Source organism: Cervus canadensis, chromosome 28 (genome assembly GCF_019320065.1).
Source record: "Cervus canadensis isolate Bull #8, Minnesota chromosome 28, ASM1932006v1, whole genome shotgun sequence".
Taxonomy (NCBI): domain Eukaryota; kingdom Metazoa; phylum Chordata; class Mammalia; order Artiodactyla; family Cervidae; genus Cervus; species Cervus canadensis.
This window is the reverse complement of record NC_057413.1, coordinates 41210033-41279661: the sequence shown is the minus strand read 5'-3', so window position 1 is coordinate 41279661 and position 69629 is coordinate 41210033. Positions and strand designations below refer to the sequence as shown.

At 47.8% G+C, this 69629-nt stretch overlaps 4 protein-coding genes and 1 non-coding gene across 7 annotated transcripts; 2 read left to right on the top strand and 3 right to left on the bottom strand.

Moving 5' to 3' along the window:
* Window positions 1–9453: 9453 nt before the first annotated feature.
* Window positions 9454–15457, bottom strand: LHFPL5 (LHFPL tetraspan subfamily member 5). Its single transcript, XM_043449510.1, has 3 exons — window positions 14849–15457; window positions 9740–10098; window positions 9454–9543 (listed from the first exon to the last, which is right to left on the bottom strand). Exons 1-3 carry the CDS (start codon window positions 15258–15260, stop codon window positions 9454–9456), a joined length of 861 nt encoding a protein of 286 aa, XP_043305445.1. The 5' UTR covers window positions 15261–15457.
* Window positions 15458–23610: 8153 nt separating this feature from the next.
* LOC122430247 lies at window positions 23611–23717 on the top strand. The gene has a single exon (XR_006266320.1). It is a non-coding gene; the product is annotated as a U6 spliceosomal RNA (small nuclear RNA).
* Window positions 23718–27865: 4148 nt separating this feature from the next.
* On the top strand, window positions 27866–30336 carry CLPS (colipase). Its single transcript, XM_043450789.1, has 3 exons — window positions 27866–28031; window positions 29525–29647; window positions 30072–30336. Exons 1-3 carry the CDS (start codon window positions 27948–27950, stop codon window positions 30201–30203), a joined length of 339 nt encoding a protein of 112 aa, XP_043306724.1. The 5' UTR covers window positions 27866–27947; the 3' UTR covers window positions 30204–30336.
* Window positions 30337–39290: 8954 nt separating this feature from the next.
* On the bottom strand, window positions 39291–41995 carry CLPSL2 (colipase like 2). Its single transcript, XM_043449517.1, has 3 exons — window positions 41759–41995; window positions 40846–40968; window positions 39291–39405 (listed from the first exon to the last, which is right to left on the bottom strand). Exons 1-3 carry the CDS (start codon window positions 41843–41845, stop codon window positions 39310–39312), a joined length of 306 nt encoding a protein of 101 aa, XP_043305452.1. The 5' UTR covers window positions 41846–41995; the 3' UTR covers window positions 39291–39309.
* Window positions 41996–58154: 16159 nt separating this feature from the next.
* ARMC12 (armadillo repeat containing 12) lies at window positions 58155–68554 on the bottom strand. Of its 3 annotated transcripts, XM_043450890.1 has the most exons (7): window positions 68525–68554; window positions 68002–68254; window positions 67155–67300; window positions 66788–66922; window positions 60079–60252; window positions 59872–59943; window positions 58155–58519 (listed from the first exon to the last, which is right to left on the bottom strand). In XM_043450890.1, exons 2-7 carry the CDS (start codon window positions 68159–68161, stop codon window positions 58190–58192), a joined length of 1017 nt encoding a protein of 338 aa, XP_043306825.1. In that variant the 5' UTR covers window positions 68162–68254; window positions 68525–68554; the 3' UTR covers window positions 58155–58189. The 3 variants fall into 3 exon arrangements, with proteins under 3 accessions (XP_043306825.1, XP_043306826.1, XP_043306824.1); XM_043450891.1 differs by having other exon boundaries at window positions 67155–67328; window positions 67928–68531; XM_043450889.1 differs by having other exon boundaries at window positions 68002–68531.
* Between the last annotated feature and the right edge of the window lie 1075 nt (window positions 68555–69629).

The following is a 69629-nucleotide window of genomic DNA, read 5'->3' as shown; positions in this document are numbered from 1 at the left end:
AAAGATGAAATCTGAATTTAAAGATCAAACCACTTGAGAAAAGCTGATGCAGTTACTGTCAACGAAAATCATCACTTTATTGGAGAGGTTGAATTCTGAGTTTTCTTGAAGATAAAGCAAAAGATGAAATGCTGACTCATGTGACTTAGATTTGCAGATCTTCTCCAGATTGGTAAACATCCACTCCTCCTCTGGTGAAACTCACTTTTGAGGGCAAGGTGAAGGCTATTGGCAGATGTACCTGAAGCCCCCAGAAGCTTCTCTGAACCTTCATGGTTGCCATTCTGGTGAGAAATCTTTTAAAGGCAAGGAGGCCTTAGAAAGTTTTCTTTTGCCTTTTATAAAAAGTTACAAGAAATAACAAACCGAGCTAGAAACGTCACTAAACTGCAGAATTGGCCAAATTCTGTCACTTGTGGGCAGTCCAGTGGTTAAGATTGCTTTCACTGCTGTGGGCCAGGGTTTGATCCCTGGTTGGGGAGCTAAGATCCCACAGGCTATGTGGCAAAAAAAGAAAAAGAAAGAAAAAAAGCTTGCTTGCATAAAGTAGATGCCTGACAATGAAATAAGTTTATCAGCACAAGAAAACATGAATGTGATCACTCATAAGTCCCATCCCAATAGTTCCCATCATCAACCACTAGGACGATGCTGGGATACTCATACTTAGCCTATCTGAGCTAGAGGAGAAACACTGCACCGACTGGGCAGGTGTCCGAGTGCATTGGTTAAAAAGCATGCCCAGCAGCCCAGAATAGGCCTGTTTTCCATGCCACTGCTGGTTGATCAAGATCCATTACGGTTTTGTTCAGCATTTACCCCTTTCTACCTGTGAAAGATCAGCACCCATACGTTACTAAGGAAATGTACCAAGGTCAGAAAAAGAACACTTGTTCTTCCTGGATCACTCACTGCACGTAATCAGCAAAACCCTGCTTTAACATACCATCCTGAGGACAGGGAACAGCCTAAAGAGCCTGTCTTTGTCTTGGCATTTGCTGCAATGAGGTATTACCTAAATTGAGTTCCCCTCCGGAGACTGGTAAGATTCACCAATTAACGTACCAAACCTAAAGTTTTTTTGTTGTTGTTTTTGTTTTTTAAACAAGAGATGATCTATATTGTAACAAATTACTTGGCCACTAGTAACTTTTTGTAACTGGTAGCCCATTCTGACTTGGGTCAGTGTGGGCACTGAAGAAATAAGATTTTTGGTTCCAAAAGGGGAAAAGTCAATTTAGTCTTGACAGTTTTTACATGTCTTTATGAGACTTCCTGATGGATTCAGGTTCCGGTAACCCCTCTAGTCGTTTCCTCTGTGCATCAATTAAAAAAAAAAAAAAAAAAAACTGAGGAAAAAAGCAAAGGACCCCCTAAACCTCAACCTGAAACGATCCAGCATGGTTACAGTCACCTCTTTTTAATTGCCCTCTAAGAGCTGGATGGCAATTTCTGGGTGCTTTCAAAGAAGTATCCTCAGTGAATTAGACTGTCGGGGACTCACCATAGACACAGACTCATTCTGCTCTCATTTTACAGAGAGGCCTCGGGATGGTAACGCGACTTGCTGGGGTGAAGGGATAGGAAGAGAAGGTGGGTTCCTAGTCAGGAGAGTTAAACCATTACTCTGAACATCTTGGATGTGGTCACTGCATTTCTGCCTCACTGGAGTTTTCCGAATATAGTAAGAGGTCTTCTCTCAGAAACTGTTGTCAGTTTCTAATCCTATAATGAAAGGCTCAGGACTTCAGGCCTAGACTAGCAGACACAGGGAAGCATGGAACAAGTTTTCTGAAGAATTTGATTCGCTCATTTTTCCATTGTCAGGGAAATAGATGACCTGTCATATTTTTAAAAAAAAAAGAAACATTATAGAATTTGACGTTGTTAAGCAAATAAAAACGCAATACTCACATTTTAATTCAGTTCTACTCTAGACATGCAAACTTCCTCAATAGTATATAATATCAGTGTCCTTCAAGTAAAAATTCATAAATGTCTTTGAAGATGTAAAAAAATACATAGGGCAAGAAAAAGACAGCTAGTTTATCTTTGATTCAGTAATGCCACCCCAGAATTTATCAACAGAAGCAAAAAGTTTTCCGTGATAGCAGTCCTAAATGGCTAACTAAGGTCTGGTTTAGCAATGAAATGGTACAACAGTGCTGTGGAGTTTTTGGCTTTAAAAAAATTTAATAAGGAACATTGCAAAGTCATGAGAAAATGTTTATACTCTAATAGTTTGCTACTCAAAGTGTAACCCCAAGCCGGCAGCTTATCACTGGGGGGCTGGTTAGAAATAGTGCTTGGATTTCTGAACTTCAGCTAAATTAGTCTGAATTTTAACAAGATTCCTGAGGTAATTTATGCATATTAAAATTTTTTGTTCAGTCGCTCAGTCGTGTCTGACTCTTTGCGACCCCATGGACTGCAGGCATGCCAGGCTTCCCTGTCCTTCACCATCTTCTAGAGCTTGCTCAAACTCATGTCCATCGAGTCACTGATGCCATCCAACCATCTCATCCTCTGTGGTCCGCTTCTCCTGCCCACAGTCTTTCCCAGCACCAGGGTCTTTTCCAATGAGTCAGCTCTTCGCATCACGTGGCCAAAGTATTGAGGCTTCAACTTCAGCACCAGTCCTTTCAGTGAATATTCAGGGTTGATTTCCTTTAGGATGGACTGGTTTGATTTCCTTGGTGTCCAGGGGACTCTCAGGAGTCTTCTCCAACACCACAGTTCAAAAGCATCAATTCTTTGGCTCTCAGCCTTCTTTATGGTGGAACTCTCACATCCATACATGACTACTGGAAAAAGCATAGCTTTGACTACATGGACCTTTGTCGGCAAAGTAATTTCTGCTTTTTAATAGTCTAGGTTTGTCGTAGCTTTTCTTCCAAGGAGCAAGTCTCTTTTAATTTCATGGCTGCAGTCACGATCTGCAGTGATTTTGAAGCCCAAGAAAATAAACCCTCTGTTTCCATTGTTTCCCCACCTATTTGCCATTAAGTGATGGGACCAAATGCCATGATCTCAGGTTTTTGAATGTTGAGTTTTAAGCCAGCTTTTTCACTCTCCTCTTTCACCTTTAGTTCCTCTTCACTTTCTGCCATAAGGGTGGTGTCATCTGCATATCTGACGTTATTGATATTTCTCCTGGCAATCTTGATTCCAGCTTGTGCTTCATCCAGACCGGCACTTCCCATGATGTACTCTCCATATAAGTTTAAAAAGTAGGGTGACAATATACAACTTTGACATGCTCCTTTTCCAAGTTTGAACCAGTCTGTTGTTCCATATATGGTACTAACTTGCTTCTTGACCTGCATACAGGTTTCTCAGGAGGCAGGTAAGATGGTCTTGTATTCCCATCTCTTTAAGACTTTTCCACAGCTTGTTTTGGTTCACACAGTCAAAGGCTTTAGCATAGTCAATGAAGCAGAAGTGAACGTTTTTCTGGAATTCTCTTGATTTTTCTGTGATCCAACAGATGTTGGCAATTTGATCTCTGGTTCCTCTGCCTTTTCTAAATCCAGCTTGAACATCTGGAAGTTCTTAGTTCACGTACTGTTGAAACCAAGCTTGGAGAATTTTGAACATTACTTTACTAGCGTGTGAAATGAGTGCAATTGTGCGGTAGTTTGAGCATTCTTTGGCATTGCCCTTCCTTGGGATTGGAATGAAAATTGACCTTTTCCAATCTTGTGGCCACTGCTAAGTTTTCCAAATTTGCTGGTATATTGAGTGCAACACTTTCATAGCATCATCTTTTAGGATTTGAAATAGCTCAGCTGGAATTCTATCACCTCCGCTAGCTTTGTTCATAGTGATGCTTCCTAAGGCCCACTTGATTTCACACTCCAAGATGCCTGTTTCTAGGTGAGTGATCACACCATCGTGGTTACCTGGGTCATTAAGATCTTTTTTGGTATAGTTCTTGTGTGTTTTTGTATAGATCTTGTGTATTCTTGCCACCTCTTCTTAATATCTTCTGCTTCTGCTAGATCCATACCATTTCTGTCTTTTATTGTGTCCATCTTTGCATGAAATGTTCCCTTGGTATCTCTGATTTTTTTGAAGAGATCTCTAGTCTTTCCCATTCTATTGTTTTCCTCTCTTTCTTTGCATTGTTCACTGAGGAAGGCTTTCTTATCTCTCCTTGCTATTCTCTGGAACTCTGCATTCAGATGGATATATCTTTCCTTTTCTCCTTTACCTTTCACTTCTCTTCTTTTCTCAGCTATTTGTAAGGCCTCCTCAGACAATCATTTTGCTTTTTTGCATTTCTTTTTCCTGGGGATGCTCTTGATCACTGCCTCCTGTATAGTGTAGACGAACCTCTGTCCATAGTTCTTCAGACACTCTGTCAGATCTAATCCCTTGAATCTATTTCTCACTTCCACTGTATAATTGTAAGGGATTTGATTTAGGTCATACCTGAATGGTCTAGTGGTTTTTCCCTACTTTCTTTAAGTTAAGTCTGAATTTGGCAATAAGGAGTTCATGATCTGAGCCACAGTCAGCTCCCAGTCTTGTTTTTGATGACTGTATAAGCTTCTCCATCTTTGGCTGCAAAGAATATAATCAGTCTGATTTCAGTACTGACCATCTGGTGACGTCCTTGTGTACAGTCTTCTCTTGTGTTGTTGGAAGAGGGTGTTTGCTGTGACCAGGGCGTTCTCTTGGCAAAACTCTGTTAGCCTTTGATCTGCTTCATTTTGTACTCCAATGCCAAACTTGTTACTTCAAGTATCTCTTGACTTCATACTTTTGCATTCCAGTCCCCTATGATGAAAAGGATATCTTTTTTTGGTGTTAGTTCTAGAAGGTCTTGTAGGTCCTCATAGAAACGTTCAACTTCAGCTTCTTTGGCATTACTGATTGGGGCATAGACTTGGATTACAGTGATATTGAATGGTTTGCCTTGGGAAAGAACAGAGATCATTCTATCATTTTTGAGATTGCACCCAAGTACTGCATTTCGAACTCTTGTGGACTGTGAGGGTTACTCCATTTCTTCTAAGGGATTTTTTCCCCACAGGAGTAGATATTATGGTTATCTGAATAAAATTCACCCATTCCGGTCCATTTTAGTTCACTGATTCCTAAAATGTCGGTGATCACTCTTGCCATCTCCTGTTTGACCACTTTCAATTTACCTTGATTGAGGGACCTAACATTCCAGGTTCCTATGCAATATTATTCTTTACAGCATCAGACTTTACTTTCACCACCAGAGACATCCACAATGGGGCATTGTTTCCCTTTTGGCTCAGCCTCTTCATTCCTTCTGGAGCTATTTCTCTGCTCTTCTCCAGTAGCATGTTGGGCACTACCAACCTGGGGAGTTTATCTTTCAGTGTCATATCTTTTCATGAGGCAAGAAGGCTGAAATGGTTTGCCATTCCCTTCTTCAGTGGACCACGTTTTGTCAGAACTGTCCACCATGACCCGTCTGTCTCGGGTGGTCCTACACGTAATGGCTCATGGTTTCATTGAGTTAGATGAGGCTGTGACCCATGTGATCAGTTCAGTTAGTTTCCTGTGACTGTGGCTTTCACTCTTTCCACCCTTGAGGGATGAGGACTACAGGCTCGTGGAAACTTTCTGATGTGAGGGACTGGCTGCGGGGAAAACTTGGTCTTGCCCTAATGGGCAATGCCATGCTCAGTAAGTCTTTAATCCAATTTTCTGCTGATGGATGGGGCTGTGTTCCCTCCCTGTAGTTTGGCCTGAGGTCAAACTATGGTAGGGATAATGGCAGTAATGGTGACCTCCTTCAAAAGGACTTATGTCAGCATACCACAGCTCCCAGGACTGTTGTATTCAGTGACGCCTCTGCTGGAGACTCCCGGACACTCACAGGCAAGTCTGGCTCAGTCTCTTGTGGGGTCACTGCTCCTTTCCCTGGGTCCTAGTGCACACAAGGTTTTGTTGTGTCCTCCAAGAGTCTGTTTCCTCAGTCCTGGGGAAGTTCTATAATCAAATCCCACTGGTCTTCAAAGTCAGATTCCCTGGGGGTTCTCCCTTTGCTTGATCCCCAGGTTTGGAAATCTGTTGATTTCCAACAGATTTCTGCAACAGTGCCCGAACTTCTTTGGTATAATTGTGCTCCAGTTTGTGGGTCGTCTGCAGCGGCTCTATTGTGGGGCTAACGGCGAACCTCCTCCAAGGGCACTTCTGCCACACAGCACGCCTCCCAGGTCTGCTGCAGCCAGAGCCCCTGTCCCTCTGGCAGGTTACATCATCTAATAAAATTTCTGGGGAGGGGGAACAGTACTAATTTACTGTTTTTCAAAAAAGTATGTTTATGTGGTCGGGGATTGGAAGGTTCTTAGAAAAAATTAAAATAGTTAAACTGGAGATATCTCTCCTACCCACACAATGCCTGAGCAGCTTTAAGTCCTCAGTAAGTGACAGCTGTCAGGAATATGATGCCACTGTGGGCTGTTCCTTCCCTTCCTTCCTCTGTCACTCCTTCCTTCCCCTCCCCCTTCCTTTCTTTTTAAAAGGTGTTCCTTCATGTTCTTGTTAATTCACATCTTAGAAACCTAAAAGACAATAAGGGAATTAACATGTTATGTTTCCTTTTCAACCAGATATTAAAATTGATTAAGTCTTGTTTTGCTTTTTGCTTCAGCTATCAGGAAGCAGGGAACTAAATTTAATACTCCGTACACTAATTCTATTAGCCCAGATTTCTGTAATATTTGTTTTCCTCTCTGTGTCTTTTATTTTATGTTTCATTAGGTTTTCCACTATGTCTCTTATAAATCTTCTGAAAATAAGGGTCCAAATTACAATAATGACTTCTAAAAACAGTCTGTTCTTGTTGGCCAGGCTCCACAAAAAGAAGAGTTTATGAAACCACCTGCCTGTTTTAAATTATTTCTTCTCTCCCTGTGTTTTTCCCACTTCTCAAGACACAAGTAAAACTAGAGGATTCCTGTTTGCCCTTAGTGACGGTCTCCTTTGCCAGCTAGCCCATGCCCCCTCCTACCCCACACTCCACACTCGTCCCCTGCCCCTCTCTCCCTAGGTCCTACAGCCTAGCCTCATGAGTCATTTTGCAAGGCTACAGCACTTCCAAAGGCACACAGACCACCCTCCAGTGGGATTACTCACCAATGTTCCAGCTGCTTCAGACTTCCTCTGCAATGAAAAAGAGAACAAACAGGATGTGTTTACAATCAAGCCTTGTTTTGGGGCTAATTGCCTGCACACCATCCCCTCTTTTATTCACTATCAGGAAAGCTTGCACTTTTTGTTCATAATATTTATCAGCTTGTGCTTCCATATTGCGTGATCCTCTCCCTTAATAGACTTGAGGTCCAAATGTAGACTTCCTCCCTCACTGGACCTCTGGGCCAGAAGGTGTCGGGGGAGATGGCTGGGCAGATGGATGATATAACGAGTGGAGGTACTGGAAGGACAGAACGTGGAGAGAACTAGCATTCAGCCACCACCTACAACGTGCAGGCATTGCTGGTGCTTTATATACACTGTCTAATCCTCAGCAAATTTTTTTTTTTTAAGATTTATTTTATTTTTGGCTATGTTGAGTCTTCCCAGCTGCACGTGGGCTTTCTCTAGTTGTGGGAAGTGGGGGCTACTCTTCCCTGGAGTATGCAGGCCTCTCACAGAGGTGGTTTCACAGCATGGGCTGTGGGTGCACGGGCTTCAGCAGTTGCGGGTCTCAGGCCTTAGAGTGTGGGCTCGGTAATTGTGGTCCATGGGCTTAGTTAGTTAGTTGCTCCACAGCATGTGGGATCTTCCTGGATCAGGGATTGAACCTGTGTCCTTTGTATTGGCAGGTGGATTCTTGACCACTAGCCACCAGGGAAGCCCTTTTATTTTTTTTATTGAGATGTGATTTATATAAAATTGACTCATTTAAACTGTACAAGATGGTGGGTGTTATGCAACTATCACCGCTGATTCTAGAAATTTTCATCACCCCCCAAAAAAACCCTGTGACTTTTAGTGATATTAATTCCAAATTCCCCTCTCTTCCCAGCCCCAGAGAATTACTAAAATTTCTGTCTCTGTGGATTTGCCTATTCTGAACATTTTATACAAATCAGATCATACAATATCTAGTCTTTTTTATCTGGCTCCTCTCACTTAACAATGGTTTCCTCCACATTGTAGCAATTACCAGTACTTCATTTCTTTTTATGGCTGAAGAATAACTCAGTGTATGGATATACACATTTTGTCATTCAGTCATCTGTAGATGCATGACTCTTAAAACTACTGTGAACATTTGCACACAGAGTTTTCAATTTTGATGAAATCCAGTTTATTTCTTTTTTTTTCCTTTTGGTACTTGTGTCAAATGTCAAATATAAGAAATCATTGCCTAATCCAAGGTCTTCTCTAGGAGTTTTATAATTTTATATGTTATATTTAGGTCTTTGATCCATTTTGAGTTAATTTCTGTATATGATGTGTGGTAGGTGACCCAACTTTATTCTTTTGCATATAAATATCTGGTTATCCCAGCACCATTTATTGAAAAGAGTATTCTTTTCCCCATTAAATGGTCTTCGCACCCTTGTTGAAAAATCAGTCGTATATGCTTGATTTTATTTCTGGACTCTCTGTTTTATCCCATTGTCTATCCTTATGCCAGTACCACACTGACTTTGATCATTGTACCTTTCTAGTAAGTTTTGAAATCAGGACATGTGTGTCCTCCAACTTTGTTTTTCTTTAAGATTACTTTGGCTATTCCAGGTCTCTTGCATTTCCAAATGACAAGCTGATCCTAAAATCAAGCCTTGGATTTTGATAAAAATTGCATTAAGTCTGTAGACCAGTTTGTGGAGTATTGCCATCTCAACAACATTAAGTCCTCTGATCTATGAACATGGATATTCCCATTTATTTAGGCCTTTAAACATGTTTTTTTCATTTTCACATACAAGTTTTACTTTTTTATTAAATTTATTCCTAAGTATTGTATTCTTTTTGTTGCTATCATAAATGAAATTGTTTTTTTAATGTCATTTTCAGATTGTTCATTGTTAGTGTATACAAATACAGTATATTTTTGTATATTGTTCTTATATTCTGCAACCTTGCTGAAGTTATATATTAGTTTTAATAGTTTTTTAGTGGATTATTTAGGATTTTCCATATACAAAATCATGTCATCTGCTAATAGAGATGGTTTTACTTCCTCTCCAAACCAGATTTCTTTTATTTCTTTTTCTTGCCCAGTTCCCCTGGCTATAATCTCTGGTACAACCTTCAGTAGAAGAGCAGACAGTCTTATCTTATTCCTGAGTACAATCTTGTAAAGTAGGTATTTTTTACAAACGAGGAAAAACCTGCCTCCTACCCCCTAATGAAGGGAAATGAAGCTCAGATGAGGAAACGGATATATGGAGAATCCCAAGGTGACTCTAATCCAAGGGAGCTAGGCTCCCATCACCTGAAGTCCAGGAGCCGTCACATCTGCACCTTCACCTGCTTTTCCTCCTTCCAAAGCAGCTCATCCCTCTGCTCCCCTATTGCTCCTCTCTCCACCAGCAGCCTCCCCTGTTATTCCAAGACCCAGCCTCAGTACTGCCTTCCATGGGAAGGCCACACCTAGCTCCCCGGGCTGGACCAGGGCTCTCTCCCCTGTAAACCCTGAGAGTGCAGGGGGACGCAGGACACCCTTCTATCACAGACAGCCTCTGCCATGTAGGTCTGTCCATGCCTCATCACATGCCAGCCTGCAACCCTCCACTACCCTTGGGCTCTGGGACAGGAGCTGTGTTTGACTGGTCTTGGTGTCCCCACCCTTGGCCAGGGGACACACCTCAGGCAACTGGCAGAGAGGAAGCCTCGGCTCCCTGGGGTGGAGAGAATTACCTTTTCCGTCGGCCTTATAGTCATCAGGGAGCAGCTTGTCCTGACGGTAGCCCAGCACGAAGGCCAAGAAGGAGAGGATGAGAGCGTCTCCAATGCTGAGGATGGCAAGCATGAAGGCCCAGCGGATGGTGCAGTGCCCCAGCGTGTATTTGCCTGTCTGCTCCCCACACATGCGCCGGACCTCACTTGAGTCCCAGCCGTCTGGGTAGACCAGGCAGCCGATCATCAGGCCTGTGGCTGAGGTGGCGGGGGGGGGGGGGGGGGGGGGGGGGGGGGGGGGGGGGGGGGGGGGGCGGGGGGTGCAGATGGTGTCAGGCTAGGGAAGCGCAGTCTGCTCCCTCCCCCTGTGCACTGTGGTCACCTTGCCGCCTCCCTTCCTGAAGTCATCTGCCCCTGGGAGCCATTGGTCAGGGGCGAAGGCTCAGAGCAGGACTTCTCAGCCCCAGGAGGTTCTGCCAGGACACCCTGTAGTCCTGCCAGGCCCTCAGCTGTGCCCCTCACTTTGAACTTGATGAGGCACCGGCTTCAAAGTCCTCCCAAAATCCAATTCCAGCCCAGAGAACTCATCACTCCTAAGATGTAATTTTGTTCAAACCTCAGCATCTCTGAAATAAGTGTAATAACAAAACTTTAGGCTATAACTTGATTAGAAGCTTTTTTTCCTTTTTACAGCACATCGAATAATGATGTCTCCTACAACTCAGGTATTTTAGATTGAGTACAGGAAGTTTTCCAGCCCCATCTCTGGCTGTTTCCTTCATGAACCTTCCATTTAAGCAAATAGGATCTCCACACCTTTACCCACTACAGCACAAGGCAGTTGTCCACACCTCTCTGAATGTGTTTAAAATGTTGATTCCTAGGTCAGGGTTGGGCTCAGGAATCCCTTCTTTAAAAGCAGTCTTCCGGGAGACTCTCTCAACAGGAAAAGCTGGGGAACACTAGGGTAGACTGCCTGGATCTCAAGCCCGGCTCTTCGCTAACCAGCTGCGTGACTTGGAGCAAGCTACGTAAGCTTTTGTGCCTCAGTCTTTTCATCTGTAAATTGAGGATAATAGTACCTGCCTGTTTGGATTCAGTGAGGCTCAAATCAGCTTATACTGGAGAAGTGCTCAGAAGAGTGCCTGACGCACAGTTGGCATTTTCCGAGTGACAGCCTGTGTGCCACGCTGTGCTCTCATTGATTTAGTATCGACAGCCAAGCATTTCTTCTTCCCCACCTCCCCTCCACTTTTCCCACCAAACTTCCACCCCACCTTAGCCACCCAGACAGGTGCATATTCCTGGGATGTGCCCGGGGCAACCTCTGGGACCACCATCAGGCAGACACGGGGCACCTCCCTTATCTGTGCCGCAGTCCCACCCTGGCCCTCCTTTCACAGGACCCGAGGCTCTTTAGCCCCAAAGCTGTGCCCTACTCGGGAGACCCATGGAGAAGCACCTCACAGCACCCAAAGTCACTGCCTGGGGCTCAGCTTGTTCTTGCAAGGAAGGTCAGCAGATCAAACAAAAGCACAGCAAAGTATAAAGATCAATATACCAGATCCTACCTTCCCACCTAGATGAACGCCTGCTTTGTTTTTTTCTAGGAGGAGCTGATTTATTAATACAGACTTCTCTTACAGATCACAAAATACTTTATATACCATTTTTCTGTCAATCCTTACAACAGTTCTGTGAAGTAGACCATGTGTTAATATCCCATTTTACAGACTAGAAAACTGAGGTCCCAGAGAAACCAAGGGAGTTACCCAGTCCTTTCGCTACGGCAGAGCCAAGACCTGCACCCACAACTCCTGACTTTCTTGGCTTCAAAGTTAATTCCCCCAGACTCCCAGACAAACATCTCTCCAAAGAGCTGAATGTATTTAGCGGTGACATTTCAGACTCAGGGACAAACAGGAAGATACTCAGGGTGGTTACCCTAGGGGTGACCCTCCCTGAACCCTTTGATAAAACCTGTGGCCTCCCCTACTTGTGTGATGAGTCCTCTGGTAACTGGCACAGTCCCCTTCTCCTATAGCACCTCCCTATAGTGGTTTCAGAAAAGAGCCCAGGATCTCTGACTTGGAAACAGGTTGTTTCTATGGGTGCCACAGTGCTCTATGAGCACCCCACCCATCCACCTAGTAGGGAGATCCACCCCACTGCAGTGTCTCCGGGCTCTAAACAGAGGCCAGCGTGGTATTCTCAAGCAAGTTTACTTACCATTTCTGACTTCCAGTCTCTTGCTGGAAAAATAAGGATAATACCTGACTCAGAGCAGGGTTATGAGGATTAAATGTGATGAAGTGTTTACTGCAGTGTCTGGTATATGGTAAGTGGCCAGTTAATGTTAGTTGTTGCTATTATTATTGGCACTAAGGTCAGATGGAAGCACCCTCAATGGGTGTCGCTGTCATTAGAGCTGTTCACAAATATTCAAGGAACATAAACGATTATACTTCCTCGCCTCCCTCCCTTGAAGTTGTGTGCAAGTGTGCGTGCATTCTCAGTTGCTCAGTCCAACTCTTTGTGACCCCATGGAGTATAGCCTACCAGGCTCCTCCGTCCATGGAATTTTCCAGGCAAGAATACTGGTGCAGGCTGCCATTTCCTGCTCCAGAGGATTCTCCTGACCCAGGGATCAAACTCATGTCTCCTGCATTGGTAAGCAGATTCTTAACTACTGAGCAACCTGGTAAGTCCCCCTTGATGTTAGGCTAAGTCATAAAGATTCCTTCAGCCAATAAAATGTGAGCAGAGATGCTGTGCACTTTTCCAGGCCAGAGCATTTAACTGCTGTCGGAGACCTTCCAGAGCTCTCTTTCTCTTTGCAGTGATGACAGCCAGATGACAGCTGATGCTCCATCAGCCTGGGCTCTGGAAGGGAACAGTGACAGCAAAACCCTTCACTGATCCTCAACGAGCGTGTACCGTGATCAAGAAATAAACCTTTGTCCTAACCCACGAAGATTTGGGAATTGGGGTATGGCATTCCCACGAAGATGTGGGAATTGGGGATGGGGTGTGGCATCACCCCATCCATCCCTGACTGAAAAAGCTGTTTGGGGTTTTTCACATTTACTGAACACCTACCACATGTCAGGCCTTGTGCAAGATGCATTATAGCATCCCATTCCTGCAAGAACCATGTGATGGGGTACTTCTGCCGTCTTTGACATATGAAGTTACCAGCACTCAGAGAGATGCATAACGTGCTCTACTTGTGTTTTTAGGAGCTGGGACCACCCTCGGCCTACACCTGGCATCCCGAAGCTCAATTAACTTTAAGCAGCAGCTCCTCACTGCCCCACTTTTCCTTCTGCACCCTTCCCTGGTCCTTAATCTTGGCAAGATTAAGCTAACTGGTTTAGGGCTCCTCTAATGGAGGAACCTCTCAGCAGCTGGCTGTGGGACACACCTCCTCCTCATCCCTCCCTTTGCCCCCCCGCCTTTCCCCAGCACCAAAGAATGAAACACAACACCGCCTTTGTTCTCCCCCAACATAAATGTTTCATGGGATGGCACCTGGCCACCTCTGCTATCAGTGTCTTCAGCTCCATGACCCAGACAAGGATCTGACTCAAATGGCCTGGTGATCCCTCCCCCCACCCAGGCCCTCCCAGCACTGCCTGTTCAACAAATGGCTCCTGTTGCAGGAGGTTGGGGGAGTGGGACAGTGCAGAGAATGAGAGAGGGAGGGTGGTGTTTCCAGCATCCCACTGCTCTGGAGGACCAGCTGGCAAGCATGCCAGGGTTCATTCTGCTCCTCTTTGTCACGAAACTGCTAAACCTTCATTCTCCCTTCTCTCTCCCCACTGCCCACCAAGACTTGCCTCATCTCTGCCCCAGCCTCTCCCTCACTGTTTAGAGAGACTACAGAGAAAGGGAGATGGCAGGGGGATTGGGAAAGCAGCTGTGGAACCAGGTCAGTAGCCTGAGTACAAGATTCAGAGTTTGAAGGTTCTGTCTCTCATGACCTGTGTGCCAAAATACAAGGTACCTGCTAGGAGCCTCATCTGTCAAATGGAAGGAAAACCCACCTCACTGGGTCATGATGAGGCACCTCATCTAGTTCTTGGGACTCACTGCTATAATTCTCCTATTTCCTTGGTTGCCAGGTGATCTATTATAGTCTTGGCTAGGTCTTGTCTTCTCTCAGCCCCAGATCCCTCATTTATAGTTGGGGGGAGGACTCTCTAGCTCTCCAGAGCTCCCTCCAACTCTGACTGTCCTAAGTTTATGTGTTTGGTTGTCTGGGATTCAGTTCCCTGTTCCATTCCCCCTGCTAAGGATAACACTGCTTCTCATTCTAACCAGTGATGTCAAGATGATTTCACTCTAGTCTGCAGTCCCCAACAAGGCTCCTGGACATCTCCCTAGTATGGACAGTCTGTATGTGGTGCTTGGAGTGAGGAGGGACCAAGGACTGCAGGACAAGGTCTTATGTGGGCAACCCTTCCTGGGCTCTAGAGGACAGCAGGACCAGCTGACCCCAGAACCCAGATGCCTGTCTATAGCCAGAAGCAGGAAGAGAGGGTCAGAGAAGGCCTTGCCTCTGAACACCACAAGTAGCCACCCATTCCACATAGTTCTAAAAGACCCTACTTCCCTTCCCCACCACAAAATATCACCTCCATTCACTGCCTCAAGTGCTCACACTTGCTGTATCAAGGATGGAAGCCTGGAATTAGGGAACAAAGACCTTCACTCTACCATGAGTGATTTGCTCCTGGGCAAGTCACTTCCCCTCTCTGGACCTCAGTTCCTGATCTGTAAGATGAGAGAGTTGAACCATTTTATCTTTAAGGTCTTTTTGGTCTCAGCCATCCTAAGACTTGTTACTCTTCAGAAGCATCTGAAGAGCACAGAGTACGGCTGGGCTATACAGGACAACAGCTGAGTCAGAGACTCAGCAACTCCAGGGAAGGTGGGATCGTACACCTGCTCCTGTGGCCTTGGGGTGGGGCGAGGGGCTCCCTGCCCTCCCACTATCCCTGCTCACCCGCAGCCAGCTGCATCCACGCACAGATCTTGTAGACAGTGGCTGTGTTGCAGACGAAGAACAGGCTGAAGCAGATGATGGAGCCAATGATGAGGAACATGGCCAAGGCCACAAAGAACATGGCCGTCTTGAAGGCTCTAGAAGGGATAGAGGAGAAGTCCAGCGGGCCACCCTTGCAGATAAGCTCAGAAGACAGCACGTTGCCCACGCAGTAGGAGAAAAGACCAAAGTAGCCCGCCTGGGGCGTGTTGACGCTGTCCCCGATCCAGTAGGGTTGGATGAAGAGCGCCATGACCAGCACGGAGAAGCAGATGGTGAGTGTGCCCCACATCACGCCCACAGCCCTCGAGTTACGCACGTAGTTGGTGTGGTAGATCTTGGCTGCCTCTTGGGCAGGCAGCAACTTCACCATCGTGAGGGCGCTGGGTCCTGGGGTGGGGACTTGTGGGCTGGAAGTGGCTTTGCGAACGGAAGGAGGCCCAGAAGTGGGTCTCCCCCTCAGCCGGGTGTGGGGAGGAGGCTGAGGTCAGGGAGGATGACCTTGGCTTCTCCAGGGGAAGCTTGTCCAGGGGGCTGTGTCCGCTCTGCTTGAGCCCGCCTGCCTCGGGTCTCGTGCCTCCTCAAACCCGCCAGGGTCCAGGGCCTGCGGGCGCCGCCCTGCCCCGCCCCCTTCGCTCGTCCCGGCTCCGCCCCGCTCCCTCCAACGAGAGCGCAGCTTTCAGCACCGTGGCCAGCGCCTCGGGCCCCGCGGCAGAGGAGAACGCAGAGCTGCCGCCCCACCCACTCCTCAAGCCGGCGCCGGGGAATCAGGGCCTTTCTTCACACTCCGCCGCTGGGCTGGCAAGGACCGAAAGGGCGGGGCTGTGGTTGTCACCTTCCTCTCGCTCGGTGTCCTGTCGCCAAACCACTTCTGGAGCGCAGTCCCCATCCATCCCGTCCTTCCCTGGTTCCCTATATGTCCTCCTGGAACCTCCAATCCTTCGGAGGCCAGCAAAGTCTTCTGGGTCACTGGTTTCTCCTCCCTGTATCATTCAGGGGACAATTACTAAGAGCCTTCTGCATACTGAGCCCTATGTTGGAGGCAAGAACCATATACTAAAAAGGACGGGGCTCCTGATCTCAAGGACAGTGAGGTACTTACATATATGTAAATATATATTTGAAATGCAGACTGATAGTGTGATAATAGAACCGACTACACAAAGAACGGTCCTTATGAGGCTTCTCAGATTTTAACATATGCTTTTTGTTCAATACAATGTCTTTCACCTCTTGTGTATGTTTTTGTTGCATATTTCTTTTTTTATTTACTTTTATAAGTGTAGTTGATTTACAATGTTGTGTTAATTTCTGCTGTCACTCAAGGTACATATGTACATTCTTTTTTATCGTCTTTTCCATTATGGTTTATCCCAGGAAATATATATATACATATCTGTATACATATATATATATTTTTTTTAATTTACTTATTTGGCTGCACGGGGTCTTAGTTGAGACACCTGGGATCTTTTCGGTGTGGCACATAGAATCTTTAGTTGCAGCATTCAAGCTCTTTGTTTCATCATGCGGGAGCAGGGATCCAACTCAGGCCCCCTGCATTCAGAGAATGGAGTCTTAGCCACTGGACCACCATGGAAGTCCCTATCCCAGGATATTGAATATAGTTTCCTGTTCTGTACAGTAGGACCTTCTTGTTTTTCCATTCTATATAAATAGTTTGCCTCTAGTAACTCCAAATTCCCAGTCCATCCCTCCTCCTCCACACCCTTGCATATTCCTTCCCCCCCACCTTTTTCAAAATACCTGTATTTTTCCTAAATGTATAGGCAAATTCATGATTAATATACATACATAGGAAAATTCAAGAAAGTTAAATAAAAGAACTCATAACCCAAAAATGGGAGCTAAGGACAAACAAGATCATTTTACAAACATTCACTTCAGCTTTAGATAGACCTGAATTTGAGTCAACCACTTGTTAGCTGACTCAAGTTAGATGGTCAATACCGAAATTATATTGATTATATTCTTTCCAGCCAAAGATGGAGAAGCTCTATACAGTCAGCAAAAACAAAACCAGGAGCTGACTGTGGCTCAGATCATGAACTCCTTATTGCCAAATTCAGACTTAACTTAAAGAAAGTAGGGAAAACCACTAGACCATTCAGGTATGACCTAAATCAAATCCCCTACAATTATACAGTGGAAGTGACAAATAGATTCAAGGGATTAGATCTGACAGAGTGCCTGAAGAACTATGGACAGAGGTTTGTGACATTGTACAGGTGGCAGTGATCAAGACCATACCCATGAAAAGGAAATGCAAAAAGGCAAAATGGTTGTCTAAGGAGGTCTTACAAATAGCTGAGAAAAGAAGAGAAGCTAAAGGCAAAGGAGAAAAGGAAAGATATACCTATTTGAATGCAAAGTTCCAACGAATAGCAAGGAGAGATAAGAAAGCCTTCCTCCGTGATCAATACAAAAAAATAGGGGAAAACAATAGATTGGGAAAGAGCTAGAGATTTCTTCAAGAAAATCAGAGATACCAAGGGAGCATTTCATGCAAAGATGGGCACAATAAAGGACAGAAATGGTATGGACCTAACATACCATTAAGAAGATATTAAGAAGAGATGACAAGAATACACAGAAGAACTATACAAAAAAGATCTTCATGACCCAGATAACCATGACAGTGTGATCACTCATCTAGAGCCAGACATCCAGGAATGCAAAGTCAGTTGGCCTTAGGAAGCATCACTACGAACAAAACTAGTGGAGGTGATGGAATTCCAGCTGAGCTATTTCAAATTCTAAAAGATGATGCTGCGAAAGTGCTGCACTCAATATGCCAGCAAATATGGAAAACTCAGCAGTGACCACAAGACTGGAAAAGGTCAATTTTCATTCTAATCCTAAAGAAAGGCAATGCCAAAGAATGTTCAAACTACCACACAATTGTACTCATCTCACATGCCAGTAAAGTAATGCTCAAACTTCTCCAAACCAGGCTTCAACAGTATGTGAACCATGAACTTCCAAGATGTTCAAGCTGGATTTAGAAAAGCCAGAGGAACCAGAGACAAATTGCCAACACCCATTGGATCATCAAAAAAGCAAGAAAGTTCCAGAAAAACATCTATTTCTGTTTTATTGACTACATCAAAACCTTTGTGTGGATCACAATAAACTTTGGAAAATTCTTCAAGAGATGGATTACCAGACCACCTTACTTGCCTCCTGAGAAACCTATATGCAGGTCAAGAAGCAACAGTTAGAACTGGACATGGAAGAACAGACTGGTTCCAAATAGGAAAAGGAGTACGTCAAGGCTGTATATTGTCACCCTGCTTATTTAACTTATATGCAGAGTACATCATGAGAAACACTGGGCTGGATGAAGCACAAGCTGGAATCAAGATTGCTGGGAGAAATATCAATAACCTCAGATATGCAGATGACACCACCCTTATGGCAGAAATAGAAGAACTAAAGAGGGTCTTGATGCAAGTGAAAGAGAAGAGCAAAATATCTAGCTTAAAACTCAACATTCAAAAAACGAAGATCATGGTATCTAGACCCATCACTTCATGCAAATAGATGGGGAAACAATGGAAACAGTTACAGACTTTATTTTTCTGGGCTCCAAGATCACTGCAGATGGTGACTGCAGCCATGAAATTAAAAGATACTTGCTCCTTGAAAGCAAAGTGATGACCAACCTAGACAGCATATTAAAAAGCAGAGACATTACTTTGCCGACAAAGCCTGTCTAGTCAAAGCTATGGTTTTTCCAGTAGTCATGTATGGATGTAGAGTTGGACTACAAAGAAAGCTGAGCGCTGAAGAATTGATGCTTTTGAACTGTGGTGTTGGCGAAGATTCTTGACAGTTCCTTGGACTGTAAGGAGACCAAACCAGTCAATCCTAAAGGAGATCAGGCCTGAATATTCATTGGAAGGAGTGATGCTAAAGCTGAAACTCCAATCCTTTGGCCACCTGATGTGAAAGATTAACTCATTGGAAAAACCCCGATGCTGGGAAAGATTGAAGGCAGGAGGAGAAGGGGACAACAAAGGATGAGATGGTTGGATGGCATCACTGACTCGATGGATGTGAGTTTGAGCAAGCTCCGGGAGCTGGTGATGGACAGGGAGGCCTGGCGTGCTGCAGTCCACGGGGTCGCGAAGAGTCGGACACGGCTGAGGGACTGAACAGAACTTGAACTTGTTAACTGAGGGTTTAGCTTCCTGAGCCTCAGTTTATCATCTATAAGATGAGTATGATAATAGTATCTATCACATATAGGTTAGGTAAAATAACATATGGAAAATGTTTAACCCAGGGCTTCACATATAAAAATACTCAAAAATGGTTATTATTATTACTATCTCTGTTAACATTTTGGTGTATTCCCCTCCTTCTGGACATACTGCTTTATACAGTTGGATAATAATGTATATGCATTTGTGCTCAGTCGTGGTCAACTTTTTGTGACCCCATGAACTATATAGCCTGTAAGGTTCCTCTGTTCATGGGATTTTCCAGACAAGAATACTGGAGTGGGTTGCCATTTCCTTCTCCAGTTTACATTTAGTATCCAATTATTTTCATTTAGCATTTCACCATCAATGTTTTCTCACATTACTAGTTTTTCAAAAACGTGATCTTTAATCTTTATATAATTGTTTAATTATTCTCCTCCTTGGGAGTATTTCGACAGTTTCCCATTTTTTACTATTAAAAAGAACCCTGCCTTAAGCATATTATGCTGTTAACCTGTGTTTCCTCTTAAATTTCTTCAGTTTTGTGACCAGTCCTCACTGTCAGATTGAAAGTTCAACAAGGCATGACCTGTATCTCCACCATCGTGCTGGGAGCTTCTCCAGAGTAGGGGCTGTATGCTCCCCGCTTCAGAAAGGGCACTAACCTGGGGCCAGGCTCTTCAGGACTAGTGGACACCTTTTGGCCTGATCAGCAGAACTTCCCCTGCCTTTGAGAGAAGCCTCTCCTGCTTTCTGAGGTCCTGGTGAGACAGCCATCACAGGGCACATAGACCCTAGAGACAGAACTGAGTGTGGGACCCAAGCTAGGCTATCAGCCTCCACTTAGGGAATCTGAATGGTGGTGGATTAAAATGAGGGAAAATGGTGTTGTTAAGTCAAGCCTTGGCCACATCCTCAACAGATAATCCATGACCTCCTGCTACCAGGAGCTTCAGAGCCACCTGATACCTGTGCCCATCTAAGGTGGCCTTGTTCCTTCAATTCTGTGACCCACTCACTATCTTTCCACTTCCTTCCTTTTTGCTTTTATGGGCTAGAGTAGGTTTTGGCTGTTGGTACCAAAGAGCCCTAACCTGATCCAAAATACTAGCACCAACAAAGGGGTTTCAGGCCCAGACTTCAGACAAAAGGCTTTGAGATCCCTGTTTATGTCTGGAGTTGGGAAAACAGCAGCCCATGGAACAGAGAGGAGAAACAGCTAGTCAGATTATCAGCCGTGAACTCTAGGGATCATGAGCCATCTGAGGGTCAAGTTCTGGGGAACTGCGTAGCTTTGGCTACAGACAGATTTAAAGGTAAGGGAGAAATCAGGAACATAGAGTGGGACAGGTGCTTATAATGGCAGTGAATAATGTCAAGCAAGATAATAATGTCAAGCTCAGTTGTTTAGAATAAAATGAATTTCAAGACCTTTAGGTGTTATGGTTTGAAGAATCCATTGCCTTCTGCAAGAGGGCATGAAAGTGAAAGTGAAGTCACTCAATCATGCCTGACTCTTTGGGACCCCGTGGACAGTAGCCTACCAGGCTCCTCTGTCCATGGGATTTTCGAGGCAAGAGTACTGGAGAGGGTTGCCATTTCCTTCTCTAGGAGATCTTCCCAACCGAGGGATTGAACCCAGGTCTCCCGCTTTGTAGGCAGACACTTTACCATCTGAGCTACCAGGGAAGTCAAGAGGGCATAGGACCTTTAAAATAAGATTCAGGAATGTGAAAGGACTGAACTTCAAGGCCTTGAACCCATCTCGTGTTCCTGAACATTCAGCTCACCTCAAGAACTGGTAGAATCCTCACCTTGGCCCCCTGAGCCTTAAGCTAAAGGGGTATATACTAGGAAGAGCTAAGCCAACGCCCCTGGTGCTCCCTCTCACTTTCCAAATAATAAATCAAAAACAGTATTATGGGGCTTTCTGGTGGCTCAGTGGTAAAGAATCCTCCTGCCAATGCAGGAAACGCAAGAGACTCGGGTTCGATCCCTGGGTCAGGAAGATCCCCTGGAGTAGGAAATGGCACCCTACTCCAGTATTCTTGCCTGGAAAATTCCATGGGTAGAGGAGCCTGGCGGGCTACAGTCCATGAGGTTGCAAGAGTTGGACACGACTGAGCGACTGAGCATGGATGCACACACAAGCTGCATGTTGAGATGTGACTGTGACCAAATTAGAGAGGTGATATCACACAGACATCCCGGCTTAGCGCTGGGGCAATGACTGATGAAACACTGGGCCATCTCCCTAGCGTCTTACAGACGATGGTTGTGATGTGTGTGAGAGGAACACTAGCAAGACGTGGGGACCATGAATATGGGGGAACAAAGGGTTCACGTGGTTGTTGACCAGTGAAGGGAGGGACCATGCTGAGAGAACAGAGCGCGGATTTCAGCAGGGCCAGAAGGATAAGGTGGGACAAGGACATGTTCAGAGAAGCTACTGAGAGCCCAGGAGATCAGAAAGACCCCTCCCCTAATTCTTAAATCCATATAAGCTTCACTCCATACTCGGTCCAATCTGGTCAGGAGAATGGGGTGGAAAGGGGAATCCTAAAAGCTGAGTACCAAATTTTAAAAAGAGTGGTAATTTGAAACTCAGTAAATGTCTCATTTTCTTCCCTCATCTAAATAAAATGGATACTGGATGATTGGTGTAAATTTAAAAGTTAAAATTATTGCACATCCCAGTTTGGGTTTGTTTTTTTTTGGCCGAACTGCTGCATGGCTTGTGGGAGCCTTGTTCCCCAACCAGGGAGCAAACCCATGTCCCCTGCATCGGAAATGCAGAATCATAGCCACTGGACCACCAGAGAAGTTATAACTTGAGCATGCCTGTTAGGGGAAAAAAGGTGATCTGTGAGTTAGGCAGCCACAAGTGGAATGGAGGGTGTATCTACTGTTCATGTGCGCCCAGAACACTTTCCCTTTGGTAACAAAAATGTGCTCTCTGTTTGAAGCACTGCCCCTGCCTGTTCTTGAGGTCCAGGTGGGGCTGTCTGCCTCAGGGCCCTGACCGGTGCAGATCATGGGTAGCGGGCTGGAATACTCAAATTAAGTCAACCTGAGTCTCTCGTGGGGACTCTGACTCTTGAGTGGATTCCTTACCTGCTCCCCATGTGACTCCACATTGTCACACATCTGACCTTGGTCCGGAGCTATGAGCCCCTTCCCAGAATTGAGATGTCTGTGTTCATGGCTTAAGCAAAGGGAATGCATTATTTGGGGGTCAGGGGGCGGTGTTTCGGGTACCACAGGGGCAGGAGTACCATGGCAGCAGCCATGGGAAGGGTGTGCGTGTGTGCACGACACGTCTGTGTAACAAGGCCTGGAAATCCATCAGGAAGTCGAGGCACGGCAGCCGCTGCTTCTCCCCAAATGGCGAATCCATTCTTCCTCCCCTCTGCAGACCACTTTCTCCATTTCTTCATCAACACAGCAGAAAACTCCCTTCCTGGGCCTCCCTAGTTTCATGTTTCAGATCAGCTCGAAGGCGAGCTGTTGGGCACAAACCTACCACCCAGGAAAGTGCCTTGGGTCAGATATTCATTCCTTGTCTAATTCATCCGGTGGTGAGGAGCAAAGATGGGCTCATTTACAAACGTGGCTGCCAAAAGCCCACTTCTGTGTGTCTGGGGTGGACACACCCCAGAAAGTGGAGAAAGTGGACTGGGTGACACCCAAGAGGAGTTTGCCACATCTCTGGGTCTGCAGCTGCTGTGCCCCAAACCCTCAGTGGGAGGCAAGGCACCACCCATCCCCACTCTCCCAGGTGGTAAGACTTGATCGGGAGAATGCTGCTCCTTTTCTGTTTGTTTTTTAATTGAGGTACAGTATCTACATTACATACAGTAAAGTACCAAAACCTTAAGTACACGGCTAGATGGATTTTTACATGTGTTACCAATAGCCCAGATGAAGATTTAGAACAATTCCACTCTAGAGGCTTACTCCCTCCGGACCCCCTTCCCAGTCAACATCCTCCCAGGGATAAACCCTGCAGAATTTTACCATCAAAGGTTAGGTTTTGATTTATTTATTTGTGGCTGTGCTGAGATCTTCATGACCCAGATAATCACGATGGTGTGATCACTCACCTAGAGCCAGACATCCTGGAATGTGAAGTCAAGTGGGCCTTAGGAAGCATCACTACGAACAAAGCTAGTGGATGTGATGGAATTCCAGTTGAGCTATTTCAAATCCTGAAAGATGATGCTGTAAAAGTGCTGCACTCAATATGCCAGGAAATTTGGAAAACTCAACAGTGGCCACAGGATTGGAAAAGCTCAGTTTTCATTCCAATCCCAAAGAAAGGCAATGCCAAAGAATGCTCAAACTACCGCACAATTGCACTCACATCACACGCTAGTAAAGTAATGCTCAAAATTCTCCAAGCCAGGCTTCAGCAATACGTGAACCGTGAATTTCCAGACGTTCAAGCTGGTTTTAGAAAAGGCAGAGGAACCAGAGATCAAATTGCCAACATCCGTGCTCACTTCGGCAGCACACATACTAAAATTGGAATGATACAGAGAAGATTAGCATGGCTCCCGCGCAAAGATAACACACAAATTCGTGAAGCATTCCATACTTTTATACACAATGGAATATTACTCAGCCATTAAAAAGAATTCATTTGAATCAGTTCTAATGAGATGGATGAAACTGGAGCCCATTATACAGAGTGGAGTAAGCCAGAAAGATAAAGACCAATACAGTATACTAACGCATATATATGGAATTTTAAAAGATGGTAACGATAACCCTATATGCAAGACAGAAAAAGAGACACAGATGTACAGAACAGACTTTTGGACTCTGTGGAAGAAGGCGAGGGTGGGATGATCTGAGAGAACAGCATTGAAACAAGTAGACTATCAAGGGTGAAACAGATCACCAGCCCAGGTTGGATGCATGAGACAAGTGCTCAGGGCTGGTGCACTGGGAAGACCCAGAGGGATGGGATGGGGAGGAAGGTGGGAGGAGGGATCGGGATGGGGAACACATGTAAATCCATGGCTGATTCATGTCAATGTATGGCAAAAACCACTACAATATTGTAAAGTAATTAGCCTCCAACTAATAAAAAAAAAGTTTAAAAAAATTGCCACATCTGCTGGATCATCAAAAAAGCAAGAGAGTTCCAGAAAAACATCTCTATCTGCTTTATTGACTATGCCAAAGCCTTTGACTGTGTGGATCACCATAAACTGTGGAAAATTCTGAAAAAAGATGGGAATACCAGACCACCTGACCTGCCTCTTGAGAAACCTATATGTAGGTCAGGAAGCAACAGTTAGAACTGGACATGGAACAACAGACTGGTTCCAAATAGGAAAAGGAGTACGTCAAGGCTATATATTGTCACCCTGCTTATTTAACTTCTATGCAGAGTACATCATGAGAAACGCTGGGCTGGATGAAGCACAAGCTGGAATCAAGATTGCCGGGAGAAATATCAATAATCTCAGATATGCAGATGACACCACCCTTATGGCAGAAAGTGAAGAGGAACTAAAGAGCCTCTTGATGAAAGTGAAAGAGGAGAGTGAAAAAGTTGGCTTAAAGCTCAACATTCAGAAAACTATGATCATGGCATCTGGTCCCATCACTTCATGGCAAGTAGATGGGGAAACAGTGGAAACAGTGTCAGACTTTATTTTGGGGGGCTCCAAAATCACTACAGATGGTGATTGCAGCCATGAAATTAAAAGATACTTACTCCTTGGAAGGAAAGTTATGACCAACCTAGATAGCATATTGAAAAGCAGAGACATTACTTTGCCACCAAAGGTCCGTCTAGTCAAGGCTATGGTTTTTCCAGTGGTCATGTATTGATGTGAGAGTTGGACTGTAAAGAAAGCTGAGCATTGAAGAATTGATGCTTTTGAACTGTGGTGTTGGAGAAGGCTCTTGAGAGTCCCTTGGACTACAAAGAGATCCAACCAGTCCATCCTAAAGGAGATCAGTCCTGGGTGTTCATTGGAAGGACTGAAGCTGAAGCTGGAACTGTAGTACTTTGGCCACCTCACGCGAAGAGTTGACTCATTGGAAAAGGCCCTGATGCTGGGAGGGATTGGGGGCAGGAGGAGAAGGGGACAACAGAGGATGAGATGGCTGGATGGCATCACCGACTCGATGGGCATGAGTTTGAGTAATCTCCGGGAGTTGGTGATGGACAGGGAGGCCTGGCGTGCTGCGATTCATGGGGTCGCAAAGAGTCGGACATGAGTGAGCGACTGAACTGAACTGTGCTGGGTCTTTACTGCTGTGTGGACTTTTCTCTAGTTGTGGCGAGCAGGGGCTACTCTCCAGTTGCAGTACGTGGGCTTCTCATTGCAGTGGCTCCTCTTGTTGCAATGGCTTCTCATTGCAGTGGCTCTAGGGCAGATGGGCTCAATAGTTGCAGCTCCCAAGCTTTAGAGCATAGGCTCAGTAGGTGTGGCAAACAGGTTTAGCTGTTCCACGGCATGTAGGATCTTCCCAGACCAGGGATCAAACTCAAGTCTCCTGCATTGGCAGGAAGACTTTCTACCACTGAAATACCTGGGAAGCCCCAGCATAGGTTAGTTTTGCCTCTTCTTGAATCTCATGTAGATGGAATCAAACAGCCTGTGTTCTTTTGTCCATGGGCTTTCTCATCCAATATTATGGTGGATTTCTTTCTTAAAGCTGATATATTTATTTGGCTGTGCTGGGTCTTAGTTGCAGCACTTGGGATCTTCCATCTTCATTACAGCATGTGGAATCTTTTAGCTATGGCATGTGGGATCTATTTCCCTGAGCAGAGGTCGAACACAGTCCCCCTGCATTGGGAGTGCAGAGTCTTAGCCCCTGGACCACCAGGGAAGTCCCTCATTCAACATTATGTATGTGAGAGAAACACATATGATTGCACATGGGAATCAGAAATCGATTGTTTTTTGAAGGGGAAAAAGCCAAAGCAAGACACTCTTTAGACTGGGGAAGGGGTGGTTAGACCATATGAGGTTTGGGTACAAAAAAGTCCTTAACTACTTCTTGCTTGTATTTTGGAAGCACAATCATTATCAAAGTTCTTTTTGCTGTATTCGTTTGGGATGGAAAAAACTGCATTCTTTCACCTCTGGAAAGGCCGTGACCTGCTGGCAATACGAGGACTGATGCATTTTGATAGAAAGAGCTCTTTGGTTCCAGTTCCTTCCCCAGCCTCCTCATCTTGACTTGGAAGAAGAACAGTGCGGTGGAGAAGGGCCAGGATAAGCTCATGGGGAAAAGTGGTTGAAAACAGTGAGCTCCGAAAAAAAAAAAAAATAAGAGAAGACAGTGTTTCTTTCATCAGTGGCATCTCCAGGTCTCTGGAAGTGGGTGGGCTTCTCTCATTTTGAGGATCTCCTGGCTGGTTCCTCCAGCGCCTCCTCTCTAGGCCACCGTCAGGGCTATAAGGGTGAAGGGTCGCTATGTTGGCTGGACACCCCTCATGTGTCAGGCACTTCCGTGGGGTTTCACATACACTGTCCTATTCAATCCTGACCTTACTAAGAGCCATTGACCTCTTTGCCTCGATAAGAAAACTGAGGTTCATGGAGATTACAAGTTTAAATAACCTGTTCAAGTTCGTGTAGCTGGTTATGGTGAGTTTTGAAGTCAGATCTGTCTGGATAAAGGCAACCCAGTCTGGGGCCTCCCCAAGTTGGCCGTCTTCCACTTCCTGGGGTGAGGAAGGGGTGCTCTGCTACAGTGGCCAGCCCTCCAGGGAAAGCCGCTCCGTCCCGCACCTGAGCACACTCAGGCAGCTGTGCCCTTCCCAGCCTTCACCCCGGGCCAGCAGAGGCCAGAGGGACCTTTTCATCATCAGCCAGGACTAACAACTGCTCAGGCACACACGTGGCCTTGGGTAGGGGAAGAGGCGAGTGGAAGAGGCGAAGCTTTAATGAAAGGGGCCAGTCTTTGATGCCTGTTGCAGATATTAAGTGAAGTGGAAAGGAACCAGGAGAGCTGTTGGAGAAGGACTTCCTGGGAGTCCCTGAATCACTCCTGCAGGCGTCCCCCGGTGGGACAGTGGGATGGTGGGACACCCAGAACGGGACTCCCAGAGCGAGGCGGTACCCCCCTGCCAGCGGCCACAGAGCCGGTCAGCCCCAGAGGCCTGGGCCTGCCGGAAAAGCCCAAGGGGGCCTGGGACCCCGCCTACCCTGAGCCTGATACTCCCAGATACCTGGGTTTGGGTGGGGTCAAAAGCAGGGCTCAGACTGGGGTGAGGCAAGAGAGGGGTCTAGGAAGGAAAGTTAAAGGAGGTGCTCACACTCTAGGTATCTCTGTTGCCTCACCCAAGTCCCAGCCCTGCCAGGGAGCTCAAGGCACCAGAGGTGAATAACAGCAGTGAACAGGCACTGCAGCTAACATGCACTGCTCATATGCGGAGCCCTGTTCCAGGCTATGGGTATTTCGTGTATAACATGTTAAATCACTTAACGCTGACAACTCTTATCAGTTGACAGATAAGGAGACTGAAACAGAACTGGTAACTTGCCCAGCTAATAACTCCTACAGGCAAAGGTGCCCCTGAGTCCCCTCTCTTAGCCAGGCCGCCACGTCACACCACCCCCAACACACACACACAAACAAGGTTCGGGTGCCAGGTGGCACCCAGTAGCTTATCAGGACCCCAGCCCAGCAGGCTGGCCACAGCTGGGCCTCTGCCCACGGCAAGCCCTGCGGGACTGGGAAGGTGGGTCACATGTGCACGAGGCCTCTTTTATAGCCCCACCGCCCCCTCTGGCTCCGTCTTTTGCCACCTGACCTGACCTGCCGGCTGCGACCTACACCAGCTGTGCCCACTCATCATGGAGAAGGTCCTTGTCCTTCTGCTCGTCGCCCTCGCGGTAGCCTATGCGGTTCCCGACCCCCGGGGAATCATAATCAACCTGGTAAGAGGGTCTTCCAGGCAGGAGGCATCTGGGTCCCCATGTGGGATATTTTTTAAGCTTGGCTTTTTGACCCCTGGTGGGTCCGCTGCCCAAGAGCTGGGAGGTAAGACATCTCTTCCTTGACTGCCCACCCCTTCTCTCCCTTGCCCCTTCCCCAGGGCCCCAGAGAAGGCTGATCAGCATGGAGCGTGCTCAGAGCATGGTTCAACCTGGCTGAGGGAACTTGATAAAAATCCAGAGCAGAACTCCCTGGAGGTCCAGTGGTTAGGACTCCACACTTTCACTCCCGAGGGCACAGGTTCAATCCCTGGTTGGAGAACTAAGATCCCACGAGCCATTAAGTAAAGCAAGAGAAAAGAAAAACCCAGAGTGTTGGGCTCTCATCCTGGAAACCCTGACTCAGAAGATCCAGTAGTTTAAAAAGTTTCCCTGTGATTCTGGCTTCTGACCTAGTCCAGCTCTAAATGCCTCAGGACTGCTTACTTATTTAGTCCTTGTAAGAACCACATGGGGCTTCGCAAGTGGTGCCGGTGGTAAAGAACCCGCCTGCCAATGCAGGAGATGTATGAGACGCAGGTTCGATCCCTGGGTTGGGAAGACCCCCTGGAGGAGGGCATGGCAACCCACTCCAGTATTCTTGCCTGGAGAATCCCATGGACAGAGGAGCCTGGTGGGCTACAGTCCATGGGGTCTCAAAGAGTCAGACACGACTGAAGCGACACAGCGTGTGCACACATGCACGTGTGCACGTGTGCGTACACACACACAAGAGCCACGTGAGATAGGTACTATTATGATCAATCCTGTCTCCACATGGGAAGCTGACTTAGAGGAAGGTGAAGTCACCTGCCTGAGGTCACACAGCTGGAAAGCCTTGATCAGAGACTGGCGACCAGCTGGCAGGCTCCAGAGCCAGGCTCTCCACACTGTCCACGTGGCCTGTCCACAAGAGGGCACTGCAAGAGCCCTTCGGGTTAGGAACCCAGTTCACAGGTCCTTAACTCAGGGCCAGGCATGGGTTCAGAGGGGCTGGGAAGCCTCTGAGATTGCCTGTAAGAATCTGTGGAGGGAGGATTTTCCCGGGAAATGGTCCTCAACTTTCACAGGCTCCTCGAAGGACTGGGGGACCCAGAGAGGCTTGGAGACCCCGTTTGGGGGCCACAGGCGACCATTCCAGATGTGAACACTGAGGCATAGAGGGGGGCAGCGACTGGTCCAGGGTCACCCAGGGAGCTGGTAGCACAGCAAGTCCGAGGAGTTGGGTGTCCTGTCCCCACTCAGGGCTACTTTAATGATGCCACACTGTCCGCTTCTCACATGGGCGGGTCAGGGGGTCCGGGTGGGCAGAGGCCTCGAGCCCCAGGGGTTGGATTCCTTCATACCAGCCCGCCATGGTGGGAGGCCCTGTCGGCAGCAGCGGTTGGTGAGTTGGGGGTCTGCGTGGACAGGGGACCTAAGGGAGGGCGCTGGGCTGACCGGCTGCCCCCTGGCAGGATGACGGCGAGCTCTGCCTGAACAGTGCCCAATGCAACAGCAAGTGCTGCCACCGGGAAGACGGGCTGAGCCTGGCCCGCTGCGCACCCAAGGCCCGCGAGAACAGCGAGTGCTCTGCCTTTGTGAGTGCCGGGGGGCGGGGTAGGGGGGCGGAGACGGCTGTGGGGGTACAGCTCAGTGAGCGGAGGGCCCTCGAGGCTTGCGTGTGCGCTCAGGGAAGAGGGTCAGTCCGGACACAGAATGCTGGAGGTGAAGGGAGGTCAGCACCCTTCAAAGCCCTTTCCCATCCCATCCCGTCTCCTGAGCCTCACAACTGACCCATGACATGGGTCATGGACATGGGTGTTAACCCTATTCATGGATGGGTAAACGGAGGCTCCCCAGAGAGATCGAGTTAGTAAGAGCAAGCGAGCCTCACAGTGGAGACCAGAACCCAGGTCATCCAAGCCCACAGAGCCCCCCGCACCGCCCCCCATGGAGGCAGGAAGGAGAAGCGCCATCTGGGGCAGGTGGCCCCCACAGTCTGTGACCCCCCTGTTTCTGCAGACACTCTATGGGGTTTACTACAAGTGTCCCTGTGAGCGGGGCCTGACCTGCGATGTCGACAAGACCATCGTGGGCTCCATCACCAACACCAACTTCGGCGTCTGCCTTGATCTCGGACGTGCCGCAGAGTAAGCGAGCTCACCCCGGCCAGCACACCCCAGGACGCTCCTCCACCAGGCCCCGCCCCTGGCTGGCCACCGCCTTGACTGGCGCCTCCACCTTCTAACTGGGTTCTTGGCAATTAAAGCCCCTCTTGCAAACCTTCCCCAGTCACCTGGATACCCTTGCTGAGTCAGCGTCTTCCTTGATGTTACATCAAGCTTCTTGCACCATCAGGTGTTATCTGAAAAGGAGGAATATGTCGGGGGGCCAAATAGAACAAGGCTGACAGGCTGGAGACAAGATTGTGAAACAAGCCCAGTCAGGCTGGGAACCTCTCTGTTTCTAAGGAGCATCACAGCTCCCTGGGAGGCCCTCCTTGCCCCTCAAGTTCTCAGGCAGGCAGGCAGACATGTGCACACGTGCACACACGCACACACACTCATCTCTGGTGGGGTGTTATAATGGCCCATATTCTTCACCCTGCATCAAAACTTACCAGTCCCTTCTGGCCAAACTCAGCGGTGACAGCTAGCTGACACCATCTGTGTTAAAGAGTCAGATCACTCATAATCGCTGCGGGCTTACTCTGTGGCCAGCAAATTCTGACGGTGGCCCTGGGAAGGAGAATTCATTGTCTCCACTTTATAGATAAAAGAAACTAAGGTTCAGAGATGTTAAGTAACTTGCTCAATGTTACGTAATTAGAAAAAGTTGGCACTAAATCCACCCAACTCCACCCCCAACCCTTTCTACGATTTCCTGCTCTTTCCTGGTTACTCACACTGAGACAAATGGGTGGAACTTAAAGGAAAGGGCTTCCCTGGTAAAGAAACTGCCTGCAAATGCAGGAGACCAGGGTTCGATCCCTCGGTCAGGAAGATCCCCTGGAGAAGGGAATGGCAAACCACTCCAGTGTTCTTGACTGGAGAATCCCATGGACAGAGGAGCCTGGTGTGCCACAGTCCATGGGGGTCACAAAGAGTCAGGCATGACTGAGTGACTATCACTTTCACTTTCAAAAGGAATTTAGTTTTGACTTAATATAAAAACCGTATACCCGCTGGAGCCATCAAACCTGGGCTTCCTTAGAGAGTCTTGAGATGCTAGGCACTGATGTGCAACTGGAAGGTCAGTGACCCTCGGTGGCGATGCTGGAGAGGAGATTCACATAAACAGGGGAGGGTGAACTAAATGAATTAGATGCTCTACCCGACCCAGGATTCTGTAGTTCTGGGATAATGAATCCTCAAGAGGAACAATTAGGTTTAGGATTTAAGACTGGATTCAGCTGTAAGTAACAAAAACCCAAGTAATTATGGCACAAACAAAGGGGGCATGTATTTCTCAGGCGTGAAGAAGTCTGGAGATGGAAGTGTTGGCATGTGTTTGGGTGCTAGCTCCTCTCGGCAAACGCCTTCACTGGGGCTCCTAACATCAGATCCTCTCACCATGTGCTAAGTGAGCAAGCCTGGGGACAGAAGCTGGGTGGGGGAGGGGGTAAGGACAGAGTGCCTCTCCCAGGGTACCTTCTTATCTTCCCCTAATACTTCCAGGCTGACGTCTCCATATCTCCACAGCTACAGCTGGGTCACCTGACCACCGCTAGCTGCAAGGGAGGCTGGAAAAGCAAGTATTGGGCAAAGAGAATGGGATTGCCATAACTGGCTTAGGCTAATTACAATCCTGCTCCAGGGATGGGGATGTGGCTGCCCAAACAATATTGGGGTTTAGCAAGGAAGGCGGGCTTGGCTGCCAGCAAACATTGCAAGCTTTTTATTTCAGTGATAGTGCATCATCTCTCCCTCCTTGCCCCTCCCTGCTAGGGGAGGCTCTGGGAACCAGGGACAGGAACACACAGTTCCGGGTGTCACCGGAGTAGGCGGAGAAGTGGGAGGAGGCAACGAAGAGTGATCATTAAAAGAAAGCTTTCTTAGCTGGCTTCTTCTTTTCAATTTTCTTACAATGGCTGTAGGTGATTTTAAACTATTTCTGATTCTTCGGACATACACAAGTCAGGCCCAGCTGGCAGGGATACCCGTTATCCAGGCTGAGGAATGTCAGAGAAAGGGAAGAATGCCAGGGAAAAATGACACTTTGACCTCGGCCTTGAGGGCTGCTCTGGGGCAGCCCCCAGCTTCACCACAGTCCAGCTTGGGGGCCCTCGACCTGTGCACAGCAGAGGAGCCTGGGCACAAAGGACCTTCTCCCCCAGCTGCTGACTCTGTGCCTCTGGTCACCTCCTCCAGGCTGACCTCTAGGGTTGCACAGGGCCCTCCTCACTCCGCCCCTGGCATCGCCTTTCCCCTGTTATCCCATCTGCCAGTCCTAAGTGGATGAACACTGAGAGGGGGCCCTATCTCCTCTCCTTAAATCCACTCATGAGTCAGTCAACTCCCCTCTCCGGCACACTCAGTTCAGAGGCTGCCTCAGCCCACTTCCTCCCAGGAAGCCACAGCAGAACTCCTGGGGCTTGGGATGAGTGTGGTTAAGGCAGACGTAGACCCAGGGTTAGGGCCAGACCTAAACTGTGCCATTGACCGTGCTACTTCAGGGTCTGCTGGAAGACCCCCAAGAGAACGGGAACCCATGTTAGAGAAAGAAACATCGCCACGCCCCATCCCTGCCCCACCATCCAGGATTCCACGCCCCTGGCAGGGGGACCCACCTTGGGTCTGTCCAAAGTCTCCCCCAGCAGAGAACGCCCACCTACCCCTCCCTCCTTCCCCTGGCCTCTGGGTGCACTCCAGTTCCACCTTCCGTGGGTCTCCCCCTCAGCTCCCCCGAGGGGACCCCTTTATAGGGCAGTACAACTCGCGGTTCTCGGCAGACCGGCAGCAGCACCCGCTCTTGCACCCCTGCTTCTGGAAGCAAATCTCCCCCGTGTCCTGCAGGGAGACGGCCTGGCCTGCCTCCTTCTCCAACACTGCCCCTTCCCCACCTGCCAGGCTGGGCAGTCTCTAAGGCCCCAGGGGCATCTGTGTGGGTGGGGTTCGGGGGACACAAGGCGACTGCGGGGCCTGACTTGTGCCTAGAGGGGACTAAGCAGTTTTGGAAGGTTTGTCCACAGTGTCCCCCAGATAGGTAACTTCTCCTCTGTTGCACAGGAGAGTGAGCCAGACCCACCCGCCTGCCGCACAAAATTGTCATCTGCACCTTCCCCCCCAAACATGCACATGCTCACACGTCAACGGTCCCCAGGGCTGGGGCTTATGACATTATCTATCACTGCCATCCATCAGCCCTCTGTCCCACAATGTCAGTAGTCTTTCAAGGAGCAAATACTGAGTGCCTACTGTGTGCAGGCCCTGGGGCTCCAGTTGGGAACAAAAGCAACAGCTGCCTGCCCTGCTCCGCGTGCCCTGCCCCGGGGGCCCTGTCTGGCTGCCCCTCTCTCCCGACCTAGGCTGCGGCCCTCCCGACACCCAGGCAGAGCAGGCCCATCATCTTGGTTTGCCGTGTTCACAACATATATGACTCCCTGAATTTATCTTCTTTATCCTGTTTTAAAATTTTTCTATCCCCTCCTTAACTCTAGGAGGGCAGTGATTTTTGCACTCATGTTCACGGTTCTCTCTCACCACTAGGACTTAAGTCCTCACACACAGTAGGTGCTGAGAGCAGAACTGCTGAGTAAAGGAGAATACTGTAATGTTCCCTTGATCTCTCTAACCTCTTCTACTATTTCCATTCTCTCTCACTCCTCTTTGCTGTTCCTGAATATGCCAGGCAAGGTCCCTCCTCTAGACTTTTGCCCTGGCTGTTCCTCCACCTGGACGGCTCCTTCTCCTGCCTGCCTGGCTCCCTTTAGGAAAGGCCTAGTGGCTCAGATAGTAAAGAATCTGCCTGCAGTGTGGATTCAATCCCTGGGTTGGGAAGATTTCCCTAGAGAAGGAAATGGCGACCCACTCCAGTATTCTTGCCTGAAGAATCCCATGGACAGAGGTGCCTGGCAGGCTACAGTCCCTGAAGTCAGCAGAGTCAGACACGGCTGAGTGACTAATCCTCATTCACTCCCTTTAGATCTTTGCTTAAGTTTCCCATTGTTAGTAAGGTCTTCCCTGAATACCCTCTTCTCACACCACAACTCCTGAAGCCCCTTCCTTATTTGTTTCTTTGTCCTCAGATGTTGATCACGTGGAATATATTAAAATTTTACTTATTTACCCCCTACAAGAGAATGTCAGCTCTCCCAGGGCAAGGAGTTTTGTGTCTTGTTCATAGACCTCTTGCTTGCACCTAGCAAAATCCTTTATAGGTGCTAAGTGCTCAATAAAACGCGAGGGGAAATGAACGTCTGTGTCTCTTACCAGACGTGAGCGAGTGTGGGAGAGGAGTGCTCTGCTGTGTTCACCTCTGCAAGACCATCAGCGGTGCCCCAGCAGGGCTCCCATGATCCAGATGAGCTTTCTTTGTCCCCCCAAACACCCAGCACTCCCTGCTGCCCCCCACTTCCAGCTTTCACCCACATAAGCCTCTGGGTCCACCCACCCTTACCAAACAGAGTCTGAGGATGGTGGTAGATAGTGTACCCTCGAGGTTCCCTCCCAAACTTTTGATTTCCTTCCCAGTGAGGAGGAAGAAAAAGGAGAGGAGGAAGTGGAGGACCAGGAGCAGCTAAAAACCCTGCATCTTCCAGGTGACCGCCATGTGACTGAGGCCTGGTGGGTAGGTAATGAGGTATGAATGCCCAGTCCTGGGCTTGAGAGGGAGAGGCCAACAATGCCAGCTCCCAGACCAAACAGACAGAGGAGTAAGCGATGGGGATGGAGAAGATGTTCCCCAAGAGCTACTGCTGCTTCCTGGACCGTTCGCTGTGCTTGCCTTGCTGCCGGCAGAGTAGCCAGTCCATGTGCTTGGGCTCTGGCACCAGCAAGATAGATCTGAATTCAGAAAGCTCTGCTATCTACTGGCTGTGTGCTTTTGGCAGACTTCTTAACCTCTTTGAACCTCAGTTTCCACGTCCGCAAAATGGGACAAAATAACAGTACATCACAGGAATGACGCAATGCTTAAATTAAATAGCAGGTATTTTACTATGCACAGAGTAGGCACCCAATCAATAGAAGCTGTTGTCATTATCTATACAGTTAGAAGGTCTCAGAACGATTTCAAAAGACTCTCTCATCCTATCTGATTGTATATTATTAACAAATAGCATTGTGAATATTTGTTTCACAGATGAGGTGACTAAGGCCCAGAGAAGTTGCTAAACCTCCCAAAGTCACAAAACTATCAAATAACAGAAAATTAGACTCTGGTTTTTATCTTTCCACTCCCTTCCTCCAGAGACTTTCGATGAGAATTTCAGTAACTCTCTCTCCTGTGAAAGTGCGGTCACCTGAATACATTTCTGTAGGCCTTCTTGGTGGGCATGAGGGTTACAAGCTCAGAACACACGAGCTATGAGTGGGTAATCAGAACAAAGTGCCTGAGTCTTGAGAGTGGGAACAGATGGTAATGCTGCGGATAGAGGGGCAAGAGACATTTTTACATACACTAATCATGGCAGGTAAGGAAATGTTGTGGAAACAAACCACCCAGGAGGCATAGAGGCTTATCACAACACAAGTGGGTTTCTTGCTTGTGCAAAGTCAGCTGTGAATCAGGACATTCTCTAGGGCCACCATCCTCCAATTCCGGCCTCTCCCAGCCACAGAGCATCCCCTTGTCACCCAGCCATGGAAGGGAAAGAGAACTGGAGAACTTGAAGTCATAGTCTCTGAAAAGCAATTGAGTGATCCAGGTTTTCTGGGTGCCTCTTGGAGGATGAAATCAACCCCAACCCAGAACTGGTTTGGATGTTGGAATGGATGATGTCACACATATCAAAACAGTATGAAAAGTTTTACTACTTGAATAATGGACCTTTCCGGAGACAGCAGGGCAGGTGCAAGGGGGTCTGAGTGGTAAGGATGAAGGGGTGGGTAGCTTTGACTTTTACTGAAGCTAGGAGATGGGGCCAGGGAGAGGGTTCCCCCAAGCAGGCTGGGGTTTGTGTAGTTTGCATCTCCCACCAGCACCAAGGGAGGGAGGGGGGCTATTATCGGCTGGCCTAGATGTGGGGCAAAAGGGGTGTGAAGGCTCAAAAGCTATCATTGGCCAACCAAAAAATGGAGTCTTCCTTCGGACTTCTGTAGCCATCCATCAGTTAGGACTCCATGCTTCCCCTGTAAGGGGCATGAGTTCCTTTCCTGGTCAGGGAACTAAGATCCTGCAAGCCACGCAGCCTGCCTATCCACAAAAGGAGTCTTTTTTCTAGTCTTTCCTAGAAGAAAACATAGACAAGCTTTCACATGGGTCTTTGCAGTATCTTTCTATTAATAGTTGTGACTCTTCAGGCAAGGGAAACAAAAGCAAAAATAAACAAATGGGACTATATCAGATAAAAGCTTATTCATTTTTTTTAATGACTTCCTATGCACAGCAAAGGAAATCATAAAAAAAAAAGTGAAAAGACAATGTACTGAAAATAGGAGAAGATACTTGCAAATGATATGTCCAGTAAGGAGTGACTATCCAAAATATATGAAGAACTCCTACAAATCAATAAAACAACCTGATTAGAGCTGCCTAACAGTCATTAGCTCTGGGTCCTAGGAGCCAAGCTCTCCTGGCTTATTAAAATAATAATAAAGGGTTTTGTGGCAGCAAATTGCTCCCACTATACACTCTCCTTTTGTCCTTTAATAACAGAACCCCCCAAGTTTTAGCTGGGCACATGGATGTCCAGATGAAAACTACATTTCCCAGCTTCCCTTGCAGCTAGCTGCAGCCATGTGACTAACTTTTGCCTGAAATTGAACGTGTTAGTCGCTCAGTCTTGTCTGACTCTTTGTGACTCCATGGACTGTAGTCAGCCAGGTTCCTCTGTCCACGGAGTTTTCCAGGCAAGAATACTGGAGTGGATTGCTATTTCCTTCTCCAGGGCATCTTCCTGACCCAGAGATTGAACCCAGGTCTCCCACACTGCAGGCAGATTCTTTACCATCTGAGCCACTAGTTCACCAACTTTTGCCTAGTGGGGTGTAAGTGAAAGTAATTCCTGCTGCCCTTTTAGGAAGGGTGAGCTACCTGCTACCTCTCTACCCACTTTCGTCTAACTGGAAAGTGGACCCAGCAGGTATGCTGGTGCACTATCTCTGACTATAGAAGGAAAGAAACAACCTGGGGCAGAGCTTCCCAACTAGCGTGTCTGGAGATATGGATGCCTTCTGCCCTCAGCAGAGCCTCTTTAGGGCCCCGAGACCCTTCTACTCTTATGCCGAGGTGCTATATCAATATGATGTTTCTATGTGTGCCATGTTGTAAAAAATTAAGGGGAAAAATGGAAGGAAACAGCAGCAGATGACTGAGCAAGAAGGTGGAAGGAGGTGGGGGCATGCGTGATCTCTCCCAGCAGAGCCTCCAGACAGCCTCCCCCCAACCACCAGGTGAGAGAGAAAGCATCCACCTTGCTAAAACCATCATTAGAATAAGATTTTGCTTTTGCAGCCATTAAGTTGTGTCCTACAGAACATAGATGGTTTGGACTTGGAAATTATCTTATTGTCTACTCATAGGGAAATAGTTAAGCAGATATGGTCCACATATAAAATAAAATTAGGCAGTCACTGCTGAGTTTTTTGTTTTTTAATTTTTATTGGAGAATAGTTGCTTTACAATGTTATGTTAGTTTCTACTATGCAGCAAAGTGAATCAGCTATATGTGTGTGTGTGTATATATCTCCCCTCTTTTTTGGATTTCCTCCCTATTGAGGTCACCACAGAGCATTGAGTAGAGTTCCTTGTGCTATACAGTAGGTCCTCCTTAGGTATCTATTTTATACATAGTAGCGAGTCATTGCTGTTTTTAAAAATACTTTGGTGACATGAGGGAAATGATTGAGATATAATGAGATAGGAGAAAAAGAAATTTATGATCTCGGAGTGAGGCAAAGGATCTCTGAATTACACTGTGGTTATGTCAAATGAGGAGCGGTGAGTGGGTCCAGGGCAAGGTGACCCCCAGGCAGACTGAACTGGGGTTGAGGTGGAGACTCAGCATTCCAGTCTGACCCAGGAGAATGGGTCAGGGTTGAGTATGCAGACTAAGCAGACTAATCCAACTAGAATCAGTCTTAGGATGTTTGCTGAGAATTGTGACACAGATGTTTCCTTTGGGGAACCTGATTTCTCCATGTGTGAGGTGGACTTGTGGTTAAGACCCTGCCCTGTGGAGCAAGACAGCCTGGGGTCCAACCCCAGCCCCACCCCTACTTGGAACCTTTAAGAAGGATACTTTGCCCTATTCTTAAACTAGGGATAATTATAGTACCTACTATAACTTTGTTGTGACAATAAGATGAGTTGATACAGATAAGAAAACACATTGCAGTGTCTGGAACATATTAAGTGCTCGATAAATCTTAACTGTTATTATTATGTGACACCTGGAACTTTTGCAGCTACTGGGAAGGAATCCAGCCAGAGGGCCATGAAGCTACTGGATTTAACCAGACCCAAGGCCAACCTGCACTTCCAGTTCTGACCACCAGTGAATTCCCTCAGCATCCAGACCAGTTGCAATTGTTTTATTTTTTTGGATACTTGCAGCAGAAAATACCCCATGGTGAGACTTGGGCAAGCCATGTAGCTCTCTGAGCCTCAGTTTCTTTATCTTTATTTTTAAACATTTATTTGATTGAAGTATAGCTGATGTACAATGCCGTGTTAATTTCCACTGCACAGCAAAGTGATGCAGCTATACATCATATACATTCTTTTTTCATATTCTTTTCCATTATGGTTTATCACAGTAGGACCTTGTTGCCTACTCATTCTATACGTAATAGTTTGCATCTACTAATCCCCAAATTCCAATCCATCCCTCTGCCCTCCCCCAGCAACCATACCCCCACAAGCCCACTCCCATCCCACAGTTTCCCCCTGAGACCACCAGGCTTCCAGACAGGGCCAAACCCCATGGGAAGCTCTATCATGTCTCTTCTTTCAGAACAATCCCTATCCGGTTCCCCCTCCCAGGAAGCACAGACAGAGGCCAGAGCCAGGAAGTGACTTTAATGTCTTTTGAGCAAGATGAGGCCCCTCAAGGAGGTGGGGGGGAGGAGGGTGCTCATGACCAGACTGCATTCCTCCTCTAAATCAAATGGCAGCGACGGCTACAGCTTGGGTCCTTGTGTCTGCAACGCAGGCCTACTTGGCAGGGACACACGATGTTGATGGCGCTCCTGGTCTGCAGAAAACGGGTGAGAGAGTTGAAAGTCACCAAGGAACAGGGAAGAAGGAGGTTTAAACTTCTTGGGGAGCAGAAGCAAGAGGTCAAGTGATGGAGTGAGACAGACTTCAGGTTTGACAGCTCTACAGCTTATAACATTGTGACCTTAGGCAAGCTTCTTTGTCTTAGTTCCCTCATCTGTCAAATGGGAATAAGGAAGGACTTCCCTTGTGGTCCAGTGGCTAAGACTCTGAGCTCCCAATGCAGGGGCCCAGATCCCTGGTCATGGAGTGAGTGAAGTTGCTCAGTCGTGTCCGACTCTTTGCGACCCCATGGACTGTAGCCCACCAGGCTCCTCAGTCCATGGAATTTTCCAGGCAAGAGTACTGCAGTGGGTTGCCACTAGATTCCAAATGCTGTAGCTAAGAGTTCACATGCCAGAACTAAAGATTCCCCCATGCCAGGATCTTTAGACCTAGTGCAGTCAAACAAATAATTTCTTTTTAAGGAAATAATAATAGTAACTCCATTTGTCATTGAGGGAATTAAACAAAATGAAGTAGATTAAGTGCCTATAATGAAAAGACCCTCTGGCTACTTCAGCTGTAGAGTTAGGCCACAGGAGGGACCTGGCTGTCTCCCTGGGCATTGGCAGTTCTCCAGACAGAGAGGTGGAGACTGAGCCCAGCCTCCCTAGAAAGGTTTGGGCCCAGGGCCAGAAGAAAGGCAAGCAAGAACAAGACGTACTGTACGTTCTGCTCCCTGCATTTCCACCAGCAGATCACAATCATGCTTCACTGAGCACCGTCATTGCCAGGATCACACACTTTTCCCAACAAACTGGTTGGTTGGGTACCTTAGCCCCATTTTACAGATGAGGAAACTAAGGCTCAGAGAGCAGAAATGATCTGTCTAAGGTCACAAAGACAGGGGTTGGTAAAGCCAGGGTTTAAATTCAAGTCCAATCCCAAAACCGTCGACCTGCCTGGGCAGCTCCTCTCAAAAATTCGGTCATTGCGGCAGCGTGGTAGAGATGGATTGGGAGGTCTTTTCCCACCTGCTCTGCTGCAGTGATGTTACAGTAGAGACACTCATTCATGCAATAAACGTTTGTTGAGCAACTACTATGTGCAGGCACTATGCTGGGGGGTAGGGGGCTCAAAAGTGAATATGCTTTAATCCTTCTCTTGCAGAGCTCTGACCAGTGGTGGAGGCAGACAGAAGGTAGGCAAATCAGGGAGATACATGCTCTACTGAGGGTGTGGGTCCCAAGGGCATGCGAGTTCCAAGGAGGGAAGTCTTCTTGGAGGAGGTGGCTGGAGTTGCATTGCAGGATGATCAGGAGTTTGCCAGGTTGAGAAGGGGGAAAGGACGCTTCAAGCAAAGGGTGAAAAAAGCAGGTGCAGCCATGCGGGGCTATGTACCAGCAGGGGCTGCCCCGCGGGGGCAGGGTCTCACCTGGGGCAAGCACGTCATGGTTATTCTGGCCCGAGGGGCACAGAAGGCACTGCCGGATTCCAAGCTGATGAGACAGCAGTCACTGAAGCACTCAGAGTGGTGGGAACACCTCGCCCCATTTGCCTGTGGGGACAATCCCTAAGTCACCAGCTCTTTAGCCTTGTGTGTGTGTGTGCGTGCGTGTGTGTGTGTGTGTGTCTGTGTGTCTGTGTCTGTGTCTGTGTGTGTGGGGGGGTGCCCTGACACTGCCAAAGCCCCACAGATCCAGAAAGAGAAGTCCTAGAGAAGTTCACCCCCATGTCCCAACCCCACTGCAATCAGAGGAACAGGGGAAAGGAAGGGGGAAGTTAGGACTTTTCCCTCTGCTTCTTCTTTCCTGGGGGACCCCCTCAGCTCTGTGGCTCCCAAAGGGTCACCTGTGTTGATGGACCAAATACTCCCCATCACACTTTAGTGGGGGATGGGGAAGGGACAGAGAATGGGGTGGAGAGAAAGACGAGGAAGGAAAAGGAGGAAAGAGTTGCGCGCCTAGAAGGGCACAGAGACGGGCAGAGGCTAGGGCAGGTGTGCAAGGTGCGGCTGGGGGCAGGACTGAGCATCCCAGAGAGGAAGAGGGGAGGGGGCTGGGGGGAGGGGAGGGAGAGGGGGAGGGGAGGGAAAGGCTGCTGCTGGTTGTAAGTCCACTTTCTTTTACCTCCAGAGCCGCTAGGGAGGTGAAGCAAGGTCTTTGAAGTCCTTTGGGAGCACACCAAGCTTCCAGCCTGAGAAGAAATCCCCAGTACGGGGTGGTCCCCTCCCCTGCCCCGTCCCCCACTTCTCTCTCCAAACCCAACTGACCCCTTCTGGATGGAGAGTGATGCCCCGGCCACCGCCCTCGGCTAGAACGGAAGGTTCGAAAGGTCCCTTGGCTCACCTTTGTAGACCCCTTTTTAAAGAGCGCGAACTCTCCCCAGCAGGGGAGCAGGACCCCCGCGAGGAGGAGCGCGATGGCCAAGGCCATAGGTGCGGCGGCTCCACGAAGCCGAGGGGCGGTGGGGAGAAACCCCTTGGCGGCCTCGTGACCCGTGCCCCCGCGGCCGCCCTGGGCTGGAGGCGGAGGGTGAGGGAGTTAATGGTCACAGGCCGCTCGGGAGCCGAGGCCAAACCCCGCGGAAACCCTCTCTAGCGCCCAGGAAGCTCCCGGCCCGGCCCGCGGAAAGGATGGAATGAGACCCTGATTCAGGCTTTGACAGGCCTGATGATCGATTGTCCGGGCCCTGGGGCCGTCCGTGTGTCATACTTACAAGTAAAAACCTAAAACTGTAAACTAAGACTTTATCTTGCAAAATTATGCAAAATTTGTATGCTGAAATGAAAACAGCTGGCTTCTTGATATTCGGACTCTCTCTCTGCCTTTGCCGCACCAAACTACCTCCTGTCCTACCCTATGTTTGGGACAAGCCAGCCCGGACCTCTGGTGTTTCCCATTCCCTCTCCAGGCCCAGACGTGTGGTCTGTAAGAATCAGGAGCCAAGAGAAGGTGACCTCTAAGACCTAGAGGTCTCCCAGTTCTAAGAAGTCAATGAAGTGTCTAAGAATTTGTGAATCATATGTGACTCAGCCACCTTGGTATGAGGGCAGGATGGAGGACGGGAAGACTGGGAAGGAAAAGGAGGGTTCTTTGGGGAGAGCTGCAGGCAACAGTCATGGGCCCTGGGGGCTGCAGACTTGCCTCATCTCTTCCCTCTGGATGAAACTCCCACCTCATCTCACCCTGGGCTGCTTCTCTGCTTTTATAATTTGGCTCTTGGATTTCCCCAATGGTCCAGTGGGTAAGAATCCACCTACCAATGCACGGCCACAGGTTCGATCCCCGCTCGGGGAAGATCCCACATGCCACAGGGCAACTACTAAGCCCGGGTACCACAACCACTGAGCCGGCTCTCTCGAGCCTGTGCTCTGCAAGAAGAGAAGTCACCACAGTGACCAGTAGAGAGTAGCCCCCACTCTCTGCAACTAGGGAAAGCCTGTGCGCAGCAGTGAAGACTCAGCACAGTCAAAAGTGAATAAATAAATAAATGTAATAAAATTAAAAAAAGATATATATGTAAAATTTGGCTCTTAAGATCTGAGGAGCCCTGACTTGATGGGGTGCCATAGACTGAGTTGTTCCCTCCTCCCCCAAGTTCATAAGTTGACACCCTATCCCCCAGTGTGATGAGATTTGGGGGGTGGGGCCTTTGGGACATAATCAGGGTTAGATGAAGCCATGAGGGTCCCCTCAGGATGGGATTAACAACACCCTCATGAGAAGGGACCCCAGAGAGCTTACTGTCTCTTTCTCTCTGCCATGTGAGGACCCCGTGAGAAGGCAGCTGTCTGCCAGCCAGAAAGAAAATTCTCACCAGAACCGGACCACCCTTAACCTGGATTTTTAGCCTCCATAGGGTGAGAGATAAACATCTGTCATCTAGGCCACCAGTCTATGGTGTTTTGCTGTGGCAGTGTGAGCTGACTATTATAGAGGGTTTAGGTCTTTTCTTTAAGAAGCACAGCCCCCACTGTCCTCAGAGGGGTTTGTGTCCAAGATCTCTGTCAGCCCTCCCTGTATGAGTCATGGTAGTTAACAGTCTGTCATAACAGAAAACTCTAGAAATTTCAGTGGCTTGGCACAATAATGCGTTACTTGTCAGTCACGTAAATTTTGATATGTGGCAGGAAGACTCTCTTCCATCTCATAGCCACATCATCTGGAAGACTGGCCCCCCAAGGTCCTTACGGAGGAAGGGAGAGAGAGGAGGAGAAGGTACATGGACACCTCAGTGCCTTGGCCAGGCCTGACAGCTGCCTCTTCCACTCACAGACCGACCGTTGGCCACAACGAGTCACGTGACCCTGACCTTCTGCAAGGGAGGCTGGGAAATCCAAGTCCTGGAAGCCTTAGTGTCTACTATCGTTTCTGCTGCCTGTTTTATAGGTGAAGAACCCAAAGGCTCAAGGTAAAATAATTTGCCCAAATAACACAGTTAAGTCACAGGGAGAGATATCAACCCAGGGTGTTCTAGCTCCTGAGGTCAAGCTCTCCCCGTGCCCCGCTGCTGTGGGCAGCCAGAAGTCTTTGTTCCCTAAAGGAATTTCTGTCATCATTTCTTTCCTGTCTGTAAAGCTCATTGTGAACCCGAGAGGAGCCCCAGGGTATAATAATTCTTCGTGTGGAGTCACCTAGTTCCGTGAGGTATTTGGCCCTGCCTTGTGAGTGGTTGATAATATGTAAATAGTGTCTCTGCTCAGGAAAGGGACTGATCTGAGGGCAAGAGAACAATGGCTGTGTGTCAGGATTGGCAGGTTGAAATTCTTGATCCGAGGCCCAGGAACCTCAGAGAGGCTTATTGAAGGCCCTGAGCGGGAGGTAAGTCCCTGAAATTCTAACTTCTGTACAAAAAAAAAAATTTTTTTTTAAGGCACAGGACTGAATTAGCCTCAGAGACTGGTTCAGAAACTTCGGGGTTTTTTCCTTTTTTAATTTTTTTGAAGTCTAGTTGATAGAGCCTTCACTTTTTAAAATTATTATTTTGTTTGGCCATGCCTCACAGCATGCGGGATCTTAGTTCCCCGACCAGGGATTGAACCTGCACCCCCTGCAGTGGAATCTGAACCACTAGGGAAGTCCCACTAGTGCCTCCGTTTTAAGGTGAAGAAACTGAGGCTCAGAGACAGACGGGACTTCCCCAGATGACTCAGCAGAGCCCGGTCTGGACCCGGGCTCCTGACTCCAAGTCCTTTTGTACCAGTGGCTTGTTTCCCAAATCCAGCTGGCACTGATCACAAGCACAAATACAAGACCCATGTGCAGTGTGGGGGGTGGGCACCAGGTTACTAGGGTCCCTGAGACACCCGACCTGTGAGAGCGGCTCCAGCTCTGCCCTTTGGCCAGGACCCGAACCTGGGCAGCCCAGTCTCATGTGAGGAAAAGGAGGGCAGGAAGGCCTGGCTGGCGGGCCTCTGTTCTCCCACCCCCGCAACCAGCGCCCTCCTCCCCCTCCCCATCCTCAGACACCCTCCAGTGTCTGCTCCTTCCCTGCATCTCTCTGTTCGTTTCCATAACAATATTCTCACTGATCTACAGCAAAATGGAAAAAATTACGGCCGTGTGGTTTTTGTTCTTGTCGTCAAACATATTTAAAGAACCCTTCTTTATTTTGAAACTACATCCTTCCTACTTTCTTGGCCTTCCAGTGTGTTTTTATGAAACAATGGAAAATAAGACAATGCTAATAGTTTTATTTGGTTTTCCATGCTGTTTCTTGGCCAATATATTAGATATATATATATATACACAAATTCTGTCAGTTTCTCAAAAGTTTTGGAGCTTTTAATCAATCTGGGAAATCCAAAATAGAAATCTGGTGAAAACTGCCCTAAGTAAAAAAAAAAATCACCCATTTCTCTACTCATTCCTGAAGGAATGCTCAAGGGAGTCTGAGGAGAATGACGAACAGAGGCTGGAAAGAGCCTGGGAAGTAGAGAGAGCACAGTCAAGGCTCCCTGGGGAAGAGGACAGGCAGTGTCCGAGGGCACAGAGGTGGAGGCGCCGGGGTCCTCCATAGGATCCCCAGGACAGGCAGGGAAGCCTGCAGCCAGGGACAGTGCTCTTTCATGAGGGCTTGAAGGGGGACTACAATTTGGGCAGGCTGAGAGTAAAGGTTTGCAAGCAGGGGTCCAATCCCCTGGCAGTCCTGTGGCTAGGACTCGGTACTTTCACGGCTGGGGCCCTGGGTTCAATCCCTAGTTGGGGAACTAAAATCCCACAAGCTGCGAGACTTGGCCAAACTAAACATACAAGCAGGAGTCCAGAGGGACAAAGGTTTGGAGGTGAGAATGAAGAGGGGACAGGCTGGCTCTCTGCTTACAGAGGGTGCAGGGTGGAGTCGGGGGTGGTCAGTGCTCCAGGTAACTCGGGGGACCTTGGGAGTAACCCTAGTTGTGGTGACTCCTCAGTGGAAGGCTGGGCTGGTGGAGGCCGTGTTGGAGTCAGACCTAGCCTGGGGTCCAGGGGTTTCATGGGGTGGGGCTTCTCTGCTGCTCTGTGAAGACAGGAGGGGTCTCCTGAGAGAGGAAGAGGCCCGGTCCTGAGGGAGGTTACCTCACACCCATCCTCAGGTCATCTCTCTCTCTCTCTCACACACACACACACACACACACAGAGCTCCCATCTTATTTCTTCCCAGGACAAACTGGTCCTGGGGAGGGGCTGTCAGCTCAGCTGGGGAGGAAGACAGGCCTGGAGGGAGAGGACAGAGCTGACCACAGCCTCGCCTCCTCCAGAGGTAGCCAGCTCTTGGACCCGAGGCGTCTACCTGAAGGACAGAAGTGGGTAGTCACACCTGGTGGCCTGTGTGCTACTCCATTGCTCTCCACCTGCGGGAGCATCTCGACAGGTTAGCCTATGACGAGGCTTCCTCAGAGGGGCCACAGAGGGCTCCCCACAACCTCTGTGTTCGGGGGAAATGTTCGTGATGAGGTTCCTCAGAGATCTCTGAGCAGCTTCAGGTGACAGAGGGGCGGCCCGACCTGGCGCCCGGCCCACACTGCCCATGCGGATGGGAGCTTCGTCCTTCTCTGACTCAGTGGAGCCTCTGAGCCACAATGGTACTTAGTGGCTTAAACAGAGTGTTTCTGACCTCCTCAAGGAGCCATGATGTAATCACAACTCCTTTAGCTACACCTCAAAGAAATGCAAGACTAACTTGTTTTAAAAATAAAAACCAAGGGAGCAGCACTGGGCCAGCAGCTGTGTGAGGCTGGCCTCAGGGGCCCAGGGGCACACTACCTGATATTAGGTGTCTCCTCCTTGGCTTTAGCCTTTGTGGGGGCCTCAGTCTGTCTGTCTCTTGGGAGGGTAGCTGCCTCTCTGGACAGTGGCAGGGGGGTGGGCAAAGCTGTGTAAAGCCCCAAGCCCCTCCCCTCAGCACCCATTATACAAAACCCTAGAAGACTCGACTGGCCTCAGTTGGGTCAAGCAGTGTGGCCAGGGGGGCAGGGACTGTTACTGGCGGGACTTTGTGAAGCCTGGTCAGAGCAGGTTCCCAGAGGCAGGGAGATGGAGGATTGGGATGGGAATGGATGCCGGTGGGCAGGAGGATTGCTGTGCCTCCAGATGCAGAAATCCATCATGGTTAAGTTCCTCCAGCCAGGGGCAGTGCCTACGGAAGGGTCCTCAGAAACATGTGCCCACTGCCTCCTACCCCGCCAAAAGCCGTAAGGTATGTTCCATAGACTGCTGGGTTTCAATCTTTTTTTTTTTTTTTTTACTACAAAGATACTTTTTATACTGGTATTCAGAGAACTAGTGGATATTGTTGGCATCCATTCCAACTGACTGACTGTCATGTTGCTTGTTGAATATTTGGATTACTATCACTGCAAACGTGTGTGTGTATGTGTGTAAACACATATGTAATATGTGTATATGTGTATGAAACAAGTTTCACAAAAGAATACTAACATTTACTGTATGTGATCTGCTCTGAGATTTTCTATTCTATCTCATCTTTTCAGAATGTCGATTAGAAACTTATCGTTGCTGGGGGGAAGGATGGGAGAAGTGATAGGGAGTTTGAGATGAACATGTACACATGGCTATATTTGAAATGGATAACCAACAAGGACCATAGCACCTAGTATAGCACGTGGAACTGCTCAGTTATGTGGGAGCCTGGGTGGGAGGGGAGTTTGGGGGAGAATGGGTACATGCATATGTATGGCTGAGTCCCTTAACTATTCATCTGAAACTGAAAATATAAAAATATTGTTTGTTATTTGTCTATACACCAATAAAAAATAAGAAGTTTAAAAATTTTTTAAATATCGATCAGAATTTCAAATTGATTTCACTGCCCACTTATGCCTGTATTGAGTCCAACTAGTTTGACTGCCTAACCCAGTGTAGATACCTTGGCAGCCTCCATTGCCCATTCATTCATTCATTCATTTAACAAACATTTTAGCAACACTTCATCATCAGAATTCAGTTGCAGATAACAGACACCACTGTGCCTATTTTAAGCAGAAAGGGATATAATATAGTAACTGAGGGCTTATAAAGTCTTCACAAGGATTTGAGGGGTAGAATCTAGGCTGAACTTCCTGGAATAAAATTTATTTAAAAACTGAGCTGCCAAGGAAGCTACCAGCTCTGCCACTATTAGCAGGATGGGAGTCAGGAGGCCATTGCTGTGACTGTGGGCCCCAGGAAACACACCCCTTAGCTGTGCTCTCAGAATCAGAAAGCTGCCATCAAAAAGTATTGCCTGTATTTGCTCTGTCACGGGCCTAAAAGAAGAAAAATGTCTCCCACATTTCCAGCCCTAAGGTCCAGGGAGGAGGTGCAACAAAGGCCAAAACAAGTCAATCTACATCAGCCACCACTGGGACAAAATGTCTGGATGTGGCATGGGTTACTTGAATGGGGTGGAGGTTGATTTCTCTCTATAGGAAAACTTTTCAATGTTTACAGCTACAGATCACTTTGAATGTCAACCTATGCTTTTTATTTCTGTGCTTCTCTCTTTCTTTTTTTGGCCATGTCATGCAGCTTCGATTATATTAGTTCCCTGACCAGGGATTGAACCCATGCCCTTGGCAGTGAAAGCACAGAGTTCTAACCACTGGACCACCAGGGAACTCCCTGCTTCTCTTTCATACATATTTAACATGTTGGGTGTTGTTTTTTTTTTTTTTTAAATCACATCTCCATGGATCAAGGGTTTTGCGCCACCCCCACCTCGGGAATTTGTTAGGGAAATCCCATGCCTCCCAACCTTCTCCCTCCCTAACTTGCACGCCCACCCCGGTGCACTCTCAGAAAGGTGAGTTTCCCCTTCCTGCCCCCTTGTCCTTTCCTTCCAGCTACAGTCCAGAGAGAACGCTCCCTCTGCCCTGTGCCATTGTCAGTCCTTACTGAACTAATGCCCGGGGTCCAGGAGCTGCTGATTAGGAGCGCTGTCCTCTTTCAGTCATCGGTCACTTGAACTTGCTCACCCCCTTCTCAGTTTCCATGGCAATCATCATTTCCCCCTCTAAAAACAGTTGCTTCACAGACAGATGATGATAACTGCCATTTGTGGAAACCCAAGCAAAAAATGGTCCTGGGAGAGAATTTCCTGGTAGTCCAGTGGTTCAATTCCTGGTCAGGGAACTAAGATCCCATATGCCACATGGTTTGGCCAAAAAAAAGATGGTCCTAGGAAAGATGGGCGGATAGATGAGTTTACTCTTTGATGGACCCAACTCGCTCCCGTCCCTGGTACCCAGCTCTGTGCTCACCTGCCAGCTCCTACTTAAGAGGATACAGAAGGAGCACTCAAAGCTTGAAAAATATTTGTCTAATAAGAAAATTATGAAACAAATAAATTACTAATAGCAGAATTTCCTTTACCAAGACAGAGCTGTAGGATATACAAATAGGTTTGGCTGCAGCAAAAGAAACCACGGAACCAACGGCTTACTCTAAGACGGAAGTTTATTTCTCTTTCCCATAACATCCCAAGGATATGCAGTCCAAGGTGAAAATGGGGGTCTCATGGTCTCAGCAGTCCAGGCTGCTTTAGTTTCACTGCTCTGGCATCTATAATCATTCTCTTCATCAGCCTGGTCAAAGATAGCCTTATAACCTGTTCATATTTCAGGTATGAAGTGAAGGATGAGGGTGGGTGTGGGGGGGCCTGGCTGTTTGCTTTAATACTCTCCACTCCATCAGTCAATCATGGTCACATGACAGAGCCTAGCTGCAAGAAAAACTAGGAAATGCAGTGTCTACTCTAGGAACCCGTGTGCCCGGGTAAAAATCAGACATGGGCCACAGTCTAAAGTATATATATGTATATATATGTGTGTGTGTATATCTGTATTTGCCAGGAGGTATGCTTTCTAATTCCATACGTCATACTTACAGAGCCCTGTCTAATCTTAACCATGCCATCTCCATTCTATGTCCTGTCTCCTGGACTCACATTTGACTCCAGCACCCTCCCCCTCCCAGAATACAAGTACCCAGAGTGATATGAGAGTAGAGAGACCCTCCAATAAGGATTCATTTCCCTTTGTCATTCTTTGTCAATCTAGACCGACAGGGTTGGGCCACAGTGTCTCACAATTTACATACAACCCTTGGAAATAAAAAAAGTTTGCCAGCCATTTGCCCAGAGTATCACACTGGAGCTGGGCAGTTAACCTTGACAGTTTCTAGTCTTCGGAGACAGGATCTGTTACATAGCACCTCCTCCCCACTTTCCAATGATGGTGCCCCCAGCCTTGGAGAATTTTCCCTGAGGGTCCATCCAGAGGTCAGATCTTGGGAACCAGCTCACTGCCTTGAAAGTAGCTGAGGTTCTCACACTTGCTCTGGCAGCCTCGACGCCCCAGTGCTCTCATAGAACACCAGGAAATGCCAGAGATGGGACCCAAGTTCATGAACTCGGCTTTCTTTCTCTGCCTTCCTTCCCTCCTTTTACTCTATTGTATGTATCTAGGTCACTGTATCTTGAACAATGACTTGTAAACTATTTTAAGAAATCACATTTCTATGTTTTTCTATTACTGTTTGCTTGCTCCTTGCTCACTCATTTTGAAATCTGTTACTCGTTGGCAGATAAGCTATAGCAGGTGCCAAACATTTAGGTGAAAAAATACCTTTTCACTTTTTCCTCCTACTTTAAAGAAAGACAGGCACTTCTACTTAGTTTCAGCTGCAGGAGTCCTTGGCCCAGCTCAAGGAAACAAGATGTTGTGAGATGCCGCTGACTGAGACTCTCTGGGGTTAGGAGGAAGGGAGGACATCTGAGAAGAAAAACGGGACCTTCCAGGGTGGCATTTTGGTTCACCCTTTGGATCCATGGAAGCAGGTATCATAGAGGGTAAAAGCTCTCTCTACCCACTTCCTTTTTCTCTCAAAGGAAACTGTGTTGTGTTCCAGGACATTTGAAGGGCCATAGTTATTGGTGGGCAGGGGTCATGGGCATTAAAAGTCTCACACTTGAGTGTGGTATTGGTGATTTTTGTTCTCATTCTTGAGTGGAAGGAATGAACCAGTGGCAAGACCTTTGGAAGAGTCGCTTGTTGCATTCGTTACTTACTGTTGCATAATGAATTACCCCAAAAGTTAGTGGCTTAACACATCATTTATTACTTCACAGATTTCTGTGTGTCAGGAACGCAGCCACAACTTGGCTGGGTCCCCTGGCTCTGGGTCTGTTCACAGGTTGCCATCAAGGTGTCGGCAGGGGATGCAGTCACCTTCAGACTCCACTGGGAGTGGAGCTACTTCTAAGTTTACACAGGTGGTAGTTGGCAGAGTTAAGTTCCTTGCAGGTTGTTGGACCGACAGCTTCAGTTCTTCGCAGGCTGTTGGCTGTCCTTTCCATAGGATAGCTCACAACACAGTCATTGGTTTCGTCAGCACAAACCAGTGAAAGAAAAAGAATGGAAGCGAGATGGGAGTCACAGTGTTTTGTAGTCTAATATTTTTTTTTTGGCTGTGGCATGTGGGATCTTCAATCTTTGTTGTGACACACAGGATCTTTAGTGCGGCATGCAAACTCTTAGTTTCGGCATGTGGGATCTAGCTCCCTGACCAGGGATCGAACCCAGGCCCCCTCCATTGGAAGCATGGAGTTTCCGTCACTATACCACCAGGGAAGTCCCTGTAATCTGATCTTTAAAGTGACAGTTCCTCACTTGGCCATTGCATGATCAGGCCACTCAAGATGCCTGTTCTCTTGCTCTTTGTACATCTCCTGCTCGACCAGACCCTGTTTCACCTGCACCCTACTTGCATGAACGTGCTTGCCCCCTGCCCCAGCTAGTGGCTGATCTAATCCCTCAGCCAGAGGGGCTCCACCTGCTAGTTTATTAAGGGAAATACCTTCCTTGTGATGGTCGTTAATCTGAGCGGCTGTGAGGGTCATGCCCCAGCTGATGGTTTCCCTGGTAACTAACTGATGCGTCAACCTGACGTCAGTCCCCCTATAACTATTTGCCTCATTCTTCTCCAAGTAGCGAAGGTGGTGGTTGTGCTCTGCCTGGTCTCTGCTGTAACGGTGGGCTGTTGCTCCAAGACCTTCTGTTTCACACAGGTAAGATGCCCTATCTCTCTGTTACTGTCTCCAAGCTCTTTCTTCACTCGTGAGGCTAGGCAATCACAAGACTTGCAGGCCTGCAAGGTGCAGCCTGACAGCCATATCCTACTGGTAAGAAGCAAGTCACCAGGTCCAGTTCACATTCAAGGGGAGAAAATTACACAAGAGCAGTGGTAACATGGGAGTTTAGAGAAGAGAGGCTGTTTTAAGTCTTAAGATAAAGCCGAGGACGCCAGCCCTGTTTGCTTGAGACCCTGTGTTGGGATCCTGCTGGAAGCAATCCAGTGGGAATGGGCGTTACCTCATCTCTGTCTGTCAGGCGTCTCCTTCAGGAAATCAGTTATAGGAGTAATTGGCAGTCTGCCTGGCCAAATACCATCTACCAGCACCCCAGCCCATCTCATAATCTCATCAGAGGAAACTCTGACTTCCCTTTCAGTAAAATTTCAAGTGTAATAGTTTCCCACCCTGGAAAGCTCTTCCCTCTCTCCAGATCTCATTCAAGCCCATCTCTTCTCTGAAGTCTTCTTAGAATCAATTGAAAAGATGGAAAGAGATGTTTCTTTGGAGAAATAACTGCCCAAAGATAAAATAACTCTGCAGATAACGAAACAAGCTAACCAGCTGGAAGTCAGACTGAGGGATGGGATAGATAGGTGGCAACCATCGGTGTGAACTTTCTCTTCTCTTTGGCAGAGAACCTCCCAGAGGGAAAACAGGCGCGTCTAGCTGCTGAGTGCAGATTTGTCCTTGTTGATTTTTGTCTTGTCTTTTTTGGTGGCACCTCGCAGTTTGTGGGACCTTACTTCTCAGACCTCAGGGATTGAACCCAGGCCATGGCAGTGAACTCAGATGGCTCAGATGATAGAGAATCTGCCTGCAATGGAGGAGACCTGGGTTTGATTCCTGGCTCTGGAAGATCCCCTGGAGAAGGGAATGGCAATCCATTCCAGTATTCTTGCCTGGAGAATCCCATGGACAGAGGAGCCTGGCAGGCTATAATGGGGTCGCAAAGAGTCAGACACGGCTGAGTGACTAACATATTCACATTCATGGCAGTGAAAGCACTACATTCTAACCATTGGACTGCCAGGGAATCCCCTGGTCCTTGCTGACGGATGCCGCCTGTGGCAGGCCTTTTCTTTTTTTATTAGCATATAGTTGCTTAATAATATATTAGTTCCTGCTGTACCGCAAAGTGAATCAGCTATACACATACATATATCCACTCTTTTTGGATTTCCTTCTGTTTGGTCACCCTGTGATGACTTTTAAATACTCACAAAGTGTTTGACACTCTTCAAAAGGTAGCACCTAACTCCCCTTGTCTTGAATGTGAACTGGACCTAGAGACTCCCTTCTAACAAATAGAAGGTGGTGAAAGTGATAATGTATGACTTCCGAAGTTAGGCCAGAAAAGGCACAGCAGCTTTTGCCCTGTGCTCTGTTGGATGATTCACTCTAGGAGAAGCCAGCTGCTATGTCACGAGGATGCTCAAGCATCCTTGTGAAGATGCCCATGTGTAGACAAACTGAGGCCTCATGCTAGCTGCCAGCACCAACTTGCCAGCCACATGAGTGGGCCTCTTGGAAGTCACCCTCCGGCCCCAGTCAAGTCTTCAGATGACTGCAATCCTGGCCAATGGAACTTGACCTCAAGAACAACTTGAGTGAATCAGAAGCACCAAGTCAAGATGACTCTCAAATTCCTTCGAGAGCTAACAAGCGCTTATCGATGTTTTAGGTTGTTAAGAGGAAAGGAGCTGGAGAGACAGGGCAGGAGGAGGAGATTTCTGCTTCCCTGTTCTAGCGTACTTGACGGGCAGGTTCCTTCAGCGCCAACGGCTTCACCAGTGCCCAGGTCCTGCAGCGGTCAGCAAAACCCGGTGACCAGCAGGTCCTCCTGGCACTGCCTCCCGGGCAGCAGTGTCAGCAGAGTGCCTCCACCTCCTGCAGCTTCTCCAGCATCCGGTACCTGCTGGGCACGTGGCTTCTCCAGCCGGAGGTTCCTGCAGCACTCATGGGTTCTCCTGTTCCGAGGAGGGGGGGCTCCTGTTCCCTGCCCAGGCGGTTTTGTCGTGGGCTGAGCGCCTTTGGCTCGACACATCCCTGAGAAGAGCTCTCCCTGGCATCTAAGAAGGCAGACTTCTGCAAGTGCCCCTAGCATGACACCAACGTGACCTTCCTGCTATCTGGCAAGCCACAGACTGTTCTCTTCAACAGGATCTTGATTGTCAACCTTGAGGTAGGAGGCAGGTATCACTTCCTGGAATGCTCTGTTTCAGCCTTAGTCTTGGGTGTAAGGGCTGCTGCTGTGTCTGCCGTTCATGTATTTAGAGTTCTCTTTACTCCTTACTGGGCTTCCCTGGTGGCTCAGACGGTAAAGAATCCGCCTGCAATGCAGGAGACGGGAGTTCGATCCCTGGGTTGGGAAGATCCCCTGGAGAAGGGCAGGGCTACCCACTCCAGTATTCTTGCCTGGAGAATTCCATGGACAGAGGAGCCTGGAGGGCTACAGTCCATGGGGTCACAAAGAGTCAGACACAACTGAGCGACCAACACTTTCACTTTACTCCTAACTAACCAATTCTTCATTTCTTATAACAGGGGATTGGACTAACAATTATTTTTAAATCTCCCTGTTCAAATTATGGTGTGGTTTCTCTCCCTTGATTGGACTCAGACTGATACACTAAGTTTTGCCATAATTTGTTATGCAGCAACCAATAACCAACACAGCACACCCCATGTCATTGTCCACTGCCAGCTCTCCTTTCATTACCATCGGCTAATTGTTACCATGTGCCTGCCCATAGCAGGCTTTTCCTTCAAGCCTTTTATAAGCAGTCAGATAGGACCTACTGCAAAAAGAACAAAATTTATAAGACCCAAGCTTTAATTTGCCAAATGCCACATGAGAGACTCAGATGAGAAGTGCTGCTGGAAGCCTCAAAAGCAGATACAGTTGAAGAAAACTCTAGACTACCACAGGTCATGGGGACAAAGCCCATGGGAAAGCAGGAAGACAAGCCCTGTAGGCAGGGAGAAGTTTGCATCAAAACCTCAGGGGCAAGACTAAACATGACAGGATTAGGTCAGCTGTGACTTGTTAGCTCCCGTTTGACTAGTGAAGAGTGCTGACATGCTTGGCTAGTGGCAGGCAGGATGAACAGATGCTGAAGGGCCTTAAATGCAAACCGAATTCATTTGGTGCTATTATGTAGCAAAGGGCTCCAGTGACCATACCTTCCAGGACAAAATCCTGTCTGCTTTCCATGTAGGTATACTTGCACTTGTCAGATCAGGTGACTTAGCTTTGGGGCTGAGAAAAGTTCACTTTGGTGGTGGGGAACCTCTGAAGGTTTTTGAGGATGGTGCAATGTGGGGTTTTGATCTTTTTTTTTTTTTAATTTTTTGGCCATGCCACATCGCATTGCATGTGGGATCTTAGTTCCCTGACCAGGGATCAAACTCATGCCTGAAGCAGTGGAAGCACAGAATCTTAACCACTGCACTGCCAGGTAAGTCCCAGTGTGGGATTCAAAGATTAGTTTGCAGTGTGTAGGACTGGAGAATGGAGGACAGAAATAGGAGAATGACTTCCCAGAAGTCCTGACGTGGGGGAGAGTAGAGCAGTGGGAATTGGCGCATGTGATGGGGAAGAGAATTTAAGGTGACTCCCCATACCTTGCTGGTGACATGGGAGAATGGAGGAGCTGGCAGAGAGGTGGGTAGGATGAGGTTGGCATTTGACAAGTTCCATTGTCAAAATGACTACTGTAGCCAAGTAGCAGGGAGGAGCAGCCTAAGTCCTGAGCCCAGGAGAAAGAAGAGAGCTGGTGATTCAGATCTGGTAGTGATTGTTCACCCAGAGATGCTGATCAAACTTGGGGAGATGGTGATAAGGATGGTCCCTTAGTAAGAACTGGCTATCTTGGTGAAAAAGTAGGTGGATAAAATGAAATCAATCTTGCATCAATGGTTGCTGAGCCTGGATGAGTGTCCACAAAGGTTTCTACTTTCCCACATGTTTTGCAAGTTTTCATAATAAAACATTAAAAAAATCTGGCTCTCTGATCAGCATATCCTAACCTATACCCTTCCACCCACCATCCATCCACTCAAGTGATGGGGTCTTGGATCAGGTAAACAGTGGGGACAGATTTGCTCATAGTTCAGTCCTAAACTGGCCTCTAAAATCCAGAAGCATTGAGGTCTTTCTCAACTGCCACAGACTCTGACTTAGAATCCATGGTCTCCTCTCACGGGGCTCAAGCCAAAGAATATGAAAGAAAAAGCCCAGTAAAAATTAGGAGGTTCCACTCCTATTTCTGCCCCAGAGCAGTCATGTGACCTTGAGCAAGTCACTTTTCCTGCCCCTCCACCCCCTCAGCTGACTTCTCAGGAGCATGTGGTAAGAAAAAGAAATAACTGGGGCCATTTTTTTTTTTTTCTTTTTTTTCCGGGGCCATTTTTAAGCCCTGAGATTTGGCAGTTGCTGTTACTGTTGTGTAGCCCAGCCCATTCTGAGTAATCCAGGGCTATACCGTCTACAATGCCACAGTCTCTCTCACTGATTATCTCTGGCCTCAGTCCCCAAACCCACCCTCTCCCTGAAACTCCCTGAAAGCATTGGCTCCACATTCAAATTTAAAAGCAGCAAGAGACGGGGAGGGATACATTGGGAGATTGGGATTGGGACATACACACGCTACTACATATACAACAGGTAACTAATAAGAACTTACTGTATAGCAGAGATCTCTACTCGGGACTCTGTAATGACCTACATGCGCTCAAACAATGGGCAGAAGACCTAGACAGACATTTCTCCAAAGAAGATGCACAGATGGCCAACAGGTACATGAAAAGATGTTCAACATTGCTAATTATTAGAGAGATGCAAATCAAAACCACACTGTCACCTCACACCAGTCAGAATGGCTATCATCAAAAAATCCACAAACAGTAAATGCTCGAGAGGCTGTGGAGATAAGGGAACACTCCTGCAGCGCTGGTGGGAATGTAAATTGGTATGGCCACCACAGAGAACAGTATGGAGGTTCCTTAAAAAAACTAAAAACAGTGCTACTATATGAGCATGCAATCCCACTCCTGAGCATATATTGGGAGAAAAGCATGATCTGAAAGGATACATGCACCTGTGTTCACTGCAGCACTGTTTAAAATAGCCAAGACATGGAAGCAGCCTAAACGTCCATCAACAGAGGAATGGATACAGATGTGGTACATATATACAATGGAATATTACTGTCATTAAAAAGAATGAAATAGTGCCATTTGCAGCAACATGGACAGACCCAGAAAGTGTCATACTGAGTGGAGTAAGTCAGATAGAGAAGGAGAAATATCATGTGACATAGTTATACTTATGTATGTATAGTTCTTATGTATGTACATATGTATGTATTTATGTACATATACTTATGTATGTATAGTACACACTTATGTATGTATATTCCACATATACTTATATGTGGAATCTAGAAAGAAATGATACAAATGAACTTCCAAAACAGAAACAGATTCACAGACTTCAAGAACAAGCTTATGGTTGCCAGGGGAAGGATGAGGGGAAGGGATAGTTAGGGATGCACATGTACACACTCTTGTATTGAAAGTGGATAACCAACAAGGATCTACTGTATAGTACATGGAACTCTGCTCAGTGTTATATGGCAGCCTGGACAGGAGGGAAGTTTGGGGAGAATGGATACATGTATATGCATGGCTGAGTCCCTTCACTGTTCACCTTAAACTATCACAACATTGTTTGTTACTCGGCTACACCCCAATACAAAATAAAAAATTTTTAAAGAGTAGGTATATGTGTAACTGACTCACTTTGCTGTATAGCGGAAACTATTACAACACTATAAATCAACTATACACCAATAAAAATGATCACCCCCCAAAAATAAGGGACTTCTTTGGCTGTCCAGTTGTTAAGAGCCCACACTTCCACTGCAGGGGGTGCAGGCTTAGATCCCACATGCTGCATGGTCTGGTCACAATAAATAAATTTTAGAAAGCAGCAAGAGGAGGGAGTCTGTCTAACTGAACAGGGAAGTGGGGATGCGTCTGAGGAGACAGGCCCGCGCTCTGACAGGCGGTTATGCAGCTAAAATCCCCACCCAGCCCGGAAGGCCCAGCACAGACACGGCCCCCCGACCTCCTCTCCCACACTCATTTATTGGCTCTCCGTAATTTTATTCCCCGTTATTAAAGCAGGAATGGCTGGGTGGGCAGGAAGGCCGGATCCCCACGTCCTGGGGGCACTGCAGGCTGACTATGACTTTGCAGGCCTGGATCTGAACATCCTCCTCAGGGTGGATGACCAAGGCGAGCAGCCGGTCTGCCAGTCGTGAGTCGTCCCCAAAGAGAGCTTCGTGTAAAGACTGTTCGTTGTAATGCCACTTCACGGCGCGGTAGTGGGGTGAACTCCGGCCTTCGCTCAGCCGCTCTGCAAACACCAGGACCTCAAACAGCAGACTCCCAGGCTGTGTGGACTGGAACAGGTTCAGGAAGTTGGAGTGTACCTGTGAGCAGGATGCAGCGAGGAATCAAGTCCAAGGCAAGTTCTAAAGTTCCTCCATCCTCCTGCTGCCTCAGCTGCCCAATATACCTGAGTTTCAGATGTGACTGTGTCAGAATCTTTTGGTTTTCAATATCATTCTCTAACATAATTCCATTGTGGTCATAAAACATGAGTAATATGATAATATTGATTCAGGGAAGTTTGTTGAGCTTCCTTTTAAAGCTTAGCATGTGATTAATGTTTGTAAATACTTTGTGTACTTGAGAGGAATGTGCATGTACTAATTGTCAAGTGTTCCGGATATATCTAATGGCTTAAGCTTATTTGTGTTATTTGCAGCAGGTGAACCTTACTAGTTTAAGATATTTATCTATTAATTGCTGAAACAATAGTTAAAACCTTCCAAATCTTCCACTATAGTGGTAGATATGTCCTTTTTTCTTTATAATTATTCAGTTCTAAGAAGGAAATCCTGCTATTTGTGACAAGATGGATGGACTCAGGGAACACTATGCTAAGTGAGATAAGCCAGATAGAGAAAGACAAATACTGCATAGGATCACTTACATGTGGAATATTAAAAAAAAAAAAAAAAAAGTCAAACATATAAACAGTAGGAAAGTAGTTGCTGGGGGCTGGGGTGGGGCGTGGGAAACAGGGAAAGGTTAGTGAAAGGGTACATGTGTTGTGCTTAGTCGTGTCCGATTCTTTGCAACCCCAGGCTCCTCTGTCCATGGGGATTCTCCAGGCAAAAACACTGGAGTGGGTTGCCATGCCCTCCTCCAGGAGATCTTCCCAACCCAGGGATCGAACCCAGGTCTCCCGCATTGCAGGTGGATTCTTTACCGTCTGAGCCACCAGGGAAGCCCAAAAGGGTACATACTTTTAGCTAAAAGATGAAAAAGATCTGAGGATCTAATACAAAACATGGTGACTATAGTTGATATTAATAATACTGTATTATATAATTGAAATTAGCTAAGAGAATGGAACTTAAATGTTCTCACCAAAAACAAACAAATACGTGAAGTGAGGAGATAGTTGTGTTAATAAATTAGATGGTAGCAATCTTTTCACAATGTTGTAAGTAATTTTCCCCTATTATTAAAATACCTAGACTAATTTGTGTCACCTGTGTTCCTGACTCTCAGAGTTCAGAAAGTCCCTCAAAGGAAAATCTGATTCTATTGAGAGGACAGGAGCAGGGTGGTTGGCAAGATGTATCTAGTGCAGGGGCAGAAAGAGGAACAAGATGCTCTTATCAGGGCTCAGTCTGCCTGAAGAACCCACGATTCCTCCTTTCCCAATATCTGAGTTAGCACCCATCGGCCCGCCTAGCAGTTCCTTTCTCACGTGGCAGTTCAGAATATCATAGAGAAGGTCGTTCTTCTGTGCCAGGGTGCTCAGCAATCGTATGGCTTGCACCTGAACAAAGGAAAGGGTCACACGTGAGAAGGCAGGTGGGCCTGAGCAGGGATGACACGAATCTCTGCTCTTCCCTCTAGGCGTTGTGCCAGGGCCGGGCAGGGGGTCGGGGCCTGGGCCCCCGTCCTCAGGCACCTGTGCCAGGATATAGTCCGATTGCAGAATCTCCATCAAGGCAGGCATCACCCGTCGCAGCTGTGGATGCACAAAGTCAGGCAGCGGGAAGTTGTTGAGGAGTCTGAGGCCTGCAATGTGTAGCTCTGAGTCCCAGATGGTGGAGATCAGTTCCAGCACCTTGATGGCGTGTTCCTGGGGAGGGGCGGGGGGAGAAGAGAAGGGTTTCCTGCCTTCACAGGATGACCCTCAACATCAGCCCACCCTCTGCCTCCACTCACGACAACTGAGCCGACCCCACAGACAGTTCCCCAACTTAAACTCTCCCCATGGTTTGACCTAGTTGACCCCTCCCACCTCCTTGAAAATCTGTCTTCACTCGACTTCTCTGTCACAAGCTTCTTTCCCCAGTTCTTCTGCCAACCTCCTCTTCTCTCTTCCTCCCTTAGTGACACGGTGTTAAAGACTCACAGACTCAGTGTTAAAGACTATCCATATGCTGATGCCTTTCAAGTTCCTGTCTCTAGCCCAGACCTCTCCCCAAACTCCAGACTCATAGATCCAAGTGCCAATTCCACTTCTTTCCCAGATCTTACTGAACCTCTGAGTTAACACATTCCCATCCCCACACCTGCTGTCTCCACCACCCTTCCTGTCTCCACTGTTGGTTACACCTGCCTTCCAGTTACTCAGACCAAAACTCCCTGGTCTTCCTTGACTCCTTTTACACCCTTTTCTAATCCTTCAGAAAATCCTGCTGGCTCTACCTTCAAAATCGACCAACAATCAAGCGACTCCTCGCCATACCCCTTCCACCACCCTGTTCCAAGCCAGCAGCAGCACCTCTCCCCCAGGTTTCTGCAGTAGCCTCCTCCTCTCTGCTTCCAGCCTTTTCCCTGCATCTATTCTCAGAACAGCACACGGGCTGGACATTCACTCCTCTGCTCCAGAGTCGCTGGTTCATTCAGGATAAAGGCTAAAAACCTTACAGTGGCTTACATGGTCTGATGTAATCTTCCCCTGTTCCCCCCATTACTTCTTTGCCTCATCTCCTTTTCTCTCCTCTGCCCCCATGGTTTCCATCACAATGGCCCCAGCCGCTCCCTGAAAACGCCAGGTACACACTTATCTTAGGGTCTTTGCACAAGCTGGTCCGTCTGCTTAGAATGCTCTCCCTCCAGATATTCGTAGCTCACTCTGACTCTTACCTCCTTCAAGACTTTGCTATTTAATGTCACCTTCTCGGGGGTGGGGGCCTTCCCTGACCACTCCCTCCTCTAAGATGAGAACACCACTCCCATCCCCGCCTTCCTTATCCACCCCCCTTTTATTTTTTCCTATACCACTGTCACATGGAACACACTTTTTGTTTTTAAATTTTTATTTTCAAATGATTATAAGTTCACTAGAAGTTGCAAAAACAGAGAGGTCCCAATGTGCCTTCCACCCAGTTTCCCTCCATAGTTACATCTTAAATAATTACAGTATCAAAACCAGGGAAATGGTATTAGTACAATATCTATGTATAGTTCTGTGTCATTTTATCATGTATGTAGATTCATGTAACCACCACCGCAGTCAACAGATTATTCCATCAGAATCACCACAGATCACCCTTGTGGGTGATCTTATTGTCACACTTTACCCCTGCCCATCAAAACCAGCCCTCACCAGTGTGGGCCACCAATCTGTTCTCCACCTCTCTGATTTTGTCAATTTTGAGGTTATATAAATGGAAGCATATTTTGTAATCTGAAGCTGATGTTTTCCACTCAGTATAATGTCCTTGGGATCCATCCAAGTTGTCGTGTGTATCAATAGGCCATTCCTTTTCATTACCGAGTGAGGTTCTATAATACTAGATTACCAGTTTGCTTAGTCATTTATCTATTAAGAGCCATTGTGGTTATTTCCCCTTTTGACTGTTACAAATGAAGCTGCTGTGAACAGGTTTTATACCGATGTAAGTTTCTATTTCTCCAGGATAAACGCTCAAGAGTGGAATCCGTGGTTTGCACGGTAAATGTAGAGTTTTTTGTTTTTAAACTACCAAACTATTTTCCAGAGTGGCTGCTTTACCGTTTTACATTCCCACCAGCCACGTATGAGAGGTTCGGTTTCTCTCCATCTTCACCTGCATTTGGTACTGTCACTAATTTTTTAGTTTAGATCATCTAGTAGGTATATAGTAATATTTTGTTGTGGTCTTAAGTTTGCATTTCCCTAGTGTCTAGTTAGGAGAAGGCAATGGCACCCCACTCCAGTATTCTTGCCTGGAAAATCCCATGGATGGAGGAGCCTGGTAGGCTGTGGTCCATGGGCTTGCTAAGAGTTGGACACAACTGAGCGACTTCACTTTCACTTTTCACTTTCACACATTGGAGAAGGAAATGGCAACCCACTTGTGTTCTTGCCTGGAGAATCCCAGGGATGGGGGAGCATGGTGGGCTGCTGTCTATGGGATCACACAGAGTCGGACACGACTGAAGTGACTTAGCAGCAGCAGCAGTAGTGTCTAGTTAAATGTTAAACATTTCTTCATGTGCTTATTTGCAGTTGTATATCTGCTTCAGTGATATATTTCCATATCTTGTGCCCATTTTCTAACTGGATTTTTTAAAATATTGAGTTTTCAGAGCTCTTTATATAAACTAGATACCAGTCTTGTGTCAAATATGTGGTTTGCAACTATTTTCTTTCAATCTGCAGCTTATCTTTTCATCCTCAGGGTCTTTCACTAAAAAAAAAATGTTTTTAATTTTGATGAAGTTCATCATTTTTCTTTTATAGATTGTGCTTTCAGTGTCATTTATATGACCTCTTTATCAAGCCCTAGACCCAAAAGATTTTCTCCTTTGAAATTGCAGCATTACCTTGATGTCAGCCTTCTTTACCACTTATTGATTTTTCTCAATAGCATTTGCCCCCATGAAACACTATATGTTTCACTTAGGGTTTTTTTTTTTTTAAGATTTTTGTTGATTTTTAATTATTTTTGGCTGCACTGGCTCTTTGTTGTTGCCCTCAGACTTAGTTGCTCCATGGGATGTGGGATCTTCCTGTACCAGGGATCGAACCTGTGTCCCAGGCATTGCAAGGCAGACTCTTAACCACTGGACCACGAGGGAAGCCCTCATTTATTTGTGTATTGCCTGCCTTGCTTTCTGCTAGAATTTAAGTTCGCTTGGGATAAGGTTCCTTCTTGTTCCATTCCCTGTTGTATCTCATACGCCTAGCACGGTGCCCCAGCATGAAGGAAGTGCTCAATATACATCTGTTGAATGAAAAAAGGGATCTTGGCTTCTGAGCTGCAGATGCTTGGGGCTTATTACCAAAGGCAGGCACCTTACAAGATATACCTTTGTAAGGCATGTAAGAAGGACGCCAGAAGCCTGGAGTGGGAAGCACACACTTCCCATTAGTACCCTGCTCCTTCCTGCCCTCATCTCTCGCCGACTGCTGAGACCTGAAGGGCAGGTAGGAGTTAGCAAATCTGGGGTGGGCTTTCAGGCAAGAGCTTTCAGGTGCAAGAGCTGGGAGGGGAGAGAGCTTGAAACACACAGTGTAAACAGCTGGGGTGTGGGCAGGGAGGTGGAGCTGGTTGTACACGTTAAAAAAATTTTTGTGTATTTTTATTTGGTTGTGCTGGGTCATAGTTGTGGCATGCAGGATCTTTAGGTGCAGCATGTAGGATCTAGTTCCCTGACCAGGGGTCAAATCTGGGTCCCCAGGATTGGGAGCGCTGAGTCTTAGCCACTGGACCACCAGGGAAGTCCCTGGTCATATATTTTCTGATGAGAGCCTTGAGGAAGACCCAGCAGGGAACTGACGCGATCAGATCTCTCTCAAGAGGGTGGTCTGGCTCAGGGAACAGGGGCAAGCTCCATTTGGATGTTGGGTCAGAGGGTCTCCAGACTAAGTGGAGCGGCCGGCCATGGGTCTGGAGGTCAAGGGAGCCTGCAGGCTTTAGACAGAGACATAGGAGAGCACACCTAGGTGGAAACTGAGGCTAGGGAGTGGCTGCTTTCACCCAGAGAGTTAGGTCCTCAGCATACAGACCCTGGGGGAAGAAAGGAACAGTGGTGCCCATGCCACTTGCATTGGAATCTCCTGAGGGGCTTATGAAAAACAAAGCTTCCCTGTTGAACTGGTTCTCTGGGTGGAATGCCCTGAAATCTTCATTTTTAACCAGCTCTCTTGGCAACTCTGATATGCATGAGAATCACAGCCTTAGGACAACTGAGAGGGCTCAGAGATGAAGCAGAAGCAGCCATCAAGTGGAGACTTCAAAACCTTTTTTTCCTCCAAAGAAAGTCTGATGCAAAAAATTTAAAGTGTGAAAAGACCAAGTGTTGGGGAAGAAATGATGCAACAGAAACACTCATGCGGGGCTGGTGGAAGGTGTAAACTGATTCAGCCCTTCTCAAAAAGTTTGGGCATGCCTTTCACCTGACCATCCCACAACTGCATACAGGCCCTAGAGAAAGTCTCCCATGTCCCAAGGGCGATGCATACATGAATGCTCACGGCACCATGTGCAAACGACTCAAATTAACTACCCATGAGCAACTGGATAAATAAAACTGCAGGATATTCATGAACTACAATACTACACAACAATGAAAAAGAAACAGAGCAGTCCCTATCAATAAGGATGAATCTTTCAATGTTGGAGGGAAAAGACAAACCACAGAATGCAAACTGCGGACGTTCAGATCCCTGAAGCATAAAAACATTCCAATTATATTTTACCTATTTTTGCCTGCTGCTGTGACCTGCTAGAAAATGATAACACATGCATACATGATAAAACTACAAAGACAATCAAGAAATTGATGAACAAAACGCAGAGGAATGATTGCCTCTGGTGGGGGAGGAGGCCGGCATTAAGGAGGGGCGTCCAGGGGCATCTAGCCAATTGGTCATGTTCTATTTCTTAGCCTGAGTTCTGATTATGTGTGTTCTGTTTTTGTTTTAAATATTTATTATTGATTTATTTGGCTGTGGCTGGCACAGGGATCTTTAGTTGCAGCATGTGGGATCTGGTTCCCTGATCAGGGATCGAACCTAGGCTCCCTGCATTGGGAATGTGGAGTCTCAGCCACTGGACCACAAGGGAAGTTCCGGTGTTTTATTGTTACCAAACACGCATAAAATGTTCGCATGTCTTGAATATTTTAGCCATTTTTAAGTAAAATATTTTGGGAGAGATCATTTGCTAGGGAGAGATTAGAGGTCATTAGAGGTCAAGGAAGATGTTTTCTGATTTTGCCTTTTAAGATGGAAGGAATAGAGCCTGTTGAATCTAATGGGAAGGAGACAGGGGAGGTTATACAAGACAGAGTTTAATCAAGGAGAGGGGCCCTCAGGGGAGGGGGATGCAGGACTGAGACGATCATTGAACACAGGCAGGAAGAAAGCCTTTTTTTCATGGCACCAGCAGAAAAGCAGGAAAGGATGAGTAACAGGTAAGTCTGAAGGCCTAGCAGCAGGAAGCTGGGGGAACTGACATTTGGTGGCTTCTGTTTTCTCCGCATCGTAGTAGTGAGAACATTAGTGGTCCAGCCACCAGCCCTAGACCAACACAGCATGGGGTGTGGTCTGACAGTATATCTAGTTTTTGTCCCTGATTGCAGGCACAAAGTTCCTAAAATCCTTGCAATTTCCTGCTAGGAGTGTTTTTGATTTTTATAATGTGCCTCTTTCCATCACCCCTGAATTTATGCTAATGAGGCAACTCTAGGCAGACCCCTGGCTTCCTGCTGCATGAGGTCAGAAAGACCCAGCTGGGATTAGGGGGCTGGAACGTTCACCCCCATACCTGACCTCTGGGGAGAAGGGTGGGGCTAGAGACTGAGTTCAATCACCAATGGCCAATGATTAATCAATTATGCCTACATAATAAAGCCTCCATAAATACCCCTACACGACAGGGTTTGGAGAACCTTGGGTTGGTGAATATATCGCACTTGGGTTGGTGAATATATCAAGGTGCTAGGAGGGTGGCAGGCTTGAAGAAGGCATGGAAGCCTTTCCCCCACATTCTGCCCTTGCACCTCTTCCATTTGGCTGCTCCTCAGTTGTATCTTTTCTCCCCTTGGCTCCGAAGTGCGTGTCACGTGGGATCTTAGTTCGCCAACCAGGGATCGAACCTGTACTCCCTGAATTGGGAGCACGGAGTCTTAACCACTGAACCACCAGGGAAGTCCCTCCTCAGTTGTATCTTTTATAATAAACTATAAGTAAAACATTTTCCTGCATTCTGTGACTCTTTATAGTGAATTATCAAGTCTGAGGAGAGAGGTCATGGGAACGTCCAACTTTACAGCTGGTTGGTCAGAAGTGGGAGACAGTCCTATGGGACTCAGCCTTCAGCGGTGGGGTCTGTACTAACCCCAGGGAAACTTGTCAGAACTGAACTATAGGACACCCAGCTGGTGTCAAGAGAGTTGGCTAGTGTCAGAAAGAACCTAGGGGGTTTCTGTTTGCAGTTCAGAGATTCTCCAAGGGACCGAGTTCAGTTTTATCCTGGGATTCAAAGACTTTTCTGCCCCTATTAGGAAACTGATCACCATTTTCCCACCAATTTCCAAGGAAAAACATATTTCTGGCTTTCAAACTCAGACCCAAACAGACTTCTGGAACATGACCATTCATCCTAAGCCCACTAAAGGGCCCACGGCCTATGGATGCCCCGCGTGCTCTGCCCCACCCTCATTGCTAGGCTCACCTGGATTTTGAGCCTGAATTTTCTGATGCCAGAGAAAGCTTTAAGTGTGTTCAGGGCTTGGATTTTGACACTGTTGTCCTTGTCATCCAGCATGGAGCCCACCAACATGACGTCATCGTTAGTACAAGTAGAGGCCTAGAGTGTGCCAGGAGAGACGGAAGAGGCAGGAGAAGCGGGTGTCCTGGTTCCCCCCCACACACGCCCTCTCACCAAGACCCCTCAACACAACCCCTCCCACCATCAGAGAGACAGGTCCCAGGACACGGTCTGGCTAGTCAGGGGGTTGTGGGGCGGGGACCAGGACACACACTGGTGGCCCCCAGGGGGCAGGCTGATGGGGAGGGGTCTCCTGCCTCCCTTCCCTCACCTCGGACTCCAGCAAGTACACACAGCGCGTGATGCTGTGTAGGATCATGCTCTTGGTGTACGCATCCTGCTTGCATTCCAAAGAATTGAGAAGCCTCCGGAGCTCACCTGAGTCCCGCCCGTGTCGCTCTCGCTCGATTGCCAGGCCTAGACAGCCACCCCAGACCGGTTCAGGCTGTGGACTCAGAGGTGATGAAAGAAGGGGATTGGGAAGCAGGGCAGAGGGACCTGGGAGACAAGGCTGCCTTGCCTTTTCTGAAGAGAAGACTTCCTGCCATAGGCAGGACCACCATGTACAGTTGATCAGGGTGTGCACTGCACAAGGGCACCACCTCTAATGCTGCATCATTCATATCATAAACAAAAATGTTTTGTACCTTTACCGTAACAACTTTCTGGCATATGGCAGTCATACACCGTGTTTCATCATAACTGGTATATGGCAATGATATTCCAGCAGGTGGCAACACAAAGTCTTGCAGAAAGGGTTTCTTTCTCAACTTTGCACTGACTGAGCGGTCACAGAGGTTAGTGGAGGCTCTGGGCACATAGGTCCCCCGGTTTTCCCTTGGGGAGAACTGCTGACACCAGGTTTCTACCCATCCTAGATGCCAGAGTGAATGCAGAATTTAGGGACCTGCCAGATGACTCCTGAGGATGCACCTGAGTGCCATCCACTACCTGGGCACCCTGCCCCAGCATCTCTAGAGTGGGTCTGGGGAAGATGGAGGTGAAAAAGGCACAAGAGAGGAATGTGGAGGAGTCCCCTTGGGCCCCTCCAACACCGGAGACCTGGGGAATAGGTACCTCCTGGGGCCGAGCCCTCTCCCCAGGGCGGGGACACTCACGGGCGATGCAGATGGGTGAGGCAGAGCAGAAGGGCGGCTGACATTTTATGCCAGCCTTGATGGCCTTGTAGAGGAGGTAGACGGCCCCGGCGCCTGTGGCCAGGCTCACCACACCTCTGCGGATGTCCATTTGCCCCGGGCTCTGGCGGATGCAGGACATGCCCGAGGCACCCAGCGAAGACCTTCCGGAACCAGAACTCCAGCAGGGCCAGGAACCAGGGCACCAGAATCAGAACATGGGCAACAAAGGGAACTGGGGAAACAGTAGGATGGAGGGTGGCGGTCTGGGAACAGGGCAGCCAGGGAGCTTTGGAGGCTGCGGGAAATCAAGTTCAAGACTCCAGGGAAACAGAAGGTCTGGGGCAGGAAGGTCCCTCACAGCCCCCATTTTTAGGGGACCCAGGTTGGTGGGGCCCCAGCAGCCAGCTCCAGAGGCTTCCTTTCCTCCATTAGAGGGCAAAGTGAAAAGTGAAAGTGAAGTCGCTCAGTCGTGTCCAACTCTTTGCGACCCCATGGACTGTACCTGCTAGGCTCCTCCATCCATGAGATTTTCCAGGCAGGATTACTGGAGTGGGTTGCCACTTCGTTCTCCAGGGGATCTTCCCAACCAGGGATCGAACCCAGGTCTCCCGCACTGCAGGCAGGCTCTTTACCGTCTGAGCCACAAGAGGGCTTCACCATTAGAGGGCAGCAGAGGCCCAATTTCTGGAAGTTTGCTGGGGGGGGCGGGGTTGGGGTGCTGGGATGTGGCCCCTGGCAGCCCTGTTCCCTCACTTGCCTGGCCCTCCCATCTTTGATCTTTTCACCATGGATCCACTTCTGGGCCTTGGAGTGTTTCTGTAGGCAAGGGCCACCCTTTCCATCAGACAATGAAAAGATGACGAACACCTTACAAAGTTTTCGAGTCTCAAGGCAAATCCATTATCTTCCAGCATCCACATGTTCCCCTCAGTGTTGACCAAAAGCTCATAAGGGCAGTTGTCTCTGCATTTCCAACATCCAGCAGAGTCCTGCACTTGGGAGATGCTCAAGTTACGACTTCTGTTACTCCTTGAGGATGGGAGGACAGAACAACGTCAGAGAACCTGAATATGGGGATGCCAGGCCCATTTAACCAGTGTGTCTCTGGAGGAGAAGGGGCCCTTGCCTTGATCATTTGTAACCTGAGAGGACCCAGATTTAGCATTCTAAAACTTCAGGGTTAAAACCTGGGTGGGTCTGCGCCATTAAACCATGGAGGCCTGAATCTGGGAGTATCGCAGCCCAACCCTCCCACCCCCCAACAACATACACACACAGGGTGGGATGTGGTTGGAGGCCTCTGGGAAATGGTGCCACCCTGGAGGAGGAGAACCCAGCTTTGGAGGCCTGTCTCCACCACCTCCACCACTAGGATGGGGCAGGTGAGACCAGACCCTTCCCTCCTCCTCCTCCCCGCACCCCCAGTGTCGCGACAGCCTCTGGCCTCACCTTCTGGTGCAGAACAGGGAGGAGCCCAAGCCAGGCTCAGGCCCAGAGTCAGCACTGAGCATGGCTGCCCCAGAACAGGGCTTCTCCTGCCTGGCCTTGAGCTCCTGGTGGAAAGCTCGGGGCCCTGGGCTGCTGCATCTGGGCTTGCAGGAGGTGTG

Bases quoted from the DNA above. Each gene is read 5' to 3' on its own strand.
- LHFPL5 (XM_043449510.1), bottom strand. From the start codon at position 15,260: ATGGTGAAGTTGCTGCCTGCCCAAGAGGCAGCCAAGATCTACCACACC. The intron at 10,099-14,848 runs GTGAGCAGGGAT...CCGCCACCTCAG, and splicing joins GTGGATGCAGCTGGCTGCGG to CCACAGGCCTGATGATCGGC. The intron at 9,544-9,739 runs GTAGTGGAGGGT...TTGGAATAACAG, and splicing joins TCCTGTCCCAGAGCCCAAGG to GGGAGGCTGCTGGTGGAGAG.
- CLPS (XM_043450789.1), top strand. From the start codon at position 27,948: ATGGAGAAGGTCCTTGTCCTTCTGCTCGTCGCCCTCGCGGTAGCCTAT. The intron at 28,032-29,524 runs GTAAGAGGGTCT...GCCCCCTGGCAG, and splicing joins GGGGAATCATAATCAACCTG to GATGACGGCGAGCTCTGCCT. The intron at 29,648-30,071 runs GTGAGTGCCGGG...CTGTTTCTGCAG, and splicing joins ACAGCGAGTGCTCTGCCTTT to ACACTCTATGGGGTTTACTA.
- CLPSL2 (XM_043449517.1), bottom strand. From the start codon at position 41,845: ATGGCCTTGGCCATCGCGCTCCTCCTCGCGGGGGTCCTGCTCCCCTGC. The intron at 40,969-41,758 runs GTGAGCCAAGGG...TTGTCCCCACAG, and splicing joins TTAAAAAGGGGTCTACAAAG to GCAAATGGGGCGAGGTGTTC. The intron at 39,406-40,845 runs GTGAGACCCTGC...CGTTTTCTGCAG, and splicing joins CCATGACGTGCTTGCCCCAG to ACCAGGAGCGCCATCAACAT.
- ARMC12 (XM_043450891.1), bottom strand. From the start codon at position 68,161: ATGTCCTGCATCCGCCAGAGCCCGGGGCAAATGGACATCCGCAGAGGT. The intron at 60,253-66,787 runs GTGAGCCTAGCA...GCCCCTCCCCAG, and splicing joins AATTCAGGCTCAAAATCCAG to GAACACGCCATCAAGGTGCT. The intron at 59,944-60,078 runs GTGCCTGAGGAC...TCCTTTGTTCAG, and splicing joins CGGACTATATCCTGGCACAG to GTGCAAGCCATACGATTGCT.